The sequence below is a fragment of the Mytilus galloprovincialis genome, chromosome 3, assembly GCF_965363235.1.
Source record: "Mytilus galloprovincialis chromosome 3, xbMytGall1.hap1.1, whole genome shotgun sequence".
NCBI classification, from domain to species: domain Eukaryota; kingdom Metazoa; phylum Mollusca; class Bivalvia; order Mytilida; family Mytilidae; genus Mytilus; species Mytilus galloprovincialis.
Window position 1 is genome coordinate 10,214,683 of NC_134840.1, and position 53,275 is coordinate 10,267,957.

At 33.1% G+C, this 53,275-nt stretch overlaps 1 protein-coding gene across 8 annotated transcripts; it reads right to left on the reverse strand.

Annotated features, from left to right (window-relative positions):
- Window positions 1-2,178: 2,178 nt before the first annotated feature.
- LOC143067161 (RNA-binding motif protein, X chromosome-like) lies at window positions 2,179-41,152 on the reverse strand. 8 transcript variants are annotated; one of them, XR_012975864.1, is made up of 14 exons: window positions 41,120-41,152; window positions 36,161-36,287; window positions 35,354-35,460; window positions 34,772-35,133; window positions 33,238-33,287; window positions 31,723-31,813; window positions 30,634-30,792; window positions 21,730-21,975; window positions 18,543-18,646; window positions 17,256-17,303; window positions 16,712-16,801; window positions 5,964-6,166; window positions 4,763-4,845; window positions 2,179-2,340 (listed from the first exon to the last, which is right to left on the reverse strand). XR_012975864.1 is itself a non-coding variant. In XM_076240248.1 (13 exons), the coding sequence occupies exons 5-13, from the start codon at window positions 35,041-35,043 to the stop codon at window positions 12,655-12,657; spliced, it is 1,284 nt and encodes a 427-aa protein (XP_076096363.1). In that variant the 5' UTR covers window positions 35,044-35,133; window positions 35,354-35,460; window positions 35,827-35,883; window positions 36,161-36,287; window positions 41,120-41,141; the 3' UTR covers window positions 12,459-12,654. The 8 variants fall into 8 exon arrangements, 7 of the variants coding, with proteins under 7 accessions (XP_076096363.1, XP_076096364.1, XP_076096360.1 ...); XM_076240248.1 differs by lacking the exons at window positions 2,179-2,340; window positions 4,763-4,845; window positions 5,964-6,166 and adding exons at window positions 12,459-12,878; window positions 35,827-35,883 and having other exon boundaries at window positions 41,120-41,141; XM_076240249.1 differs by lacking the exons at window positions 2,179-2,340; window positions 4,763-4,845; window positions 5,964-6,166 and adding exons at window positions 12,459-12,878; window positions 35,827-35,883 and having other exon boundaries at window positions 41,064-41,141.
- Between the last annotated feature and the right edge of the window lie 12,123 nt (window positions 41,153-53,275).

A 53,275-nucleotide genomic window follows, 5' to 3' on the forward strand; every position in this document is an offset into this window, starting at 1 on the left:
TGTTACAAGATGAAAGAGCGTTAGATTGTATGTACTCTAAAAGATCTTTGGAATTTTTAAGTATCCACATCTGATTTACGCCCCCTCTAGAATAGGCAGTTTCACAATAACTTTGAAGTCCGTCTTTGATTGCTGATAAAATAGATGTTAATAATTTTGAAAGAGGTTTCGTGGAGCACTTGGAAGACCCAGCAATATACCGTTGCTTGTAAGGACACTTATGTAGTTTAGGTATCCAATACAGTGATGGAAGATCCAGTTCTTCATCTTTGGTTGAAATTCCAAAGGAACACAGAACAGACCTATGATTATCCAGGATTTCCTCTTTGGTAAGTGTCGTGAGGGTATATGTTGAGTTTCCAAGTGAATTGTCAATACAAAATTCGTTTATCAAGCAGTTAATGTAATGAGTTTTACATACAAAAACGATGTTGTATGGGGCTTTATCTGCAGGGACAACAACATATTTGTCATGGAGGTAGGATAGTTTTGCAACATTTGGGTCTTTAAAGATTGACGTAGCATGTGCATTGATAGACCCATTCAGTTTCTTAATTCTGATTTGTATCAACTACCTCACTGCCTTAATCCATTCGGAAAGAGTGTCTACATCTTCCTTCTCGTGCTTAGCCCATTGCCTGGCATAATCCTCAACTGAATCCATCAAAATTTTAAAGTTGTATTTCCAATTGATGGATTTAGGCTCTCGATATTTCGGACCTTTCGATAAGTTGGGCCATTCCAGTTAATATCTGCTAAAGGGGGTTGGATGGTCCTTTCTGAGGGGTGTAAAATTTATACATCTTAGGGGTGAAAATTTAGTTTTTTTCATCTGACACGTACACTTATAAGCAAAAAACTTCTGAGGGTCTTGCAGCAGTAAATAATTTAAAATAATTACATCTTAGGGGTTACCAAAATGCCTACGTCAGATCTTAGGGGTGCATTTTAATGTAGACAGTTATGTATCATGCATTATCTGGTATTGTATTTAAAATTCTGATGGGTACAATCCTTGCAGTAAAAAATTCTGATAGGTCCTTTTCTCCCATGAAAGCCCATCCACCCAATATGAACAGAAACTCTACATCTGATAGGTCTTAATTTTAAGATCTGATAGGTAGTTTTTCATGATGTTTTTTTCTGATACGTATAAACAAAATTCTCCCCATCCATCCCCACCTGTCAGAAATTTACTGGAATGGCCCGTTACAATTGAAACATATCAGTCATCTGTGGAACAGATAAACCATAACAGTCATGGTGTCTGATATCACATTGTTCATTTCTATGCAAGTTGGCGATTTTCTGTAGCATTTTTAAGTTTCTGTTGTTCCTTTATTTTCTCTCTCTTATAGTTGATGTTTCCATCAGTTTTGGTTTATGACTGATTTGTTTCAATAAAATGATTTTTAAGTGTTATAAACAGTTGTATAATACTATTGCCTTTATCTATGATGGGTTTATTCAACATCGGCTTTGCATCAAATTAAATTGGCTTGTTACTACACTGTTTGTTTTTCAACTATGAATGTGTAGCAGGATCTGATCAATCGATAAATCAAAGGATCTTGTTTATACGATTTATCATGTTTCATTTCATTTCTGACATTTTGAAAGCCAAGAGATCTTTCTCAAATGATCAACCCATGTACTAGTTTTATAGTTAAAAGTTAAAAGTGTAGCCTTTCTGCGATATGTAATTATTGTTAAAATTTATTGTGTGACCCTCTGTGGCCCTTACAGAAAACACTTGGTAAATTTGTGTATTCCTGTTTTTCTAATTTTTTGCTAATCTAATATACTTAGTTTATGTACCTTTTTGTATTTCTTTGTTACAAATATGTTGTTTTTTTTATCGTTGTTAAGGAATAACACAATGTTGACTGCTGTACCCTAATTTTTGACATTTTTACAAAAAAACTTTGTTCACACATCGTTGTCAGTAAACTGGAATTTTTATGTGACTGTCATACAAGTCAGTGGTTTAGCTAGCTATAAAACCAGGTTTAATAAACCTATTTCGAATTAAAAAATGCTGGTACCAAATAGGGAATATGACAGTTATCCATTTGTTTGATGTGTTTTTTCTGTTTTGAATATTCCTCTGAGTTCTGTATCTTTCCAATTTTTCTTTATACATCTCTTGTTTTAAAAGATAACATAATAAACCACAACTAAATTTCTACTTGTTTAATAGACAATGACAGTGAAGAATAAGATAAAATAAATGTTTGAGATCATAAACAATGTATAACATCTAGTCCTAAATTACACATTATTTATTATGAATATCCATTTAGTCAGTTGTTACCATTTCAAACGTGTTTTTACTCAATTCTGAAAAAAAGGAGTAAAAATCATTAGTTTTCATGTAAAATTCAGGTTGTAAACACAGGTTGTGAAAGTAGTGCAAGTTTTTCAGGCTAAGGTCTCAACATATTAAAGTTTACTCTTAGATGGTTGTATATAAAGTGTAGAAGTGAAAAATTTTAAAAGGCCTTTTATTATTATCAAAATTGTGTAAAACATGTTGTTTCCTGCAATTTTCTTTTTGAAAGATTTAGTAATTTTTTAACATTATTTGCTCATTTGACTGAAATGGACTAACAATAACAACAATAACAGTGCTTAAAACTTCCTAAAAGGCAAAAATAAACTTTATGGCTATTCTATTTATCTAAAATGTGAAATTAAGCTTACAATACTTTTGTTTTTGAGGTATTAAAGAAACATAATCTGTTTGCAGTACAATGATATACAGCTGCTTATCTTTGTTTATTGAAATCAGTAACAAGAATGTGTCCGTAGTACACGGATGCCCCACTCGCACTATCATTTTCCATGTTCAGTGGACAGTGAAATGGGATCAAAATTCTAATTTGGCATTTAAATTAGAAAATTCATATCATAGGGAACATGTGTACTTAGTTTCACGTTGATTAGACTTCAACTTCATCAAAAACTTTAACCTGAACTTCGCTTCATTTTCTATGTTCAGTGGACCGTGAAATTGGGTTCAAAACTTTAATTTGGCATTAAAATTAAAAAGATCATATCATGGGGAACATGTGTAATAAGTTTAAAGTTGATTGGACTTCAACTTTATCAAAAACTACCTTGACCAAAAACTTTAACCTGAATCCTGGTGAACGGACGCACAGAAGGATGGACAGACGGATGCACAGACAAACGGAGGGACGTACAGACCAGAAAACATAATGCCCCTCTACTATCGTAGCTGGGGCATAAAAAACATTGCATACATTGTGTATGACATAACTCTAATTCAACATGAAGAAAGGCAGGTTAATACATCAAACTTGCATACTTGAAATTTTGTTTAACCTTCATGCATTTACACAAGTGTGTATCATTTTTCATTTCTAAGCACAGAATGTACTACAGTAGACTCCACCTAATCGGATATCGGCTAAACGAATATATTATTTCAAATCACCAAACCATTCCCTATATGTTTAATGTTAATTTTATCGTGTAATCGAATATCGGATATAAGAATATATCCGCAAATCGGATAAGAATATTCAGATAATTTTGTTAAAACCATGTACAATCGGATATTTTCAATGTTTTTCAGACAGAAAATGGACTCAGATGTTACAAATTTGCAATCTTGCAGACAAGATTTTATTTTTAACAAATAAAAATGATCTTTTTCTTATTAAATTGTTGTCTTTATTCATTGTTTTCCTTTGTCATGTGAATTATATGTCCTTTTACTTCAAATAGCTTGAATCTATTTATAAATTAATCAAGACTCAGTTGACAAGAGAAGTATGTTGCTGTTGGGAGAATTTTGATTAAACTCTAAATGCTCATAGAATGAGAAATACAAACTAAACTGAATGTACCTCCTTCTGAAAATTTTATTAATTTTATGAAAAAAATATAAATATAAATCCATTTTGACGAGAGAAATCTGACTTTTGTCAGTTCTAAATATTTTTTCTCATTGCAAAGGTATCCACATGTCATGGCGGCCGTATTGGTTTGTTCACAAATTTGTGAAGAAGCCTCTAGAACCATGACCTAAACATAAATAGTCTTAAAAAAATGTAAACTTTATGCAATAGTATTATATCAATAATGATCATTTTCATAAATTTAAATTTGATTATTTAAAGAAATAAAATAATAAAAATTATGACTTTAGATTGGAGATTCACACACATGCTTTGATCTATTTATAGCCAAATTAGTTTACCTGTGTGAAAATGTAAATAATGGATATTAATTTGTTTACTAAACAAATAAAGAAATCCAATGTATGGAAGATAATAATTCACATAAATATTTCAGGACATATGATTTATTTTAATTAATATAGGATTTAAAAACTGCAAGTGTAAACAAATTTAATCATTACATTATCAGCTGATATTTTTTTATGCAAACATCGTGGTGATGTAACTGATAAAAATCACTCCATCAATCCTCCAACCCTTTCACAATTGTAAGGGTTAGTAACATCTCAGGATTATTTCTACTTATTATTGCAGAATATTCAATGAATATACATTCATCGTCTAATTGAATATATCAGGTAATCCGATATTTTTAGCTGACATTTTGGGTATCCAATTGGCCGGAGTCTACTGTACTAGAGCAAATTCTCTTTTTTTACTTAAGCACTGTAAATAGTTATGGAGTATTCTATTAAATCATGAAACTTGAAAAGCCAAACTTATATTTCCTTAATAAAAATTCTAAATAAGCATGTTATTTGTTACATATCTACCTCTATCAAACAGTTGTCTCAAGCTCAGAAAGATGCACAATCTTTGAAGCTCTTTGTTGCTTAGCTTATTAGGTGGTCTGTTGCTGCAAGAAAAGATAGAAATTATGAATGTCTACAATGAATTGTCAATTTTCTATTAACAAATTACTCAGAATATTATTTCAATGCCATCAGTATTGACAAGTAACATTTGGATAAACATTTTTGCTGTTTAGATATTTTCAATTTTGTTTTTCATGTATTTTGGTAGTTCATGTATTTTGGTTATCAAAACTTTTGGTAGCAAGCTTCACTTATGAAAATTACATCAGAAACAAGCATTGCACACAGAAATCAGTATCAACTTGTTGTTTTCCACAGTAAACAAAAATCCAAGAACAAAATATACATTGTATATGGTCATACATTCAATGAAACATAACAACAGTTTCAATATCTCAAAACTCAAGCTTCTCACCATGCTTGTTCAAAGTTAATCATCATTTCAAACCATTTTTTAATGGATTCAAACAGAAGGACATTTTGTTTTGCCAATCATAAAGGAAAGCAAATCTTGTAAGGAAACAATAACTAGAGGCTCTCAAGAGCCTGTATCGCTCACCTGACTCTACTAGGGTTTTTGAAATCATATAAAAACAGATAAAATTTTGCTACAAAGTAACAACACTTGGCCAGCACCTCATAAAGAAAGGACTATTCATGCTATGTTTGATTTCATTCAATTCCGTGGTTCTCTAGAAGAAGACTTTTGTATGCATTTCCCATAGGGTCCTATATTAAACAAAGCCCCTCCGCTGGCAGCCATCTTGGATGATGGATTAGAGACACAGTAACAACACTTGGTCAGCATCTCATAAGGAACAATCATGCTATGTTTGGTTTCATTCCATTCAGTGGTTCTCTAGAAGAAGTCATTTGTATGCATTTCCCATAGGGTCCTATGTTAAACCAAGTCCCCCGCTGGCGGCCATCTTGGATGATGGATCGGCTACAAAGTAACAACACTTGGTCAGCACCTCATAAGAAACATTCATGCCATGTTTGGTTTCATTCCATTCAGTGGTTCTCTAGAAGTTCAAAATCTAAAAAGTTCACGACGGAGACGGACGACGGACGCCAAGTGATGAGAAAAGCTCACTTAGCCCTTCGGAGCAGGTGAGCTAAAAATGAGTGGTAATTACTTTTATAACATAATTTATACCTTGCTTATATCTATCTTCTATATCAGCATAATGTCTGAGATCTAACAGCTAATTTTGTCCATCAGATCAAACTGATATCAGCATTAAATATCTTGTCCATATTAAGCCTGTGTTCTATATCTGCATTATGTCAGACCAATCAGATATCTGTATTAGTAAGTCAAATTTTGTCCATAAGCTACTTTCACCAACATCTGTCAACCTAAATGAATCAAAAACATGATAAATATGTGCATATTATATCAAAATGAAGTTTATTTGTAAAAAATTATTACAGAATATATATATATATATATATAGTACAGTGTATTCTATTATTTAACTAAGACAGATATTAAAAGAAATATAGATAGGACTGGAAGGCACATTTTCTCATTCAGCACAGCTAAATATTAAAATTGTGTGAAGAATGAAAAGTAAAAAATGTTCCATGACCAAGACATAAAAATAATGTTTCAAATGATCAGTAATAAAAAAATAAAAAGAATCTGAAACTGATGCATCATGATCCAGAAGACACTTCTAATCATTTATGTTTTTGCAATTACATGTATCAACAACAAAAAAATGAATTAAAAACTCACTATTAATCATGATTTAAATTCGTAACAAAAAAAAAGAGCAAAAATACAGATCATAAGATTATAATATAACTGATCAAAATAATTTAAAAAAAATATATGTCAAATAAATAAATTATAAATTACTCCTGTGGATTCATTTATTTTTGTGGTCTACAATTTTCATGGCTTGCTAAAAACTTTAGTTTTTGTTAATATCCTATTTCGTGGTTTGGCCAAAGTATGCATAAAACCTTATTAGAAATTTGTAATTTATTGAACATTTTTTCCTTTTGTCACACAATCCAAAATAAATAGTTACCAATGTAAATAAATGATTGATTGTTGGTTGCTTAACGTCCAGTGGCAAATATTTCATGCATATTCAGGACGATCAATGTAAATGATGAATCCACTGTTAATTATAATGATACTATCAATAGATTCTTTAGTCTAATCATTTCTTAAAACATGCCAGAGATTAAACAAATTACAGATGAACTAATGTTACCTATTCCAAAGGGTGTTCCATCTATTTTGAAAATATCTTAATTGAGGGGAAACAAAACAACAAAATGTGCTATCCAATCTCTACATATTTCTCATCATTGCTACACCATAACTAGGTTCTCTAATTTACCTGATTCTTCAAAACTAGTCACTTCCACATGTTTGATTATTATCAATATAATTTCATATACTTTGTGAAAGTAGAATTTCATTTGTTCTACCAGATTTCTAAATTCTGATGACCATGATGACATCGAAGATAATTGTTCTTCAGTACAGAGTTTTAACAACAAGTTTTAACAACGGTAGTTTTTCACAATCTGTAGGTATTACTGGATATAAATGAATAATGTTACCTTCTGTCTTCAAATTGTAAGATTTATCTGTAGATCTATGCTTGCTGCATTTGTGTATAAGTTTTCTTTGGTTGTTCTTCATTTCTTCACTTTCATGTTTTCATTCAGTCAAAACAGCAATCACCTTTTCCTTCGCACCTTTTCCTTCGCTAATTCTATTTAAGCTTAAAATTACTGTTTAAACAATCTTATTATAGCATGTTTTCTATATATAGCTATCAACAATGTACGGAAAATTGCCATATTATACATATTGTATAGTGGCAGATTTAAGTGAAGTCGAGGACATTGAGGTTTGTCCATTATACTAGAAGACATGCAGTAGTTTTATTGCTTATAGCGCTTCGTTTCTTGTGTATCATGTATGAGATATTATTTGTGATTCAAAACTCGACAGTTATTTTTAAGGAAATGTAGAATTATTAATGCATTGAAGCATAGTTGTGAAAAAGCAATTTGTTGTGAAAATCTTTTCTTCACTTGCATATTAGACATTTACTCAGATGTTGTTTATTTTTATTATGCAGAGCATTTTCACGCTGTTACACAGTGCATTACACTCTTCAAGATGCCCATTCTATTCATATTCCCGATTATTGCAGTACATTGAATCTACGAAATAAACATATCGCATTCTTCAGGTTCATCGATTTAAGCTGAATTCCAATACATAACCACAACTTTCAAATTTCTTCTTCTACATATCTTTCATATTATGAGCTAAGCATGATGTGAGGTCTGTTTAAGAGCTCCTGTGCTTTTTTTCAAATGTTGTAAAATTGAGATGTTCTCGTTCTCAAAAAGCATCCGTCTGATCTAAGTATACATGTAGAATGTCTGCACAAAGTATTGTAATGTTCAGAAAAGACTATTTTCATATAACTGACTTTTAACTCTGGATTATATAATTTATAGACAGGTTACCCTATCTTTGGTATGACATCCTGGTACTTGGTCATGATAAAGCAACTCGAATAGTATTAATCAGGCTTTCAATAGATACATTTTTGGGGGGAAATAAACTAATTATGACTTTCGAACAGCGGTATACTACTGTTGCCTTTATTTATGTTTTCTATACACAAAAAATCATTTAAAAATATCTCCCCAAATTGCACCATTTATATACTACGATTTTCCTTCTGTCAGTTGATTTTATTTGAACAATTCCATGGATGTCCTTCCACAAAGTAGGTGACTGGTTTAAAAATTCTATAATCCATCGTCAAAAGTTGGTAATAACAACCAAAGATTATACCATTTAATAACTTTAGAAACTTCAGATCCTTCAGATATCCATAACCCTCGAATTGGAGGCACAATATTATTTTTGGAATCTTTTCCAGCATATCCATGATCTTATACCATCAAAAACTAATTTTTTTCATCCTTTGTTATCTTTTTCTTTTTTCTAAATAGTCCACTTTTCAGATACTTCTGACTTTAATCACTTCTTCAGAATAATCTTTGGCTGATGTCATAAGTCTTGAATGAATATAAATCATGGGTGTAAATCTGTAACAACTCTCTGTACTTCAAACAGTGAATATTTTGCCCTAATCATAACAGTGGAATAAATGTATTCGATTCCCTATCCTTTCAAGTACTCTCTTGCTGCTTGCAATTAACTAACAATTTAGATGGTCACATCTTACTCAAATGGTACAATATGAAGAGCAGAATTTGCATACCTTCTGGAGCATCCAATAGAACCTTCTTTTTATTGCTTATTAGCTTGAAAACAACGTCTAACTACTTTACTTTGACATGAATAAGGGGACTTTTAAACTTGCTTAAAATAAAGCTGTAACACAATTCAATTATTGGACATACGAGTTTGTGGATGCTCATTTTGAAGACCATGTCAAGAGCTCCATATTGTGCTTTGAGTGTTGTATTGTATAGCTAAGATCATTGTTTTAACACGTTATCAACACTTTTTAAACTTTGTTATCTAATAGTTTGTTTCTATGTATGTTGCATGTGTTGAATTGTCCTTTTGTTTTTGGCACACTTCAATGTTTCTGTTGTTTCTTTCTTTTCCTCTTTAGTTGATGTATCCCTCGATTTAGTTTGTAAACCGGATTAGTTTTTTTTCAATCGATTTTTTTTACTTGTGAACAACGGTTTACTACTGTTGCCTTTATTGAAGTCTTTGATTGCCTTCTGGTTTTTCAATTAATGAATTAACACTAGTATTAATGAGCTATAGGCCATCCTAGCCTCAGCAAAAATAGTTGATATCAATCATTTAAAGTCAAACATAACTTTCAAGATTTCGAAGCTGTTTCATATTTCACTCATGTTATTTTTTGTGAGATTATAAATCATTGAACTAAGAATTTCTTGCCAAGAAAATTGTTCAAGTGAAAACATCTTTATAGTTCTTAGCATGGTGTTAGTTGCAGTCTGTACCTTTCCTTGGTATCAAATATTTAATCTATAGATACATTCCTTCATATCAGATGCACACTTGTAGTCCAGCTATGAAGTAAAAATTCTAAATTCAATATCATTTCCATTCCAAAATAAGCAGGTGTAAATAGTTGTACTTTTCCTTTCCACTGAACATTAATATTTTACTTTTTCAACAGCATAAAACAGTCTCCACGAATTTTCAAATAGGTTTCTTTCATTCTCAGCATGTAAACTATATTGCTTTCATTGAATCAACAGACATAATTGTAGATAAAACTGACAAGTGAAAACTGTTATCTTTGGTTTTAAAATGAACATGTGACTTTTTTTGTCAGAGTAAAAAAAAAACACCAATACTTGGTATCACTTTCAGAGACCGGGACACATTTGTCAAAATATTTGAAGTGTTTTTTCTTGTGCACTTTTTGACACAATGTCCTAAAAATCTCCTAAGATGTCTTTGTTTATGTGTAACAGATAGAGTCGTAATTAAAATTTCAACATTCAGTTCAAGCAATAATCTGGGGCTACTTTTTTGTCTTCTAGGAAAAAAAACTTGATTATTCTTGAAATGACCTGTACCAAGTCAAGAAGATGGCAGTTATTTTCAACAAGTTCCTTTCTATGTTTGTTGCATTATCGTATGATTTTGTTGCACTTAAGTATCTGTTGTTCAGTTGTATTCCTCTTATTGTTGATGTGTTTCCCTAGGTTTGAGTTTGTAACCAGGATTTGTTTTCTCGCACTTTATGACTTTTGAACAGCGGTATACAACTGTTGCCTTTATTTAAAAAAGTTTATCATTCTTTTCAAAAATCAAATCATTTACATGGCTAAGCAATACCACGACAATACAGTAACTCATCTGATCATTACAATTTGAGTAGTAAAAGAATGATCGCTTTTTCTTTGATGTAAAACATAATGAAGAATACGATGTATGGATTTGTAGATTTAACTTTATATGTGCCTCCAGTCTTCACAAATACTTTTCTCTTGATAGTACACATCTTCCCATTTTTTAATCAAACACCAAATTAAATTTACTTCTTCAATCTATATATTAATAGAAGTATGTTTTCCTTGTATAAAATCACCACTTCTCCCTCCACTTGTAATATGGCTGAGTCTGATGTTGAAAAAACGTGTCCTGAATACCAAATTATTAGCCTGGTAGCTCAGAGATTTTGCCCTTTCTGTGGCTTCTTGTTACAGCTGAATTGATGCAAATTAACTTATTGACATCATTGTGTTTGAGGATAAAAACTTTTCAATAGTTGACTTTCACTTGTCTAAAGCAGATGTTTTATAGGTTGATCGTAGTTCTTTCCTCTGTTGTTTGTTCTTTTGGTTGTGCTGATGAATTCAAAGAATAGATGTCCAAAGAAACAAGACAGTTAATTGATTTTGCAATTCAATACTGATGTTGGTTTACAATGCTATTACTGTTGGATATTACAAGCAACGACTGTTCCGTCTCCGATGTTTATTATCTACATTAAGATTATAAGTACGTATTGAATCAGATGTGGTTAACAGAATAAGATTCTAAATTCATTCTTGGCGTATATTAGATGAAATGAGTTTTCAAATATACATTAAACTGTTCTTGTGTATATTAATCTAAATAAGATTCTGAAACGGGTTCTTGTTTATATTATGCAAGAACACCATTCTGAAACAGTTCTTGGGTGTATATTAAACTGAATTAAGATTCTGAAACAGGTCTTGGTGTATATCAATCAGAATAACATTCTGGTTAAGTTCTTTTGTATACTAAACAGGATAATATTCTGATGTGTACATTCTAGTGACAGGCTTGTCAAATGATATTCTGATATTACTTTAAGCTCTAAGGTATTCTCATAATTTCAACTTCACTAAACAGATTTCTTAATTGTTGTGCATCTCTTCCAAGATTTTATTTTATTTCCACTGTTCAGAGCTTGTAAATAATTGCTCTTGAATGTGTTTACCAACACAGAGTAGGCATTTTACCATTATATTATGTTATTCATAGACAGGAACATAATCTTTTCTCACCTTATTCCAACCAAAACCAACACGAATTTGGATAATGTGCAAAGAATAAAATGAGACTCCTGTCCTGAACTCTAGATAAAACCGAAGACAAAAGCACAGATCTTTTAAGGTATAAAGAACCTATAAATGCACAGGAAATGATAACTTTCTTGTCCATTTGGGACTCAAGTCTGAGGAATTCTTTCTTCGACATTTGTATCAAATAATATATCTTTTTTTCATGTTTTTCATGCATCAATAAGATGCCCTGAAGTTTTGTGCTTGGTTGTAACAGAAATTGAGATCACGGTGCAAGTTCTTCAATATGTCCAGCATGATTGCATGTGGAATGCTTATCACTTTGTAAGTTGCAATATGCAGTTTGTCACAGAATGTCATGGCCAGCACATCTTGACAACCCTACTAGTAACTATTATATTATTTTGTGTAGTTGATCTAAGCTATTTTAATTAAAGTTATTACCACTGCACTACTAGTTATGACTAAACGATATTGTCATTTATATCATGCATTGACAGTGATTTGGTATCACATACACTGCACATTTCAGTGATGAAATTTTACTTGCATAACACTTAATTCTTGGCCTAGTAGAATAAAATATATATTATTATCTGTAAATCCCAATTTATTTATTTTTGTCTATTCACAAACATGATCAGGGTCGACAACAGTTAGATTGAATATAAAATGTTAAAGTTGTACATAAAAGCATAAAATGGTTACGGTCCAAACTGTTTTCTATCCCGATGTTGACATGAAGCTTTTTACAAAATGACTGACTTTTTAAAAGTTTGTAAAACTTATCGTCTAAAAGGAGGTCCACCTCCTCTTGGTGGGCCTCCAGGCCTAGCTCTTTTAACAGGCGGTCCTCTGCTATCAGACGGAGCAGGTCTTCGACTTCCAGCACTAAAGCCTTCTCTGTCTCTACTTCTATCTTCCCTAGGTGGTGGTCCCCTTGGACTTGGAGGTCCCCTAGGAGGACCTCTTGATGGTCTTGAAATATTTGAAGTCTCTCTTGAAGAACCTAAAATTTGCAGATTGTAAAAAATAATTGTTATTTCAGTTTGAATGAAAGATAATGACTTGCCTGATCTATCCAACGCTCACTAATCGAAACTGGCTATACATTTAATGCACATGTGATGAACCTGCAAGAAGCACTTTGTTACCAGCATATTAAAGTAGACTTGTTGAGATCGTCCTAAATTTGTATTCTGTTGATAAAACGCTGACCTGAAATTATGTACTTATTAGCTATGCATCAAGTCTTCATCTTTTAATTCCATACTTTTAATTTTTATTTTTAATAAAGCATTTCAACAACCCTGTTGACAAATTTTCTCATATGGATGTAAAAACACTTGCTTTGGCAAGATCATAAATAACTTCTATTCAAAAAACTTCACTCAAATTTTTAAATAATTGAATTACAATATGAAATTCTTTTAACAAAAGTTTCCATATATCAATTCAAATACATAGACAGGAGGTTTGATTAATTTTAGTCAAAACATTAAAAGGAAATCCTTATTTCCTAATTATATTTCCTTTGCAGATTATTGTCAGACTGGTTACCTCAATTTCATTTCTACATAACAAAGAAATGTTTAAAATTTAATTCTTAATTCTTAATTGAAACATTTAAAGGAATAATAATCAAAGAAAACTAACATTAATTTTTTTTCTATTTTGATGTCCTCAGATTTATAATTATTTAATTCAACTAAAACTTTTTCATAGAGGAATTCACATACATGGTGAAGGCATGAATCTTATTATAGTCTTAAAATTTATAGAGACATCTGGTTGAACAGTCACAATATGCAAATCTTTAGAATTCATTAAAAACATTTACCTGAAAGTTGAATAACAATATATTTTCTCAACATTGTGCTATTTCTAATCAGTTTTATTTCACATTTTTTCTTATGACATTCCATTAATTTTATATTATATGCTTTTGGGCAACTTATTTTATCAATTTTGGGAAGATTTAATCAAATAAATTTGCAATTAGGCATTATGTATTTTAAAAATTATACATGATATTTTCAATAAATATTAGATTAACTGATATAATTTCTAAGTTTAAGATTGAAAAGACCAAGAGACGAGGCGGCTATTAATTCCACTATTTTCCTAGCAATGACAAGTTCCGTGATATCCTTTCCTCAATAGTCCAATAACTCATTTCGTGTCAGCTGAACATATATTTTATATCCATTCCATTAATCGCATATATCTATGATATGTTCCTTCAGTTTTATTATTTCATTATTTCCTCGCAAATATACTTCCTAGTATTGCAGATGCAACTCTGTTCAAATGCAAAATATTTTGTTTCCAAATAAATGCAAGTGAAATGCTTCAGTTATGTCCTCTGTTAATTTTACGATGATGATATATGCCATTCTTCCAAGTTATCCAGACAGATAAATAAATTCCATTCCAAAGTAGTAAGATTTTCATTATAAAGCAGCCTTTTCCATGAAGTGTGTGGAATATATAGGTTTCATTTAGTATTCCATGTTGGTTATATAGATTATCCTTTTAATCCATCACATCCATTGTCCACTTATCAGTAATTATTTTTGTTCAGTATTTATCCATCATTCCTTTCTTCATCCATTGATTCAAAATGTCCATGTTTATTTCCATTTGATTTCATATTTGAATTGCTTACCATTATTGCTATGTCCTTATTGTTATTTCACATCTTTCCCTTTCAATAATGTTAACCTTCACTGTTAATTTTCAATGTACTTACCATTACAGAAAACATAAATGAAATCTAAACATTTAAAAGTTATCAAACCATAATAAAAGAAATGCTCATCCCTGCACAACATGTAAATAGGTAATTGATCATCTGAATTCAACTTACAACTTATCCCATTAAAAAATTCGTAAGGGTTCCACGGAACCCAGTGTCTCGCCTACTTTTGCTGTTAATCGCAGACTCAACAAAAATGAGGAAAAACATCAATAAAAATTTCCCTCTCGATACTGTCTTTTGATTGAAAGAAGCTTCCAACTTTGGAAAAAAATCCAGGATAGTTTATGAATCTAATAAATGTTTTATAAACTTTAACTGCAGACTGTATGTAATGTTAACTGGAAGAAAAACTAAGTCCATTTATAAGTAAAATACGGAAAAAGTGAATTTTTTTTTTACAAAATTTACTTCTGAATAATATCTTATGATCAGAAACAAGCTTTTGTCTAAGTTTGGTAGAAATCCAGGATAGTTTAAGAACATTATAAAAATTTCAAAAACTTAAACCACAGAGTGAATGTTTTGTTTCTGGCAAAAAAACTAAGTCCATTTATAAGTAAAATATGGAAAAGTGGAAATTTATTTTTACAAAATTTTCTTCTTGATACTATCTTATGATCATAAACAAGCTTCTGTCCAAGTTTATTACAAATCGAGGATAGTTTATGAAAGTTATTAAAATTTTAAAAACTTTAACCACAGAGTGAATGTTATGTTTCCTCGCAGAAAAACTAAGTCCATTTATAAGTAAAATACGGAAAAGTGAAATTTATTTTTACAAAATTTTCTTCTTGATACTATCTTATGATCATAAACAAGCTTCTGTCAAAGTTTGGTACAAATCAAGGATAGTTTATGAATTTTATTAAAATTTTAAAAACTTTAACCACAGAGTGAATGTAATGTTTCGTTTCTTCGCAGAAAAACTAAGTCCATTTATAAGTAAAATACGGAAAAAATGGAATTTTATTTTTACAAAATTTACTTCTGGATACTTTTTTATGATCATAAACAAGTTTCTATCCAAGTTTGGTAGAAATTCAGTATAGTTTAAGAAAGTTATTAAAATTTCAAAAACTTTAACCACAGAGTGAATATTTGTGGACGCCGCCGCCGACGGAATGTAGGATCGCTTAGTCTCGCTTTTTCGACTTAAGTCGAAGGCTCGACAAAAACACAATGTATAAAATTAAAATGTGACTGCCTAGGACTAATTATAATTGTTAAAAGTTGGAGGGGAATAAAGCAATGTTTTTTTTATTATGGCTTTTAATCTATGCACTAATATACTGGTACATGTTCCTAAACAGAATAAAAACAAGACTTTTAACCAGCACTAGTCTGTAATTAAATGCCCTAGAAAGTCAATTAAAACAGGTTTATATCCTTATATAACTATAAAGTCATGGGTATTAATATACTGTTATCCTAGGCCTAGAACCTAAAAAAAAACCTCTGCTATTTCTTTAACCACAAATTTGAAAAGTCTTATACTTGTTTTCTTTCAGATTTCAGCATGAAATTACTTAAAATCCCCAAAAGTTAAAGTCAAAATTTCATAATTTTTCCCTTTGAAACTCTTATACTTCTGATTCCAGTTGATCTATATAAAAAATAATATGTCAGTTTCCTACTTTTTAGTATAAAATAAGAAAAAAAGCTTTTCTGAGCATTAAAAGAACATAAAATTCAAAGAATTATACAACACACAGTTGTTTTCAGATCTTGATGAAAATTGGTACACTATGAATTCAATCTTTTTGTGGGTACCAATTTTCTTGGATTTTTTATCTCATTGTTTTGCCAAAGTCGGCCTAGAATCTTTATAAACAATTATAACAGGAACTGGCTGCCAAGCTGATTTGAACATGGCTGACACATATAACAACTCATTATTTAGAAGTTCTTGACCAAAAATTATAAAAAAGGAAAAATGGAATAGCAGCATGAGCAGATACTTTACACTTCTGTATATGGGATTTTACCACAAAAAAAAGATTCAAAATGCAACAATTAAATAATCTACAAAAAGCTCAAAAGGAAATTGAGAAATGACAGTGGACAGGGAGTAAGATACATACCAAGGCTGCTAAACCTTCCTTGGGGAGGTCCATTTCTACTTGGTGGTGGGCCACTTCTACTAGGGGGAGGACCACTTGATCGTCCACTATCTGTTATGATAGAAAGTTAAATTATCAAAGTTAAAGGGGGTTTGATAGTTTCATGGGAAATATCTGTCAGAGTGAGAAAAATGTTTGATGTCTCAATTGCTACCATGTTTGTTTAAGATTCCATAGTCACAAAATTTAGTACAGACAATACACATTCAGGGTAAAAACAAAGGTAGAGTTTTTAACCATTAGACATTGTTGTCATATCAAAATGAAACAGAAGACAGATATTTGTGTTGCCTTGGAGTTGATATGGGTTTTAACTATTTGACATCAGTAAATCAAATTATTTAAACAGGTTTTTGGGTGTATCATTGAATTGTAGAAACATTCGTTTTTACATGTTGTTAGTAAACTGACAATTTTGAAGCATTTGTTTGTGAAATGTCTGATTCAAATTTAAGATAATGAAAATAAGGTGAAACCAGAGTTCTGACAGTCTGACAAACATTACCTGGTCCATTAAATCTGCTTGGAGGTGGACCACTTGATCGTCCACTATCTGAAATCAGAATAACAATACATAAGCCAACACATAAGTGGAAATGCAGAGATGTCTTTCCTACTTGACTGATCATGATTGAATTTTGTATTAAAGTCAAAAGAAACGAGTGACCGGTGAAAAATAATGTTCTTGAATCTTCCAATTCTTGAACCAATACATACAAACATCATAAACTTTTAAGTCTTCTGAGCACGAATTTATCATTTTTTTTTCGTGTAAATTTCGTATAATCGTCATTTTTTTTCAATCGGTCAGTGTTGTTGTTAAAATATGGCAGATAATTAAAGTTCGTATTTTGAAGCCGAAGTTTAACGATTGTCACCTGTTTGTCAACATCGACAAAAAATCAACAAAAAAGCATGGAAATTGAGCACGTATTTAACATGTAAATTCAGATAATTGTCTATTTTAAGGACATCCATGCGTATTGTGATCACCGGATTTTTACGAGATGGGTCACACTGAGGTCACTTTGCATACGGAAAATATGTCGGGGGAATTGCTTCCTGGAAGAAAGCAATCAAAATAAAGTAAACTTCTTCTAAATATGAATAAATTAAAGAATTTTCTTCAGAAAAAAGTATATGTACATAAGTTTTATAATGAAAACTATCCATTGAGTTATAAAAAACATATGCATCATTTTTTTTTTTTTTTTATTTGAGGTTTCTTATGACTTTAATAGTGTAGGAAAATCTAACAATGTCAAAGACAAACATGAAAACCTTGCAACCATTCCAAATACCAGTTATACTTGATTTGTTACTTGTAGTATGTAAAACATGCCCCACAAAGAAAACTTGAGTAGAAATGCTGAGATGTCTTTTCTGTTTGACTGATCATGATTGAAATTTTGTGTTGAAATTCTAATTTATTCTGCAGATAATATTATATAACTCTAACAATGTCAAACACAAACATGAAAACCTTGCAATCATTCCATATACCAGTTATATTTGATTTGTTACTTGTAGTTTGTAAAACATGCACCACAAAGAAAACTTGATATTGAGGTTGAAGTTTGGCTGAATAATGCCAGGCAGATTTGTACATGTCACAATCATTTCATACACCGAATGAGGTCAAGGTCAGGTGAACACTCTTTGACAAACATGTAGACCATGCCATGATTCCATGTTCATCTTTTCAAATCTAATAACCAAGATATTATTTGAAATCGTGTAAATTTCATGAGTGTATAAATTACATGTTTTGAACAACTTATTTGAAACTAACCTCTGTAGGAGTCATAATCCCTTGGTGGAGGTCCTCTGTCTCTTGGGGGTGCACCTCTATCATCATAAGTTCTAGCTGGTGGGCCTCTACTGCTACCAAAGTCTCTACAATGTGGCAATAATATATCAAAACTAGACCCTCAATCCTATCTACATTATAATTGCCTGGCCTATAAATGTATTCTTCATTTCACTTATATATATATATAGATATAGGAAGATGTGGTATGAGTACCAGTGAGACAACTCTCCATCCCAGTAACAAATATCAAAAGTAAACCATTGCAGGTCAAGGTATGGCCTTAAACACAGAGTCTTGGCTCACACCAAACAGCAAGCTAGGCCAAAAATAAAATATTGTTTGTTTCCCCTCCCCTGACCGACCCGGTAAAATCACAGCGACTTGAAAAAATTTATTGGCCATTCTTGTCCAAATTTTTTTTTTTGCTATGTTGCTTTTTGGTGATATCCATCTGATGCCGTAGTCAACGAGAGTTGGTTTTTTTGTGATACCTTTCTGATGCTGTAGTCAACAAGCGTTTTAAATAGAGGCATTTTTGCATTGAAGCGTCTATATGATTGGGAATCAAGGAAAACAAACATAATGCCTTGCCACACGCAGAAAAATTAAAAAAAATTAGATGCAAAATCCTGCATTCTGAGAGCTTTGATATAGGTCTTGTTGGAGAGTCTTGAGTGTCATGTTTTAAAGATGAATTATATAGGAATTAGATTGACAATTGGAGAAAAAATTAAAACGTATTATAATCATTTTATTCTCTTTAAATTTATGTTCTGTGCTCCATCAACAGAACATTTTGTTTTTTATCTCATCATACATCAATCACGGCCTACCTTCTAACCAACTGGAGAGGAACTGACGCAACCATGTAGCGTCCTACTTTCTATTCCTTACATTTTCATTGTTAGGGGGCTTAAACAGCTGCCCCAGACGAGCTCCGCCAGTACATTGCAGAAGAAACATTTTGTCAGAGATATATAAGTTATGGGGGAAGAAAACCAATGAGTTGTCATTTAATATAATGTCTGGAACCAGTATTCATCGTAATACATTCAGTTTGTGAAACCTTTTTTTTTTGGAATTCTCCAAATTGGCGAGCAGATTTTCATTTCAACTCGCAAATTGAAATCCCACTTGCCAGCTTGGCGAGTGTCTAAAATCTATAACTTGCCATCTTATTCAGACATTATTGTGTGTATTAAACATTTTTAGAAATAGCTCCAAAGTTGCTACTGTTACCTTAATCATTGCATTTTTCAATATTTTTGCTATGAGAAAAACAAATATTGTTCTGATAGTTTGCTGTCCTTTTCCTTCCTAAGTTCATATTATTCAAAATGATTTAAAAGCTGTATTAATTAGCAATGTACAACAAAGATTATGTTGTTTACTTTTCATTTAAAAACTGAATTAACAATTAGCATCTATTTTTCCATTGATGCTGTTCATTTAAATATTCATTATAATCATAGTTAGGTTTTTTTATTTACAGTTTATAAGAAATCTACTCTTGCTCCAATCTTCAAAACATATTTTACATTGCCAAAAGGAAAGTGAAAGTAAATTTGTCTAACTATAAAACACAGTTTGATTGGTTTAAGTTTTTCATAGAACTGTCATCTAGCCAATCAGAAAACCTGTAACATGATATATCTTTGGGGTCCCTGTTTAAAAAGAAGTCAAGGATAACTGTATAGATTTTGCAGGAAAAATGTTTTTGTAATGATCTTTTTGATGCCTTTATTCAAAATCGCCACAGAAGAGCTACTCGCCACAAGGGTATCACTAAACGCAAAGAGAGTACCAACTACTGAAAAATCAACAAGCCCAGTCAGACTTTTGAGCAACAAATTTGACAAGTCTGCGGCTGATTTTACATGCCAGGACCATTGGACTGGTGGCTAAACTCGGACTGTGGTTACAAAAATCTAATGTCTTAGCAATAAGATCTATCATAGGGTTATTGATGATTTGAACCATATTCATTTTGTATCAGATCTTCAATTACTGATCATTTTGCTGTAGTTCGGGAGTAAATTCTGTACTGTATTCATTGTATTTTCATTATATGTAACTTTTGTTTACCTACTAAATCTGATTATGAGAGAGTTGAATTAAAAATGTGTTTCAACTAATTACATGTTTGCACCAATGCCAGGAACCATGTAAAAGTTTGTATTTGACCAAAATCCAACATCTCTTTACCGTACATTCCAAGAAAGAAAACATATCTATTAAGGTTAGATAATTAGTGCTACAAACAAGATTATTGTTGTATAGTGAAACAGATTTGACACAGGGAGAGCAGTATGTAGTGATAGTTATAACCTAAATCAGATTAAAAAATAATAATAAATGATTAGTATTTATTTGGAATGACTAACTTTAACATAATACTGCATGGTTTACTTACTTTAAATATGTAGGCAGTAGCATCAAGCATTCACAGCACTTCTAGCATTTTTTTTTTGTGAACAATTTTTGCTATCTTAACACAGAATGTTTATATATTCATATTCCAAATCATCTTTTGGCCCATTTTGGATTTTAGAATTCAACTTTGTAATTTGTATGTTTTAAATAAGTTCAATAAAGGTTAATCATTATTTTATATGCAACTGCTTTTTTTTGATGATTTACAGTAAATAGGATAGATAATTCTTTTTCAGTAATTCAAATAAGTTATTTTATATTGGATGGTATTTGTTTTCCTCCAGAAAGAAAGAAAATGTAAAGAATCACAAGGACAGAAAAAGGGTGCACAGAAAAGGCAAATGGGAGTTCCCTCCTCTTGTTTGGGTAAACCTACAATTCTACAGGTTCACTGTGCTTAAAAGTAAGACACATGGATGGTGATACAAAATATCAATATCATTGGTCTACCATAGGTGTAGTATTGCTTCAGACAAATGGATTTTATTTTCAAAAATTGTCTTTATCTTAAAAGTTGTGATTTTATGTCATTCACTGAAAATCACTAGAAAGCCACTGATACATGAAAAAGTGTTAATGATACCACCACAAATACTACTATTAAGACAATTAATGGCTGGGAGAGAGTTAAGTGCATTAGTTACTATAGATAGAGTATAACTAGGTACAGACTGGGATTACAATACAATGGTTATACTGATTATCATCCATGCCACACCAAATCCACACTTACCTAGCTGGTGATAAATCACGGACCATAGCACTGCCTCCATAACTGTCACGAAGTCCCAAGGAGTCCCTAGAAGAACCAGGTACATACCTGGACACTGGGTAGTCTCGCGCTGGAGGATCCCTACTGTATGTGTCCCTGCTGCTGGGGAAGTCATCTCTAGACATTGAACTTATAGGGTCCCTTGATCCAAAGCTGCTTCTGCTTGGTGCACCATTGAATTCTCTGCTTGGTGGTCCATAGTCTCTGCTATAATGTAAATAATCTATTTCCAAAACATACATAATGAAAGAACAAAATCTCACATAAACATTTCTCCTATACAAATACATTTAAAAAAAAGTAATTAAAAGTGTATTTTGAAAAATAGCTTCAATCTTGGTAGAAATCAGGATTTTGTGAATGTTTATTAACTCTGTCAATTAATCAAAGTATAAGAGTGCTGCTGGATTTTGGAGTATGAGTACAAATCAAAGAGCAGATTGCTCTGAGAGATACGATTGCCATTGTTTTCATTGACATATGTATACATATAGCTGGATAATATTATTTTCAAAACTAATTCAAGACAACTGCACATGAAAAATGTAATTTACGTAATCTGAATAGTTACAAAATAGCCAATCCCGGATACACGTGTATGAACAATGTACTTAGGCCTATTGTGTTTTATTTTTGTACTATCAATTCCAAGTTTACTTCCCACAGCAGTCACAAGAAGGTATTTCACTTCCGTCTTTTCGTATGAATCCGGGTCCGTTCACGCCCATTTACGTTTGCACCCACTCATGTTCGCCCCCTTTCACTTTCGCCCCCTACATGTTCGCATCCAATTTTAATTGGTTTTGTGTTTAATAACTATAGCTTTGTAATCAAGTTTTGGCAAGAGTATTCTTATATTTGTTGTCATTGTTTAAAAATAAAGTGAGACAGCATATTTTTTTTGTGTTGAATAAATCTTAATCATGTTTTGGATAGTGTATTGTTAAAAAAAAATCCTTTCTAAATAAAGTGGGATTCTGTCAACATTTTATTTTGTGTTGAATAACTCTTAATCATGTTTTGGTTATAATAGTGTATTGCTATATTTAATTGTTTCAGATCAAAGGGACCAAGCTGTTAAAAACAATTATTATAACTCGAAACGATAACATGGAAGAAGACTCCATTTTGCCTGAAGGGGTGTTGTAGTTAAAGCTCTGCGATGTGGACTACATTTATTTTAATTTAAATGATGCATATGATTTAAAATTAAAACAACAATAACCCTCAATAGCAAACATACATAGAAAAGATCCCATGAGTTTAAATTAATCAATTGAGTGGGGAATCCAGAGCAACCATTCAATCTAATACCCCTTGAAGTCAGGAAAATTATATGCATGCCCACAATTACCTAAACAAACCCTGGAGGGAGAACGTGTATTAACTCATTCGCCCCCAAGACATTTTTTTGGAAAATCAGGCATTTTCGAAAATTTGCAAACATATGCAAATTATATGCAAATGAGCAAACTCCTGATGCTGTAACTGATGCTCATCTATTAAACTACTTATTGGGATTTGGGGGCGGATGGCATGGGTGGGGGGTGGGGTGGGAGGTAGAATATTTTCTCGTGGGTTTGAACCCACCCCCAGTGAAAAATGGTAATTTTCCGTCTATTTTCCGATTTCAAAACGACCTTGAGAGGTGAACACTGACAAGACTGTGTTTTTTTGTCATTCAAGTATTACCCTATAGTTACAGTAGTCCATTCATGCTAGCTGGGAGTATATTGGACTTCAGTGTCTTGCTTGGGAATTATTATTGTCAAGTCAGGTCTGCCAAAATGTCCGTTTTTATGGATTTTTGACAAAACGGTGACCTAGATTTTACAGACTAGATTCCTATTGGCCATATTATACCTCATTGTGTTCCTATACCACCTATGCATGCATATATGATAATAGTTTTTACCAACAGTCACTTCCAGTTACGTAGTGGCCATCAAAAAATGCCCACCCCCACCTGATTTTGGCTACTTTTCATGATTTTCTGATTTTGAACTCTTAAACGGCTTTCAAAGTGCCAAATTTTCATGAACAGACATCTGAGAAGAGTTGATGGACCATGAACTGCTTGGTTGAAGTCCCTGCTATCATGACAGTTCAGTTGGGGCAGTTCAAAAAAAGTATGGAGGGTCATACGGGCCATCAAATAATGGTTGTCGCCATCACGCCTACAGGCGGGATTGGGGGTTAAAGGGTTAAATGTTAATTAAATGACCTAGATGGTTCTCTATTTCTTTATTGAAGCACAATATCAAATATCAGTTTCATAACGGTGACATATACACGGCCGACACTCGGCTAACCGAGATATTGGTCGGTTAATCTATATTGAGTATGCGGCTATATCGGCGGTTGGTCTGTTAATCGGGTTGGCTAAAGTCTGTTAATCAGGTGTTATCGAGAAAATCATTGAAAGTTCAGCATGTTTCATTGTATAACTTTCTAAATATATTTTCATCATAAAAAGTATTCATGTCTAACAAAACAATTCAATGTACTGAATTCAGTGGTGTAATTATTATTTTTCTAGCTTCGATGTACGATCTATAAATATGAAAAGGCGTGTTACTCATCAATAAATTTATACACATTTTACACACATAAAATGTACACAAAATGACACATTGGTTAAATTTACTTGCATTCAATATTTTGAACATCGAAAAAACAAAGGCATTATGTTCGTTAACCATATTGATATCATTGTGTGAAAAATCTACACGAAAATCTGTATTTTGGTGACATAAATCAATCTTTATTTAAAACCTGGTCTGTTAATGGGTCAGATGTATAAAACCCGGTCTGTTAATTGGTCTGTTAAGAGTTATGAATGGCAATAAAAGTATAATTTTATTGCTATATGGGGTGTTATCGGATCAAATAAGTAGGCTCAAGACGAGCGGCTAAAATATACGAAAACAACACATGAGCAATGAAACATAACATATATATACGGAAACAACACATGAAATTGAAAATTGATAAAAATGGTTTCAAAAAGTGTAATATTAAAGTAATATTAATTTCATCCAAGAATGATCGCATATATCATGTTGATTCTGTTTAATTGTCATGAATGACACAAATTTGTCAACTTCATTGGTAACCAGTATATAAATCAGAGATAAACGTCGTAATGTAACTAAACATCAGTAAGTAAAATATATTGGGATGACAAAATATGAAAAATATAGAAAGAATAATGAGTAAGATAAATAAAATGTATAGAAAACAATGACATAACAATTTAAAGAATACAGAAATAAACAATACCTCCAATCCGGACGCTCATGGTATACACGAGAATCTGGATGGAAACGCAGACTATAGAATAATATATACAGACAGTAGAGGGTGATACATTGCTAAAAACGAGAGAAAAATAATACTTGTTTAAGAATACACACATGAAACACCGATGGTTGTTGAAACAGTAACGGATTGCGATGTACTTATATTGGTGACAAATTTTAGAAGTTTACATGCGGACAACTATGGTGGCAGGTTAATGCCATTTTGCGTTTTAGTGCTTTAGCGTTTTCGCCTTACAAATTCTATATGGCGAAAACGCGAAATTGCGAAGTCGAAAACGTGAAATTGCGAAGTCGAAAACGCGAAACCGATTTCTCGTTTTCGACTTTTCGCGATTTAGCGTTTTCGCCCTATAGAATATGAAAGGCGAAATCGCGAAAACGCGAAATGGGCTTCACCGGCCAACATAGACAATTGTAGTTCTCCTCTGCACTTATTTAGAACGGAGCTAAACGGAATAAAATGAACTGAAACTTGAAATAACCAAATGTAGCTGCATTCGCTCCTTTCCGTTTACTTTTGTAAACAACATATGATTAAGTAATAGAAGAAAAGAACCAATTGGATGATGCTGACGAATTAGGGTTTAACATCCAGTGACAAATATCATGTTCATATGTGAACGAGAATACGTTATATGTACCCTGTGTTGTATTAGAAAGACACTTTCAGTCGGAATTGAGAACGTGCTACTTCGAACAGACACAAAAATTAAGGCTGATTGAAAACGTCAATAAAAAATTCATGCATATTCCATAGGCCAATCCATATCACGCTATATTGAAGTGACACACCCTTCAATAAAATGCAAAGAAAGTCAACATAAAAATGCTCTTGTGGCACCGTATTGTCATTTTTGTTTACTCAGGAACATCTCATTCTTAAATTTTTCAAGGGGAAAATATAAAGGTAGCAAAATTATTGTCGTGGCTAAATAACACTTAACTGACACAATTTTAATTGTCCAACCCATTAACAGACTTTATTCCCATAATTTTCACTAAAACGTGGTATTATTCACGTTATTTTACAATTATGAAATATTTACTAATGTCAATTTATTTTTTAGAACCACAGTACTATTTTTTGTCCTTTAAGTGATATTTAAATTTGTTTGTTTCGCCTTTTATTAAAAAAATTGCTATGCGTATAAGCATAAATACTACATACTTGCGCGACGCCTTTTAGTTTTACTGAAAACTGCGCAGACTAAAAAATGTTTTTACAAGTGCAAAATGTTCTATGATAGATATCATTTTGTCAGACACTTTTCTTTTTTTGATTTGCTTCTTATAACATGCCAAAAATCTGTATATTTAATAGAGTTTAACATTAAATTAAGCGTTTTACTCTTAACAGACGTATAACCAACCCGATTAACAGACCCCATATAGCCGCATACTCAATATAGATTAACCGACCAATCTCTCGGTTAGCCGAGTGTCGGCCGTGATATAGGAAAATTCCACTTCAGTTCTTATATGACAGAAATAGATTTATCCGAATTCAGAGAACTTTAGCATTTTTATCAAAACTTGGGAATTCCCTCTGACGTGTTTCTTAAATTATAAAAACACTTAATATAAATACTGCTCAAATCTGATTTTCCGTGTTGTTAAAAACAGGCATATAAGTCTAGGGAAATATCAAACATGAAGATTATGAAAAGAACATAATAGGAAAGTTGTTTAAGTTCAATCCCTTTGTTTGCTTCTACTTTTTAAAGCAAGACAATCATACAAATCTAAGATGTTCCTTAGTGTTTAGAATAAAACGGTTGACGTGAGGGCATAGACCTGAGCCACTGGTATAAGTCTACAGATTGCTTGAAAGCAATCCTATCCCAAAAACAGACTTGAAAGTTTTATGACCCCAAGGCCAGATGTGAAAAGAATTATAAGTCTTATATACAAGAGTGCACATGCTGAAATGTTTCACCTTCTTTACTAATCATTATTATGTTGATAGTCCTGAATATAAAGCTTTATCACAACTGTCACATAAACTTAACATTAACCAAGAAAACTAAACATTGACCAATAAACCATGAAAATGAGGTCAAGGTAAGATGAACCATGCCAGGCAGACATGTACAGCTAACAATTCTTCCATACAACAAATATAGTTTAAGAAAAACAGAAAATCTTAACACTGAGCAATGAACAGTGAAAATGAGGTCAAGGTCAAATAAAACCTGAGCAACTGACATATAGACCATAAAATATTTCTATACACCAAATATAGTTGATTTATTGCATATAGTATTAGAAAACCAGGTGCTCCGCAGGGCGCAGCTTTATACGACCGCAGAGGTCGATCCCTGAACAGTTGGGGCAGGTATGGACAAAACATTTAAGCGTGATACAGCTCTGAATTTGGATTGTGATCAAATTTTTGACATTATATGGGTTTTTTACACAAAACAAATGTCAAGATTTTACAAATCAATTAAAGATTTCTTCTTCAAACTTATTTAAATCTAAAATTAAATAGTTGACACAGCATAGGTTTCTGACACAGAATGAATGTGGTCTAATAAACTTAAAATTTTTTTTGCCTTTGAGCAATTCACTATGCTGTTGAATATTTAAAATCTGAAATGAGAACAAGTATGGACACAACTTTTAAGCTAAAAATATTTTAGATAAGGAAAAAAAAACTTCATCAGCAACATTTTATATTGGCAAATTTCCAATGAAGTTATTTACATAAAGTTATTGGCAAATAAAAATAGAAAATGACATCATAGTCTTGTCTGGCAAATGTCCAACATACATTATCTAAAAACATTTTAGATAAGATAAGGAAAAAAAACTTCATCAGCAACATTTTATATTGGCAAATTTCCAATGAAGTTATTTACATAAAGTTATTGGCAAATAAAAATAGAAAATGACATCATAGTCATGTCTGGCAAATGTCCAACATACATTATCTAAAAACATTTTAGATAAGATAAGGAAAAAAAGCTTCATCAGCAACATTTTATATTGGCAAATTTCCAATGAAGTTATTTACATAAAGTTATTGGCAAATAAAAATAGAAAATGACATCATAGTCATGTCTGGCAAATTTCCAACATATATTATCAACTACTATTCTATACAAAGAAACTTTAAGATAACTCCAATTGAAAATTAATTGCTATTGCACAATATTGTGCAATTAGATATTTCTTGCTATTGTGCAATACTGTGCAATTGAAAATTTCTTGCTATTGCACAATACTTGATATGGAATCCTGATTTGGACCAACTTGAAAACTAGGCCAATAATCAAAAATCAAAGTACATGTTTAGATAAAGCATATCAAATAAGCCCAATAATTTAATTTTTGTTAAAATCAAACTTAGTTTAATTTTGGACTCTTTGGACCTTAATGTAGACCAATTTGAAAACTGGACCAAAAATTAAGAATCTACATACACAGTTAGATTTGGCATATCAAAGAACCCATTTATTCAATTTTTGATGAAATCAAACAAAGTTTAATTTTGGACCCCCATTTGGACCAACTTGAAAACTAGGCCAATAATTAAAAATCTAAGTACATTTTTAAATTCAGCATATCAAAGAACCCCAAGGATTCAATTTTTGTCAAAATCAAACTAAGTTTAATTTTGGACCCTTTGGACCTTAATGTAGACCAATTTGAAAACGGGACCAAAAATTAAGAATCTACATACATAGTTAGATTCGGCATATCAAAGAACCCCAATTATTCAATTTTTGATGAAATCGCACAAAGTTCAATTTTGGACCCTTTGGGCCCCTTATTCCTAAACTGTTGGGACCAAAACTCCCAAAATCAATCCCAATCTTCCTTTTGTGGTCATAAACCTTGTGTTTAAATTTCATTGATTTCTATTTACTAATACTAAAGTTATTGTGCGAAAACCAAGAATAATGCTTATTTGGGCCCTTTTTTGGCCCCTAATTCCTAAACTGTTGGAACCAAAACTCCCAAACTCAATCCCAACCTTCCTTTTGTGGTCATAAACCTTGTGTCAAAATTTCATAGATTTCCATTTACTTAACTAACTTTTACTAAAGTTAGAGTGCGAAAACTAAAAGTATTCGGACGACGGCGACGCCAACGTGATAGCAATATACGACGAAAAATTAAAATTTTTGCGGTCGTATAAAAAGACCAAAACTCAAAAACTTAACTTTGACCATTGAACCATGAAAATGATGTCAAGGTCAGATAACACCTGCCCGCTAGAATTTTAGAAATGTACACCTTACAATCATTCCATACATCAAATATAGTAGACCTATTGTATACAGCATAAGAAAAACAGACCAAAACACAAAACTTAACTATAACGGTTATAACCACAGAACCATGAAAATGAGGTCAAGGTCAGATGACATCTGCCAGTTGGGCATGTACACCTTACAGTCCTTCCATACACCAAATATACTAGACCTATTGCTTAGAGTATCCAAGATATGGACTTGACCACCAAAACTTAACATTGTTCACTGATCCATGAAACGAGGTTGAGGTCAAGTGAAAACTGTCTGACGGGCATGACGACCTTGCAAAGTACGCACATGCCAAATATAGTTATCCTATTACTTATAATAAGAGAGAATTTAACATTACAAAAAAAGTTCAAGTAGTCACTGAACCATAAATATGAGGTCAAGGACATTGGACATGTGACTGACCGAAACTTCGCAAATGAGGCATCTATACTCAAAGTATGAAGCATCCAGGTCTTCCACCTTCTAAAATATAAAGCTTTTCAGAAGTGAGCTAACACATCCGCCGTAGCCGCCGCCGCCGGATCACTATCCCTACGTCGAGCTTTCTGCAACTAAAGTTGCTGGCTCGACAAAAATCATAGTAAGACAATTTACTTCATCCTTCATTAACTTTTCAAAAAAGACCATTGTAAATTTAGCCTAATGTAATGTCTGGCAAAGGGTGGCAGATGACACAACAGGGATAAAGCTTTTACTTGAAAAAAGATGAGCTTTTCTACAGGAAAAAAAAAATTCAATAACTAAAATGACAAATAAATCTTCAAATGATTGTCCCATTTTAAGTATTTGGTTAACAGGAAGTTAATTAGCAGTGAAAAGTCTCACACAATACAGTCAATTAGCTGAACAAAAAAGTGTAACAGATCTTAAACGATATATATACATATTAAATGTCCAATAAAAGCAACAAATAAAAAAACACATGCAGATTGTGAGTACTACAAGAGACTTTTGAGAAATACTTTAAAGACAAAAAGAATGAATGATTGTATGGGAATTTGAATAACATTTACAATGAAAATATCAACATTTCATAACAGGTTGTGCCATTGAAATTTACCGCTATAATGCATTTCAATTTTTTATCAACAGATCAGATTCAGGCTGTTGAGTTAATTAGAAATATTGTTCAATGCTTTTTTAATCTCTAAGGTTTTGTTACAGGGAAATATAAAATGGGTGTTTAAAATAAAAGGATGATGTGTGGTGAATTGAAAAAAAATTCAACTAATCCCATGATGTAAATTTAAAAAACTTGAATATCATACCTGGATGGTGGGCCTCTGTCCCTCGAAGGAGGACCTCGATCATAGTCTCTTGACCCATAGTCCCTAGAAGGAGGTGGAGGAGTATAGGCTCTAGACTGTGGGGGATAATCACGACTGGGGTAATCTCTTGTTGAGGCACTTCTACTAGGGGGCATGCGACTGCAAAACATAAAACAAAAGCAAACCATGCATTACACTGAAACAGACAATATACATATATATTCATGTATATACATATTAAATAATGATCTTTCCTGATTTAATTATAATTGGTTAAATCGTGCATTTTGTTGATTTAAAGTTTATACATTTTAGTGTATATGTATCCTTTGTGGTGTCTACTATGGACATTGACCTACCTGCTATCTTGTTGATCTCTGTGTTTCCTGGATAGGACGAATTACAAGCTGCAAGATCATGCTTGGTCTACAAATCACGATACATATACCCTGCCATGGGAACTATAAGGTCGCTTAAATGACCCTTGCTGTAACCATTACAAAGGAAGGGTTGCATGGGCACTCTTCATGGTGATGTGAATTTCATTGGATTCCCTCAGTTTTTGTTTTTTATCTTGATTTGTATGTTCTGAATGGATTTATCTATATGGACATCGGTGAATAAACAGCTGCCCCATGAGCGCATGATACGCCGGTCGCATTTTCATAGAATAAAATTCAATACTTCCTCAATGTGATATCAGAAATTCGTCAAAAGATTTAAACAATAAACCAAAGTTTCATGAGAACTGCTGAAAGAATTTATGAGTAATTGTCTGAAAACTGTAAAAAAAAACTTTTTTAAATGAAAAACCCCACAACTTAAAAACATAATATTTAAAATTTATTAAAAACTAAAGGGACCTCAGGTCAATAGATATAAACAATTCACCAAAGTATTATGCAAAGTGGTTAAAGCGTTTTTAATTTTATGTCTGACATGTTGACGACGGATAGACAACGGATTACCATAATACGTCCCATAAACAGGCGTATAAAAACTGCTGCTTATGACTGTTGCTGAAATCCAAATAAAGATATGTGGTTTATTAGAACTAAGATTGTGTTTTGACTATGAATGTGGACATACCTGTCTACTGGTGGACCTCTGTTGTAGTCCCTTGGAGGGGATTGGTTATAGTCTCTAGAACGTGGTGGGCCTCCAAATCTGTCACTTTCACCTTAAAAAAGAATCAATATCAATATTTCATGTCATTATTTCTTTGTTGTAAAAAGTTTTCCTGTTCAGATTGATTGATTAAAGATCGTATTTCCCTGTTAAAATCTTTGCAAGAAAAATTGACAACATTGTATAAGTGCAATTTTCTTTGTGATTATATTTATATCTCATTCTAAAGAAAAAACAAGCTTTTCTAAATCTAATGAATATCACTTAAATCAATAATGTTTTAACAGGTTTAAGTTATTGTAGGTTCTCATTATTTACATTTTGTAAAGCAAATTAAGACCTCAATGCCCATTCCATCAAATGTATGGGGGAAAGAAGGTATTTTTTATCTGACCCCAGCATGCATACATTTTAAATTGGATATTTCATTTAAATGTTCAAGCAATTTGTCTTAAATAACCACCACCCATCAAATTTTAAGAAAAGCGACGTCCTCCCCCCTTTCCTTACAATTAATTCTAGAAAAGCCCTAGGTATAATAATTACAAACTCAAATTAATATTTCGATTATAAACATTCTACTAATTTTCTTTTTTTGCATTAGCATATTTGCATATGTGGATCCAGTGTTTTCCTTTTTTCACTAAGGTAAGGTGGGTGTTTAAAAAAAATCACTTGCAACCGGGTGGGTTTTTTTAAAATGTCCAACCGTTTTTGTTTTTTTTTTACTGTGGGTGCACGTAGGGGTCACAAAAATAAAGATTAGTATAATATTGACATTTAATGGAGTTGTACAAACATAAATAGAAGTAGTCATTTCATTTACAAATTAATGCATCAGCATGGATTTAACAACAACAGACTTAAGTTCTTTGTTTCTTTGTCCACACTTTTTGATATTATTTATCAAAATATGTCTCTTTTTTTAAATTTCCCCAGATTTTAAGTGCTTCCTTATAATCAAATTCATCTTCATTAGACCCATATCTTTTGAGTTTCTTTTTCGTTGTTTGGTTGACTTTTGTTCAATTTCCACAACTTCAACATTACTATCAATTTTATTTAACTTATTTGGTCTGGTATTTTCTTTATCATCATCGTCATCTGCCTTTCTTTTTCCCCGATTGATAAATGAAAACATTGAAATTTGATGATTGGACACCATCTTTGTCAATGAAAACAAATCAGCAAGGCGCAATTAGTATTTAAATTTTAACAGTACGGAACCGAAAAAAAAAACCTGGAATTTGAATTTGAAAAAAAGCAGACCACCTTCTAAAATTGAAAGGTGGTCGGCACACCCAGCTTAAATGCCGAATGGAAAACACTGGGATCTAGGTGCCCCCCTTCTTTTATGGGAAACATTTGGATGATTATACAGGGAATCCCTTTTTTTAAGGTCAGTCAGTGCAATAAAAAGTTCTGAATCTGCCACTGATTTATAATTATGTTGTGTAATATTTTCTAATAACTTACTTCTTCTTGGCGGGGGATCAAAGTCTCTTCTTATTGGTGATCTGTCTCGTCTGAAAAGAAATAAGGCAATGCTATAATTTGCTAAATCAAAAATTTTAATGGTCTTTCAGTATTTGAGTCAAGAGTAGAAACTGTAAGCTAACTGCTCACAAATAATATCTTGCTATAAGGTTTTGCTTAACAGGAAGTTAGAAGCAATAGATATGAATATGCACCATGATTGCATGATACACCTCTCATGTTTTCAAAGAATAAAGTTCCATTACTCAGAAATTTCTAAAAACCTAGTGAGGTCAAGCAAATTGGTTAAAGTGTTTTTAAGGTTCCACTAAAGTCAAAATATAGGACACTTCATTAACATCTAAACTTTGCCTGTATTTTTCAACCTATAATGAATAAAGTCATAAATTATAAGAACATATGTTCATTTAAACATACTTTACATATACACACTGTGTAAATTGTAAATAAACTTGAAATTGTTATGTTGTGGCCAAACCGGTTCTTGGGGTGAACACTAAATTTTCAAAAAAATCTGCAGGCCTGCAAGACGACTTAATTTGCTTAAAATTGGTATGGACGAATACTGTTACATATAATGCAGGGCAAGCTCATGCTAATTTGTCACATACATATGTTTTAATGGCATATTTGTCCAATTTCTGTATTGTACCTTCGATATTCGTTCACTTAGATACATGAAATTAACTGAAACTCGAAAATCAATACATTTTATAAAAAATCAACATGCGCTTGCCCTGCATTACATGTAATAGTATTCGTCCATACCAATTTTAAGCAAATTAAGTCGTCTTGCAGGCCTGCAGATTTTTTTGAAAATTTAGTGTTCACCCCAAGAACCGGTTTGGCCACAACATAACAATTTCAAGTTTATTTACAATTTACACAGTGTGTATATGTAAAGTATGTTTAAATGAACATATGTTCTCATAGTTTATGACTTTATTCATTATAGGTGGAAAAATACAGGCAAAGTTTGGATGTTTATAAAGTGTCCTATATTTTGACTTTAGTGGAACCTTAAGCAATTGTTCAACATGTTGATTATGAACAGACAGATGAAAAAAGCAATGGTATACCATTGTTTATCTGTATTGTTACGATCAAGTAAAATGATTTTCCTATACAGATATTTATTGTGCAATCATATATTGAGCAATCTTTTTTTGTACATTTTGTGAGTCCACTGTTAAAAATAATTCAAGGCAGATGACACCCAACTACTTATTTACCCTGTCACATATTAAAGTCCGGAAACTTAGCATCAGTTATCTTTTGTTATTTTTTTGTTGTCGAGATGTAATCACATCTGTGAAAGGTATTTATTTTGCCCCAGACTGCATAATTGTCTCATAAAATCATATTTTTTTTCGAGTCAATGGTGTTACCAATTATCCATGTTTAATAACACTTAACATCAACTTGTTTACCAAATGTGTAATCATGGCTTTGATTTTGATTACGAAATTTTCTATTTTAACATATTAGATTATATCTAAATATTAATAAAGACCTCATTGAACTACCACCGCCTCTGCTGCTGCCTCTACTTCCTCTGAAACCTCCACCACCTCCACCTCGTCTATCACTCATTCCAGAGAATCCTCTCCGATCTCCAAATCCACCACGACGGCTACTTCCACCAGCTCCACGTCTGGCTGAAAATCCACCTCTTTTTTCAAAGCTGTTACGTCTATCTCCTATTCCTCCACCTCTGCTGTAACCTCTGAAACTTCCACCACCTCTCCTGTCTGAACTTCCTCTTCTGTCATCTCCGTTTCTCATTCTTGTGTCTGGACTTCTTCGTCTAATTCGTTCACGTTCACTTTTTGGTTTTACTGCTTGCTCCACGTGAATCACTTTCCCGTTTACTTCCTGTTGATTAATAAATAACTAACCTACTATATTCAAGGCTTGTTTTGAATTGAACTAAAAAAATTATATCTTTTTTCTATTTTCAGTGACTTTTCTGGGCACCATGTGTGTTAAAATGGGACAGCTATATATTGTAAATTCAGTAATTATCAGGTGTTTATCTGGTTCATTTAGACGACTTGAATAGTTGTCTCATTGGCAATAGTTATTCAATATTTACCTTTTTATCTAAATCTTTCACTGCATCTTCAGCATCAAGTGGGTTTTCAAAAGTTACAAATCCGTAGCCTCTGGACTGACTGGTATCTTTTTCTCTGATTAGTATGACTACAATGATTATACACAAGTTATTTACAGCTATGTCACAGAAATCATTATCAATAATAATCTTTTGGTTGTTTCATTAAAACATGTCATGCTATAGAAATAGATTGTTATTTGAAAACATATTTACAATTGATGACAGGAGTTAATTTTAGGTTTTAATCTTAATATTTTTAAATTTGTAGAATTAGAATGTCTAAAACTCAACATTTCAAAAGAAGGTTTGTAGTTACAGAATGCAAATAGTCTTAATGGAACAACCTTTGTTTCCATCCTGTTGAGTGCTACTTCAAAGAAATGTCATAACATTGCATCTGGCATTGATAAAAATTACCATTTAATTGTATTAAAACAAACTAAACTACTTACTGAATCAGATAATAAATGGTTAATGATTAGTTGCATGCATGTAAATTAGGCCTCAATCTGAAATTAGACAACAACTTACATATTACAATAAATAAATATACATCATATAGATTAAATTTTTTGTAAGTTATTATGTACATGTCATTGTCTTATTTGGTTACTGAGGCCACACTTCACAATAATTGCTTAAATTTTATTTACACTAAGGTTTATTATCTATAATATTCACTGGCATATAATGTGCTTTTTTAATTTATTTTAGAGTAGGAAACATGAAGTTATAATACACTATCTATGTATCTTTTTAGTAAAGAAATATTAAAGATGTTTGTACCTTCTGTTACACGACCATAAGCAGTGAACTTTTTTTCTAGATCTTCTTCAGTAACGTCAGGTGTCAGACCTCCTACAAAGACTTTACCAGGTCTGTCCTTCTCTTGTTCATCTATTGGCATCAGGGTCTAAAAAATCAAACGTCAAGAAATTAAGTAAATTGCCTACATAAATATCAAGGTGCCATATTAACCAAATAGAAATGATACAACAAAGAACTGCATGAACTGTAACAACAGCTTATTTTGGAAGCAAAGCACCATTTTATCATCCAATGAAAACTTTCATATCAATGAAATGTTTATTATTTATAATATAAAATTTACAATGGAAATGTATGTTTCATACAAAGGTTTACATGTACCTAGACTACTTTGCAAATGAAATTTGATTGAATTAAAAAATCTTTTTATTACAATAAATTAGAAGCGGAATAACAGTGGGGTTTTTTTTTTTTTTTAATATCTACGCTGTGTATAGACAGTTTAGTTAACTAGTGGCTTTTGATGTATTCCCCAGGTATGAAACATAGAGATGCTCTTGGTGTCTTTTCTTCACATGTATTATTGTGTGCATAGTTTTTAGAACTAAAATCTTTTATATTCACATAGAAAAGAAAAATTATACTACATAATATTGTGCACAGTTGTGGGCCTTTCAATTAGTTAAAAATACAACAGAAAAAAAACCAGTAAATAACTGCAGTTTAAAATTGAAAATATTGCAGAGTTTATGAACATTTACTTGGTCCATTAACATTACCCTTCTTATTAGTTTTTGATAAATAATGCAGCCATGATGAACAACTTTTATGTCTCTTATTCATGATTTTGGTTTACAGTGATATTGTTTGCCTCAAATAACAGTCGAAATTCTGCCTTTTCCCCTAGAGAAAATTCCCAATTACTAAAAAAAATGGCTTAAAATTCCTCCCAAAAAGGTCTACATTTTCCCCAAACAGTGATGGCATTGGTAGTAATGTTTGTAAATATCGTATTCATGTTATTATTTTGATATTATAAAGCACTTTTGAAATCCGGTTTTCTGGATCTCAAACTTTGTAACACATATGGTTTTCAATGCATTAAGTACCATCATTGCTTCTGTTTCTTTCCCCTCTCCGAAAAGTACCTTCCAGTTGAAAATGTCTGACAACCAAAATATACATGAAAAAACAGTGCAAAAAAGACAGCAAAGGTCAGCCAATAAATCGGAGATGTGTTTAGAATAATATTTCCCAATTTCAATAAAAAATATGCATTTTTCCCAATAAAAACGGTAGAGGTAGTTTTGAAAAAAGACAACAATATCACTGTAGCAAAATTTTAAAAGTAATCTGAATTTAATGTCATTTCATTGCTCTGTTAGGCCATGGAGACTTAAATATTACATTATATTGCAATAAAATATCTTCTCCTTGCTGTGTGACTCACCATGGCCAAAAATGACTCGCTTTCAAAAATCCATAACGAGAACCCTGGTATGTATGTATGTACTTGAAGATTCCTCCGATATCCGAAGAACCCCTCGAGAGCTGCGAGGGTACAGTGGAATCCATGTACACTCCCTATCGGAATTAATGGAGATGTGTCACTAACGTATTTACAATGTTTACTATTTACAAGGACAATCCCCACTCTATCAACAAGGAGTGTAAGGACACCGGGCAGAGTCTGTTATTATGGTGGAGGAAGCCGAAGTACTCGGAGAGAAACACAGGGCTGATCGGCAGGAACAGACAAACCGAAGAGATATCAGCAGATTGATCTCCAGGTCAAAGTTGGGAGCAACTTCTTCTTTTGTTACAGAAAACCATCAACGTACTGATGTTAACTTTGACCAACCAAGGCCCCCATAGTACCCATGCTAGTTTAAACTCCAGTCTGGGTACCAGAGATGTGTGTTGGAGGGTGAAAATCACCCTTCTGATGTAATGATATTTTTAGCATCCCGAGTAAGGATCGAACTCAGGACCTTCATCACTGTAGCCATCGGTCTAAACCACGAACTCGCACTAGTATTCTGCTCTGACAGCTTTGGGAGCTGTTAGCAATAAAAACATTCTTTTCTATAGTCGGCGTCAGCTGAAATTCGTAGCGGTTATCATTAAAAATAATCTAAACTATCAATCGCGTTCACTCGAGATATAGTTTTTCACATTCCATTCATAAATCGCAAAAAGAAAAAACACTACTGACCTACTCTTTTAAGTGATTGCACGGTGATAATCCTGACCTTCACATTTTCCAAGACGATTTTGAATGGTAGAATCTGCCATTGTTTTTACCGGAAGTGTTTCCGTGGAGTTCAATTTCATAAAATTTGCATAAAAAGGTTGGGAACAAACCCCCTGTATGGTGATTATACCTCTGTAGAGGGATAATCCTTCTTTAGAGGGATAAAATTATCCCTCTATAGAGGAGTATTTTTGTTTGCACTGGATTTAAAGCAAATTAGGGCAAAATGGCATTATCTAGTTATATTGGCTATAATCTCCAGCATTATATGCATCAACATATGCACTTTACTAAAAATTTGGATAACCAGTTTTCTGCTAAAGTGACAAAACTTGCAATCTATTGTAAACCTATCTGAACACCTGATCAACAACAAAATTGACCTTTAAAATTTCATGTTAAATCTAACAATAGAAATTCTGTTCAGTAAGGCATAAGTGAGTAGAATTTACCTGATCATCACAGCTTTCAATCATGGTGAACAATAGATTTTATATTTAGTCAGATAAGCATCAAACTGGGCATGTGCATATTAAATTAAGTACATCAATTGGTGCATCAACTGTTCCAGGTTACTGCCATAATAAGTAAAGAATGCCATTCTGCCCTATTTTGATTTACTTCCATTTAATCTTCATTTAAACATACTCTACATGTACACGCTGTAAAAATTGTAAATAAACTTGAAATTGTTATGTTGTGGCCAAACCGGTTTTGGGGGTGAACACTTAATTTTCAAACAAATCTGGAGGCCTACGAGATGACTTTTTTTGTTTAAAATTGGTATAGACGATTACTGTTACATGTATTGCAGTACAAGCTAGTGTTTATTTGTCAAATAAATATGTTTCAATGAGATTTTTGTCCAATTTCTGTATTGTACCTTTGATATGCGTTCACTTAGATACATGAATTTAACTGAAACTCGTCAATCACTACATGTTCTTAAAAATCAACATTAGCTTGTACTGCATTATATGTTACAGTATTCATTCATACCAATTTAAAACAAATTAAGTCATCTCGCAAGCCTCCAGATTTTTTTGAAAATTTAGTGTTCACCCCAAAACCGGTTTGGCCACAACAATAAACATTTCAAGTTTATTTAAAGTTTTTACAGTGTGTATATGTAGAGTATGTTTAAATGAACATATGTTCCCATAGTTTAGGACTTTATTCATTATAGGTTTAAAAATACAGGCAAAGTTTATATGTTTATGAAGTGTCCTATATTTTGACTTTAGTGGAACCTTAAGAACATTTCAGGAAACTGCGCAAGTGCACGTGACGAATGTCATATGTAAACAAATGATCCTCATAGAAACAAAGAATTCCAGAATTAGCGGAGTACATAGAGGAAACAAACCGTTTTAGTGGATAATTTGATACAAATTTTGTTTCAATTATCTAATTAACAATTTTTTTATTTTTTTCGCTTCATACATTGATTCTTTAATATTTTTAAAGCGCCACCTACAATATATAAGTAAAAAGGAGGAACCACATTATAGTCGCAGTCACGTAAAATTGGCACCATGTTTTTTGTTAAAAAAATTTTAAATATCAGCCGCGTTTACTCAAGATGATGTTTTTCTTTTAGCGGAAGTAAAATTCTGTCCAAAAATCCTCTACTGTCCTACCTTTTATTGTGTTTGCACTGTATAATCCTGACCTTCACATTTTTCAAGATTATTTACATTGTATAACCGCCATCTTGGTTTCTATGAGGGTCCCTTATTCCATAACATTCGTTACTCTCCGGTAATATCATTGTCATTGATGATACAATTTCCCGCGCTTTTTACGTAAAGATGACGAAAAGCTCCGAGAGACACAAGAAAATGGAGAGCACGTGGAACTCCATGGCAACACTTCCGGTAATAACAATGTCGGATTACACCATACAAATTAATCTTGGATTATGTGAAGGTCAGGATTATACAGTGCAAACACAATAAAAGGTAGGACAGTAGTTGATTTTTGGAATGATATTTGATTCCGCTAATTGAAAAACATGATCTTTAGTAAACGCGGTCGATATTTAAGAAAATTTTGACAAAAAACATGGTGCCAATTTTACGTGACGGTGACTATAGTGATTAATAATTTTACAAGAGAGGATAATTTACAAGAGAGATTACTCTGTCATCACGACAAAGATTGAAAATTGAAGCGGAATTACAATGGAAAACATTCTGGAAAATGTGAAGGTCAGGACTATTACAGTGTGATCACTTTAAAGGTAGGTCAGCAGTGATTTTTCTTTTTGCGATTTATGAATGAATGTGAAAAACTATATCTCGAGTGAACGCGATTGATAGTTTAGATTATTTTTACCAATAACCGCTACGAATTTCAGCTGACAGCAACTACTATATTCATTTAGAACATTAGAAATATATTTCTTCACAGAACCAATTATCCTATTAATTGTTAGAATTGCATATTGACTTATAGCTAAAGTGACTTGGCCATAACCATTTTAGGTTTTCAAGCATTTTTTTTTTTTTTTTTTGTCGCCACCAAACTTACTTCCTTCTGTCTCTGTAATTACGGTAAAGCTGCGCATATTTGTCTTTTCTATGTTATATAATGATTTCAGAAATGATATAGTTTTTAAAAAAATGCAAAACGTCAAAATGTGAACAGAGACATTGCAATATTTACCTATTTTACTATTTTTTCTTTTGCAGCGTGTAAGTTGGAAAAAAATGGCTACTAACCGTTTCACGCACGCGCATGTATGAAAGTTCTGTAGAAGACTCCTTTCTGAGGAGCACCTCCTTATTCTCCCTACTTGCACAGGTCTGCGTTAAAAATATTTTAGTTTATTTTTTTCAAAAATGCGTTACCTTAAAAAAAATAAAAAGATTTTTGATGTCAATAATGATAAAATTTCAATACGTGGGGTTCCAATACTTTCTTTCTTTCTTTCTTATGTATAAGCTTCCTATATTAGGAACACCCCTTACTGGGTAGTAATAGGGAATATTTACATAAGTGCGTAAATCGTAGATTTATTTTAAGTTTTTAAAAGTCAATTAAAATATGGGTTAAATCAGAGACATATATACACATATGTCTCTGGTTAAATCAAAAAACGAAAGTAAAATAAAATAAAACGGTCCAGTAGACGTGCTCTGTACATATAGTGAAAAGGTTAAGAAATAAAAATAACAAACAATTGGGGATGGCAATACATTCAGAGAGCCCATGATTAGAAAATGTACATGTTTGGAGACTTAAAATCTAAAACCATCTTATCAAACATATGTAATGTAGATACTTAGGGTAAATTAAGTACAAAACACAAAAAGTTCCATACAAGGCACAAAATATGCAACATAACTCCGTAACCGTTTTGTAACCCCCATTGACATAGTGGTTACATTGAGGGCCCTCATGGGGTTTTTGATTATGTGATTACTTGGCCGTTTTTTTAATGATTATTTGATTATTAAGCCAAATATTTCATGATTATTTGATTACCTAGGACTGTATTTTTAGTTTATGATTATTTGATTACTAAAGATAAGCAAATATTTAATGATTATGTGATTATATTGGCAAAAAAATGGTGATTATGTGATTACTAGGACCCCCCCCCCCCCCATGAGGGGCCTCTACATTGGTTACACTCATATATATACAAACTATCATATATCATCATATTCAGAAATTCTCAAATCCTAGTACATATCCTCCGCTAGGTTTTTGTACGCACAACTTGAAACTAGCATCCATAATGTGTACTTTATCTGACATCAAACGGAATGCGTTCTTGCTTTGATGCAACCTCAAAGACAAGCTTACGCCATTTATAATTAATCGGTTTTGTTGAAAAAATGTCTGAATGTATAGGTCCCCCTAATTCCAAGATTCGACCTTCTTTTGTGTATTGACCTCTGATATAGAGCCCGGTTTTCCTACCCAACGAACGTTAGGATCATTGGGGCCAGCGGCATCTTTTAAAAACAGTTATGATTCCAACTCTAGGGTCTCACTAATTAGCGACAACAAGCGTCAAAAAGCGACAACAAGCGTCAACAAGCGACAAGAAGCGACAACAAGAATTATTTTAGCGACAAGAAGCGACAAGAAGACTATTTAGCGACAAGAAAACATTTTTTTTTATTAGATATAAAGAAATTTGTATTTAATGTTTTTTTTTTTAAATATACGAGCAGATATGTCTAATTAAAATGTTTTATTATATAGATAGACGAAGAAAGGAAACATTTGTGAGGAAGAAAGAGATTGTGAAGTTTATATTAGTATATTGGTAGATGAAGAAATTAAACATTTGTGAAGAAGAAAGAGATTGAGCTTCTTTTTTTTATTTTTAAATATGAAGAATATGTATAAGATAATGTATGTATCTGTTTTCATCAAAGTCAAAGTATGAATAAACGAATGGAGATATATATGGAGCGGGCATAATGGAATATAATAATCGAAGTTCGAGTCGTAACCTTTTTTTGCCTTGCCCAAAAGGAAATTGAAACCCTGTACCAAAGGGTTCGTTTGATACCGCGCAGTATCAAAGACGTACAAAGTAACTGAATTTATTAATCAAAGGTAAACCGAGTTGCGTTTTAGATTCTAGCAATTGCACAGAGCACGTACTTTTGCGAGAATAATACTGAAATGCTGACAATTTACTTTATACTAAACATAAAAGTTGAATGGCTTCAGTCAGCTTGGTAGAGCAAAGGAAATGCACACTCTATAAAATTGAAACAAAAACAAAAAAAAGGTCAACTTTCCTTTGAAGGATTTATTGAAACAAAAACATGTAATATAATTTCCTTTCTAACAGTATAATTCATTGTTCTTGATAGGAACAACATTAGATGTGGCTTCACCCTAAGGTAATAACAGTACACACAATGTGGAACATCAAATGAGATTAACGAGGCGCGTGTCCCCTGTTTTATTGCTACAATAACATCCAATTAACACCTTCAACTTTGTACACGCGTCAGACTACACAATTACACGCGCCAGAATATACAACCATTGTAAATAGTGAACACCTGTTGAAAACTCAAGATTGTCATTAATTTCCTTTCATCTTCAATCAATATGCATAAACATGATAAATATCGTTTAATGAGGCAATAAGCAAATAAAAAGATGAAAACATTCACATTTCAATTTTCTTTTCCTCTTGTTTGATTTCAGTTCTTTGTATTTCACAATTTGTGTCAATATTTTCAGGACAATGATGCACAAATAATTCATTTTGTGAGCTTAATATATATTGCACGAAAAGAGTTTTAAAAAACAAATTATAAGATAAATAATATGTTCTAAAACACAAGGAAAAGTAATCTCATAATGCAATAATTAAACGTAATACTGGCTGTTATACATAATAAATGATAAAATATTATGTAAATAATGTTTCATTTTTTTCTATCAATTTTAACTTTTTTGTCGCTAAAATTATTTTCTTTTGCATATTCTTTTAATATTTATTGCAATAATTTATTTTAATTTAAAAAAATATGTTTTCTTGTCGCTTCTTATCGCTAAAATAATTCTTCTTGTCGCTTCTTGTCGCTTGTTGACGCTTCTTGTCGCTAAAATTCTTGTTGTCGCTAATTAGTGAGACCGCAACTCTACTTTATCATTGGCACTGGTAGACAGTAACGTATCTATATACGCCTTATATGGATAGTTGGTTACCGTCTGACCAACAGCTGTCTGCTGCAGATAGCAATCCACCTGAGAAAATAAAGAGTGTAAGCCTAGATTCACCAACCCGACGTTCTCGTCTTTAAGAATTGGGATATCATAGGCATCTGCGAGTCGCACTTTAACTTTCAGAGTACTTCTTTTTAAATCCATATATCCGGCAGATTGTGGTGGAATGAGAAATTCCAAATCTGAATAATTTGACAGTTGACTGATTGCTAGATACTCAATAAACTCCCTCCACTGTATGGCGGTATTACTGGGTGGTGGTGTAAAAATAGAAAGCTCATCTCCATGGTTCTCTTCAAGTTGATTCATCATTTTTTCCAGAGAGTTCTATATCGCACTAGGTTTCAAGTTGATTATACCCCGTTTTAGGTTTTTTCACCCGGCCTCTCTCTTATAACTTTTTGTTTCTCTCTTTTCAATTCAGATTTTGCAATCTCCAAGGACTGTGCTACAGGACTCACCAGATTAACGTCTATATTATCTGATAATGAACTCAACCTAGAGCCTCTACCCACGATGTATCTTTATAATCCGGGTGAACTCTTCCCTCTGTCACATCTGCAAAATTTGTTCCCATTTTTATAATCAGGCACGTATGGGATCCATCGTCGTTTGTTATAGTCATAGACTTCTATCGAACCCATCTCTTTCGGAAATGAAGTGTGCAGCATAAACCTCCCGATTTAAACCGACAGGGATTGAGCTCTCCGTCTCTTATGAAAATCTGAATACGATCCATGTCCTGTTGAAGGATTTTCATATAGAATAATGGGTTAAAGATTAAATCCGTTTGCTCATCGTCTTGAATAGGTACATAACGTAAAACACCTAGTGTCGTATTTCGCACGTATGACTATTCTATGAGATCGCAGCAAATATAAATACGTCCCGTAGGACGTTCAAAATCTGACTTGAAGTTGATTTCCGTTATAGCACATTCCCAATGACCATCAAACAAAAAGGTTTTTGGTAAATCAATCACAAACTGTCCTGCATGATTATCCACATGCGTTGTTATCTAATCCCAGCAGTATAGATGAACGTAGAAATTATCCACAGTAGTCGTCTTACACTCTTTTTTTATTTCAAGGGCTCTTATAGTTTTTCATTATAGTTTGATGTATCCATGAATTAAACTTGCCTGGCCAGCCCATCCATTTCACATACACCTTTCCTCTTCTCTTACGCAATACTTTTTCTATACGATAAACGGTATCATCGGTTATGGTCACTTTACTGAGTTCTCCACTTTGAAATGTCCCTTGAATAACAAAACCCATCGTATCCTTCAGAACGAAATAGGGGAGTCCTTTGTCTTTTTCCTATGTTAGCAACTATAAAATACTCCATCGTCCAACGCTCGTCATACTCACGGTCAAACATGTAACGTAATTTTGAAATTCTGACTGACGAAAGGCATACCGAGGTGTTGTTTTGGAGACTTTTTTTCTTTCTTTGAGGTCTAGATTGCATTTTCCATAACCTAATTTCATCTTTTTGAGTCACATTTTTTGGAGCCATCTGTATTGATCGACGAACCGTAGCATTATAACTTTGTGTCACTGATGCCTAAACATCAATCCATCGATGTGACTGATGTCTAGTCATATATCGACTGAGTCTAGACTTTATCGTTTTAATCCCTCGTTCAGCGTAGGATGCTTTTAATTCATTTTCAGTGAAAAACTGGTCTATACTTCTTTCCTGGAGTAGTTTTGCAACCTCCCGGTTTTATATTCAACTTCTTTATCAGAGCGAAATTTAGTTGGCTTTCTACCCTCTCTAAAAATTGATTCCAAGGTATCTCGTATCTCCACTCCTTTGGTGGATCTGAGAACCCGTGTCCATATGAATCGAGAGAAGACCTTAATCGCTAGTACAAAGTAGGCATATCCATCATTGTCTTTAGTGTGTTGTGTACACAGCAGTGTCAATGTCCCATTGGTAGTCGATATATGGTGAGATTACTTGAGCTCGAGGAAATTTTCTATTCACTTGGCGATGAAGACCAAACGTTTCTTGTGTTTCCAACCATTTTCTAATTTTCGTTTTTCCTAGTACATACTTCCCTTCATTCCGCACTGCCTTATATATTTTTTTACACCTGATCCTGGGTGTTGGGGTTGTAATATATCTTCTCCAAATAGTCTTTATATTTCATCGTTATTATGTTCTTGCTTGAAACTCCCTATTATTAACCTTTCTCACAAAACCATGAAATCAACTCGTGTTTCCATGTATCAAGCTCTTTATTATCCATATAGCATCGCAATCGGGTGTTATCATTTCGAGTAAGCCTGTTTTCCCTTTTTTCTCTTCTTTTATGCTTCTTTTTCTCTTTTTTTCTTTTAATATATAGAATCATACATCATCATCATCTTACACATACATATTACATATTATTAAGATATTCAGGACAATGACCGAAACATTCACTACAATTCCATAACCCCTCCTGGTTGTCATGCGTCTGCCAACAGGGAATCATTGTGTTCACTTCTGGTACGGCTTTCTTTATTTCCAGTATCACATCAATTAATGTCTTCCATTCCAGCAGACTTCAAGTGATTCCTTTCTTTGCTGGTTTCAAGATTGTTTCATTAGGTGGATACCAAAAACTGACGAATATTTATGCATGGATAGTCCGAATTGACGCAGACAAAAACATCCTTCCCTATATGAAGACGGAGGTTGACTTAAACTCCCTGCTTTAGATGCTGTATTGCTTGGTGATATTCTGCAACTTATCACAAATGCTGTGCCACCGCAACAAGGGTAGGTTTATGCCTTCTCTGGTAGGTTTTGTAGCATTCTCCCAAATCCGTATATCTATCGTCTTTACCCAATTCCATTCTTTTATCTCCAGATAGCGTTGACGGCCTAATGCGAACATCTTGAATGTATAGCTATCAAATAATCTACATACTTGGAACGATCCCTTTATAGTAGTTACCAACCAGATGCTCCGCAGGGCGCAGCTTTATACGACCGCAGAGTTCGAACCCAGAACATTGGGGCAAGTATGGACACAACATTCAAGCTTGATACATCTCTGAATTTGGATTGTGATTAAATAGTTGACACAACACAGATTTCTGACACATAATGAATGTGGTCTAAGAACTTAAACTTAAAAACTTTAAATTTTGAATTGGACATTACCTATTATGGTCCAATATCCAAAATCTAAATACATGGTTAGATTCAGCATATCAAAGAACCCCAAGAATTCAATTTTTGATGAAATCAAATAAAGTTCAATTTTGGACCCTTTAGACCTCAATGTGCACCAATCTGATAACCGGGCCCAAACATAAAAATCTAAATACATGGTTAGATTAAGCATATATCAAAGAACCCATATATACACTTTTTGTTGAAATTAAACAAATTTAATTTTGGACCGCAATTTGGACCAACTTGAAAACTGGGCCTATAATCAAAAATCTAGATACAGGTTTAGATTCAACATATCAAAGAACCCCAAGGATTCAATTTTTGTTGATATCAAACAAAGTTTAATTTTTGACCACGATTTGGACCAACTTGAAAACTGGGCCCATAATAAAAATTATTAGTAAAATTGAGAATGGAACACCCTTAAAATGTTTAGATTGAGCATATCAAAGAACCACAAGGATTCAATTTTTGTTGAAATCAAACAAAGTTTAATTTTGGACCACGATTTGGACCAACTTGAAAACTGGGCCCATAATAAAAAATCTAAGTACATGTTTAGATTCAGCATATAAAAAAAACCCGAAGAATCAATATTTGTTGAAATCAAACAAAATTTACTTTTGGACCCCAATTTGGACCAACTTGAAAACTGGACCAATAATCAAAAATATAAGTACATGTTTAGATTCAGAATATCAAAGAACCCCACTAATTCAATTTTTGTTAAAATCAAACTTAGTTTAATTTTGGACCCTTTGGACCTTAATGTAGACCAATTTGAAAATGGGAATCTACATACACAGTTAGATTCGGCATATCAAAGAACCCCAATTATTCAATTTTTGATGAATTCAAACAAAGTTTAATTTTGGACCCTTTGGGCCCCTTATTCCTAAACTGTTGGGACCAAAACTCCCAAAGTCAATCCCAACCTTCATTTTATGGTCATTAACCTTGTGTTTAAATTTCATAGATTTCTATTTACTTAAACTAAAGTTATAGTGCGAAAACCAAGAAAATGCTTATTTGGACCCTTTTTGGCCCCTAATTCCCAAACTGTTGGGACCAAAACTTCCAAAATCAATCCCAACCTTCCTTTTATGGTCATAAACCTTGTGTTTAATAGATTTCTATTCACTTATACTAAAGTTATAGTGCGAAAACCAAACGTCTTCGGACGCCGCCGCCGACGACGACGGACGACGACGACGACAGATGACGACGACGTCAACGTGATACCAATATACGAACAATTTTTTTAAATTTTAACGGTCGTATAAAAAGTACTGCATGTTCATTAGTCCATAGAAGACTCACGTTCATTGGTCCGAAAAGAATCACGGTCATTGGTCAGAGAGATAAAAATCCTTGATATCACGTTGATGAATTCCTTTTTACAACGATCATATTCTGCTGTTATCATCCATGCTCGGTCTGGCCATCGCTCGCACAAGTCTTTGGTGAACAGATTCAAAATTAACCATCGCCCTTGGTTTGTTTTTCCGTCTCCGAAAATACTGATAATCAAATAAAGGCAACAGTAGTATACCGCTGTTCAAAACTCATAAATCCATGGACAAAAAACAAAATCGGGGTAACAAACTAAAACTGAGGGAAACGCATTAAATATAAGAGGAGAACAACGACACAACATTAAATTGAAACACACACACACACACACACACACACAGAAATCCTATGAGAATAACTAATATAACATCAAAACCAAATACATGAATTTGGGATAGATAAATACCGTGACACGTCTTATAGTAATGTGAATTCACACTCAAAAATAAGAGAAAACAAACGATGCAACGGAAACACAACGTTAAAAAGTAACATACACAGAAACGAACTATAATATAACAATGGCCATATTCCTGACTTGGCAGAGGACATTTTTAAAGGAAAAAATGGTGGGTTGAACATGGTTTTGTGGCATGCCAAACCTCCCTCTTATATGGCCATGTGAAATATAACATTAAAATGACAACACAACATTACAGGACTACAATATTTCGACGATATTGATCGGAAGTTTTAATGGTTTTGAGCATTGTGTTCCAAATGTTTCTTAGGTCTTGTTTTATCATTCTGTTGGTGTTTGTCATATAGATATATATATTCAACGTTTCGCACTCAAGTTTAAGTCCGCTATCAACTTGATTATGTCTTTAACGTTTTTTCTTGTCTTCTCGAGGTTTATTATCATACGTTTAATGTGCTGAATGTTTAGAACGTGACGTTTTATGCGCTTCTGTATTTCCTCAGTCATATCTCAAATGAAATCTGTTTAACAAACCGCTGGTTATATACGTGTCACTGATGAGTCTAATGTAGACGAAACGCGCGTCTGGCGTACAAAATTATAATCCTGGTACTTTTATTTACTATGAACTATTTACACCACTGGGTCGATGCATCTGCTGGTCGACGTTCCGTCCCCGAGGGTATCACCAGTAGTCAACATTTCGGTGTTGACATGACTATCAATAATGTGGTCATTTATATAAATTTCCTGTTAACAAAACTTTGAAATTTTCGAAAAACTAAGGATGTTCTTATCCCAGGCATAGATTACCTTAGCCGTATTTGGCACAACTTTTTGGAATTTTGGATCCTCAATGCTCTTCAACTTTGTACTTGTTTGGCTTTATAAATATTTTGATATGAGCGTCACTGATGAGTCTAATGTAGACGAAACGCGCGTTTGGCGTACAAAATTATAATCCTGGTACCTTTGATAACTATTTCCTCCTCCTCATGATGCTCCTCCTCCTTAGCTACCGTACAAAGTGTAATGTCTAATGGATCGGTATGTATGCCGTCCGCCCGTTTGATGTACAAATAGTTCCAGTCTATCTTCTCTTGGCGATATGTGAAGATGGTATTGTTTTTCGGTCGCAATCCCATATTGATAGATGACTTTGACCGTCTTGTCTGTGGTACGGAGCGAAACATATCTAACGGATTAACGATTGTATTCTTATTGACTCCTTTGCAACTCAATTTCACTCTGTTTTCCTCTCGACTTTCTTCGGGGTTAGATACTATATAGCTTTTAGAACATAAACCTATCATTTCGTCACCCTCAAACTCTAGCTTGAAAAGTCCAGGTGTTCTTTTGTCATATTTTGCGTGCATGTAACAACAGATTATCGGAAACCAGTGAACAGTGTTGTCGGCTTCCACGTCTTGACGATTACAGAACCCAGTTAGGCCATGTTGATACTTTTCTTTCATACTCGGTTTTATAACGTCACTTAAACAGGAACCGGAGAAAGACGTATATATCGAATCGTTGTCAGTTTCCATCAGTTCGAATTGACTTCGATCGATGTACACATCCATAAAGTCCTAATAAAGTTCTAGCATTCTTAGTTTGGCGTATTGCAAAATCATATATCCAAGTTGAATGGGCAGGTCTACTCGTATTTTATCTTTTGACAGCTCCACTTCGTAGTAGGCTGTTTCTTCATGGATGCATTCTAACTTCCAAAACTGTGCTTTATTGACCAATAAACAAGTTGGTGTTTCACCCTGCACATACTTGATGTTACGGTTACGTGTATTATCCATAATCAACATTTTCTCGTTTCTCCGATAATGGCCATATCTGGATTTTGATCCCCTTGTCTGCGTGCTTCACTAACTTCCTGTACAAAATTCTTAAAGCAGTCTTGAGCTTGAGATTCCACGACTTCGTGTATTTTCGTTACCTTCATTCCATGTAAAATGTACCACTTTAAAAGAGGCGTTGCAATCAATATCTCTGTCGCTTTCATTCCACCTACCAGCAGTCTGCTTGCTTTCTTTGATAAATTATGTTTTTCAACGTGTTCTTGCATGCGTTGTCCAAACGAGTCGAAGGGGATTTCTATGTTACAAAACAGAGCAGACATTTCTGCGAAATAGTCGTGTGGTGTCATATCACTCTGTACTTTAAACGCCAGCATGTTTCTCGAAATTATTCTCAATGGCCAAATATGTTTCTGGGAATTATTCTCAATCGTCAAAGATGATATTTCTGCACATAAACTTCCTCAAAGTTCTTAATAGTTTCCAGTGACTTGAAGGCCCTCGTTCCCTCTTTATCAAACATTTCGTTTTGGTTATTTGCAAGTATGTACTCTAAAAGATCTTTTGAAATTTTTAAGTATCCACATCTGATTCGACGCTATCGATACCTTTGTTGGTAAAGGAAAGATTAAAGAAAGATCTTTTCTCTTTTTCATCTTTGCCAATGCGGACTGGCTTGAAAAGTCTGTGACTTGCAATATCCGAAATTATAGCTGTAATTTTGTATTGGTTTGAATGAGGGTTTGTAACAGTGGATTCCAAACATAAATTGAACAGAGAATGAAGTTTTGAAAGGGTAATGAATAAAGTTTCGTGCGAATATGATGAATACCTAACGGCTTTTGTATAAATGGCAGCAAGTCATTAATAGATACATCATGCAGAGAAGGTGATGTATCAGAGGCGGATTTAGGAGGGGGCCCAGGGGGCCCGGGCCCCCCTTTTTGGGAAAAAATTTGGTTGCTTATATAGGGAATCACTGAAGCGTGACTGGAGCGGGCCCTCTCTTAGGTCAGTCAGTGGGCCCCCACTTATGAAAATTTCTGGATCCGCCACTGTGTATAATGACGATGAAGGCAGAAGACCAAAAATTAAACTGTTTACAAAAGACATAAATATCTTTCTAGCATTGGCTAGAGGTATAGGGGGAGAGTTGAGATCTCACAAACATGTTTAACCCCGCATCATTTTTGCGCCTGTCCCAAGTCAGGAGCCTCTGGCCTTTGTTAGTCTTGTATTATTTTAACTTTTAGTTTCTTGTGTACAATTTGGAGTTTAGTATGGTGTTCATTATCACTGAACCAGTATATATTTGTTTAGGGGCCAGCTGAAGGACACCTCCGGGTGCGAGAATTTCTCGTTGCATTGAAGACCTGTTGGTGACCTTCTGCTGTTGTCTGCTCTATGGTCGGGTTGTTGTCTCTTTGGCACATTCCCCATTTCCATTCTCAATTTTATTCTAAATATATGAGGAATTACTATATATTTCCACACTTGTTGTATCATGAACTTAAAGTCATTTATTTTATCGCCGGATTCCTGAAAGCCCCTGTGCATTTCTATACATTTAACTTGGGCTTAATATGGGTGATGTGTGACGTCGCCAAAGTCACGTGATGACGGCTATAATTGGATATGCTATGTTGAATGCATCTATCCAATCGAATTTGAGATAAAGGATACAACAGATACAGTTAAGTCGGCCTCATATCTTGACCTACATTTAGAAATTGACAATGAGGGTCGGTTGAAAACAAAACTTCACGACAAAAGAGATGATTTCAGCTTTCCGGCAATTGTGAACTTTCCATTTCTAAGAAGCAACATTCCAGCAGCACCTACATACGGGGTATATATCTCCCAATTGATACGATATTCCCGTGATTGTATTTCCTATCATGATTTTCTTGATAGATGGTTACTGCTCACAAGGAAGCTAATAAACCAAGAGTTCCAAATGGTGAAGTTGAAATCATCCCTTCGTATATTTTACGGACGCTATCACGAGTTGGTTGAACGTTATGGAATAACCGTTTCGCAGATGATATCGGATATGTTACTTAAATCATAACTATGTATACAATCCCCTTCCCTTTCATGAATGTGACCTACCGAATTAGAATATTTTACCGGATTTGTTATAACATGAGCAACACGAAGGGTGCCACATGTGGACCAGAATCTGCTTATCCCTCTTGGGCACCTGAGATCACCCCCAGTTTTTGCTTATTCTTTCTGTGGCATGTGTACTATTGTTTGTCTGTTTTTTTTTTCATTTTTAGCCATGGCGTTGTCAGTTTATTTTTGATTTATGAGTTTGACTGTCCTCTCAGGGATTTGACAAATGAACATGCATATTTAGAGTAAAACTATGGTATATTAGTATATATATGGTACAAATAACTTAT

Excerpts from the sequence above, each read along its gene's own strand:
- LOC143067161 (XM_076240242.1), bottom strand. Across the intron at positions 30,793-31,722 it reads AGAGGTCCACCAGTAGACAG|TCGCATGCCCCCTAGTAGAA; the intron begins GTATGTCCACAT and ends TATGTTTTGCAG. Across the intron at positions 21,976-30,633 it reads GACAGAGGCCCACCATCCAG|CAGAGACTATGGACCACCAA; the intron begins GTATGATATTCA and ends TTTACATTATAG.